Raw genomic sequence first — 60,948 nt, forward strand, 5'->3', positions numbered from 1 at the left:
GAGTTGGCACTAACCTCTCCTTCTGTTCTCTTCCTCTTGTCCTCCTCCCACCTTGCCTCTCATACTCCATTGCCCCTCTCTGTCTCTCTCTCCAGGAGGGAATGGAGGGTCTCCTAGGGACCCTGGTCCAGCTGCTGGGCAGCGATGACATCAATGTAGTGACGTGTGCCGCTGGCATCCTCTCCAACCTCACCTGCAACAACTATAGCAACAAACTCATGGTCTGCCAGGTGCGTACTACACACACAGCTTTAGAGAAAAATATTTTGGTGTCTTGCAGTCTCATGAAGATGGACTTGTTAGGTTTATTTTGAGATTTTAACCAAGTATGTATCCCCAAAATCATGATGTGTGTCATGATTTACCTGATCCCCACCTTTTGAGCATCACTGTGTATCTGTGTGACCAGTACCTTGCATATTTTGACTCATGGTTTCCCAAGGCATATTCTCTGTGACTGTGCTCCTGATTAATTTGATGTAACGAACGATGCCTGTACCCAGAGAATCTGTCTACACCGCAAGTTCTAATTTATCTTGTCATGTGTTAGGTGGGAGGCATCGAGGCTCTGGTGCGTACGGTGCTTCGGGCTGGTGACAGGGAGGACATCACAGAGCCGGCAGTCTGCGCCCTGCGCCACCTGACCTCCCGCCACCAGGACGCTGAGATGGCCCAGAATGCTGTGCGCCTGCACTACGGCCTGCCTGTGGTGGTCAAGCTACTGCACCCACCCTCCCACTGGCCGCTCATCAAGGTAATTTTCTTTCTCAATCTCTCTATACCCCCTGGCTTATACTGACACCTTCATATATGTTTTTTCCTGGTTAACAACACGATCACTGTTAAGCCTTGCATGTAGCGACATCATTGATGAAACAGATGGAAAGTAATTGCATGCTAGCAATAGCTACTAATTTCTTACGCCTTTATCAGTGGTAATTCTGACTAAAATTTGTGTTTCGTTTTCCCCCTATCCAGGCTACAGTTGGTCTGATTCGCAACCTGGCTCTTTGCCCAGCCAACCACAGTGCTTTGCGGGAGCAGGGAGCCATCCCCCGACTGGTCCAGCTGCTAGTCAGGGCCCACCAGGACACCCAGAGGCGCACCAGCATGGGAGGCAACCAGCAGCAGTTTGTGGTATGAAACCAAGCCAATGAAAACCCAAACTCTTATTTTGAACTTTTTGGAATTTATGTGCATTTGATTTACTGTTTTTTTTTTTTTTTCTGTCCAAACACATATACAGGAGGGTGTGCGTATGGAGGAGATAGTGGAAGGCTGCACAGGAGCTCTGCACATCCTGGCCCGGGACGTCCACAACAGAATTGTCATCAGAGGGCTTAACACCATTCCACTCTTTGTCCAGGTAGAGCAGTTACTACTTAATTATACTACAGTGACTGCCTCCTGCAGTCCCACATCAAACACATGTAAATGTCTTTGCAGTTAGAACTTTTGTTTGTGCAATCAATTAGTTTTTGGATAGTGTCAGAATTATCAAATCTCTCTTTTCTTCCAACTTTGATCCACCTCTCTCCCTCTCCTCCGTTACCACTACCTGCCTGTCACCAACTCCCCTTTTCTTCTGCCTCACACTTCATCCATTTCTCTCTGCTCGTCCTGGTCTCCAGTTGCTGTATTCTCCAGTGGAGAACATCCAGCGTGTGGCAGCAGGTGTGCTGTGTGAGCTGGCTCAGGACAAGGAGGCTGCTGAGGCCATCGAGGCCGAGGGAGCCACCGCACCGCTCACTGAGCTGCTGCACTCCCGTAACGAGGGCGTCGGTGCGTATACGAGTGTACATGCCCAAATACAGATAGTGCACACAAACTCATTATCTGGTTGTACGCATTCACACACACTAGACATAATCAATTAGTCAATGAGGTCAATGTGCACACTTTCCTAATTGGAATTTGGCAACTTGAGTGTACCTTGCTTAATTTTTCTGTGCATTCTCTCCTGTAGCAACCTACGCTGCAGCCGTCCTGTTCCGCATGTCTGAGGACAAGCCCCAGGACTACAAGAAACGTCTGTCAGTGGAGCTGACCAGCTCCTTGTTCAGAACCGAGCCCATGGCCTGGAACGAGGTACACACACACACACACACAAATGGCCAAACATACACTCTTCCACATAGGCTGGTTTCTTACTCATCTGTCTTTGCTTTTTCATAGACTGGAGACCTGGGTCTGGATATGGGAGCTCAGGGAGACCCTCTGGCCTACAGACAGGACGGTGAGTTTCTGGTCTTTCACTGGTCAAATCGCTTTTGGTTTATATAAGTTGATCTCTGTTGGCACTTAATTGTATGGCTTCATGTGATTTTTGATATATGAATGCAGTATGGTTGTATTGAATTCATTTTAAAACTAAACAAACAGCATTACGGCATTGGAGCCTTTTTTTTTTTTTTTTTTTTTTTTTTTTTTTTGTCTTTGAAGATTATGAAGGGGGAAACCCCTGAGTTCATAAACAAACACCTGTCAAATGTCATATGGAACTTTTATTTTCAGTCATCCTTCCTCTCCCCTGCTAGATGACATCATATTGTGGCCTTTAACACTGACAGATGACTATTCTGCCATTGTTTTGGAATAAATTGTAGCCCAGAATGTTTCTTTGTGTGACTGGAATGTTGTGAAATAATTTTGCGAGGTTTTCGCTGTCCCTTGTCAGACGGCGCCTACCGGGCCTACCCAGCAGCCTTTGGCCAGGACCCCCTGTTGGACCCCATGATGGAGGGTGCCGACTACCATACCGACACTCTGCCCGACCTGGGCCACCACACCGACCCGCTGCCCGACCTCGGCCACACCCAGGACCTGATGGACAGCAGCCAGCTGGCCTGGTTTGACACCGACCTGTAGGATAGGTAAGGATGACAGGTTTACTGAATTATAGTAAAGGTAGTGCTGACATAAATGGCAACATATTCATTCAATTCTTTGTCCTGTGCTCTTTTGCAGTTGTATTCTGATAGAACCTGCATTGTGATTGGCCTGTATCGTCTGAAGCAGCATTATGATTGGCCTGTAGAGTTGTTGAAGGTATAGAGAGGAATAAGGGATCTTGGAAAGTGCCTGACACACGAATACAAGGGAGATGGTTACCACGGGAATGTTGGAGCAAGTCGGGGGGGGGGGGGGGGGGGGGGGGGGGGGGTTTAAAGTAAAGCATCAGTGAGAGGCGTGGAAACACACAATGGAGGTCTTGGAGCAGGTTGCCTAAATGGAAGAGTGCACACGAGGTGGATCTTAAAGATGGAAACACATATGTTTTAGCCTTGCCTGTATTCTTATCAGTTTTTGTTCCTATTTTTCTTATTCTGTTTTTTATTTCTTTTTGTATTACTCATTCTCTGTTATGGTACTGACCCAGCTTGCCTTGGCACTAGCCATCTTCATTTTCTCTTCAATTGCCAATCATTTGTAATCTTTTTTTTTTTCTTTTTCTTTTTTTAAACGTATGTTATATGTAGTGTTAAGTTATAGTGGTATTATACAATGTTCCTTTTGGTTTATGGCCGAATGTGTAGAACACTAATAATCAGTTGAATCGTACTCTGACTTAAAGTGTAACATTGTGTAGTTTTTTTATAATCTCAAAAATGGAGAATTATGCATTCTTAATATGTGCTTGTTAAAGCATAATAAAATATGTCAGTGTCACAAATGTTTTAAAGGGGGATATGGGTGAAATTGAGGGTGGGTTGGGGATAAATCTAGAGACAAGTGTTTTATATACAGTATCACTGGTAGGTTAACAACTATTTTGTATGCTATCATTGGATGTCTGATAGAAAAGTCCTTTACGCTATCATTGGTGGTCTAATAAAACCAAGTTTTATGTGCTATCAACGGTAGCTAGGTTGATGAACCAGTTGTAGTCCTGCTGTGCTTATTTTGGAGACGAGGTTATGACACGGTTGAACAATAAAGTGGCATTTTATTTCATCTTGTTTCTGTCTTGTGTTCCTTCCTTGTGATGTAATGACTTTTGTTATTAGTTTGGTCCTCGTGGGGAAAAGTGCCTCAAATGGTGCTTATGAGGTCTAAGTTTTAAGATGGTGTTGCAGTTGGAAGGTAAAAAATTCTGCCTTCTTGGCAAACAATATCCACTGGTTTTCTTAGGATTCCCTTGAGGCTGCCGCATCTTCACTTTAATTCAACTAATCAAGACTGAAGTAGTTTTAACTTAGGTTTGGTATTTTTTGGAGGCAAAAAATGAAAACAAATTAATACTCATGGAAATGGCGACGTCTGTTGGTTAATCAGACAAAATATGTACGTGTCTATAAGGACTGTCTTCATTAATGAGTGCGAGTTTGCAATGAGACTTCATAAGGGTATGGCATTCATAATAACAAAATAGATACACAAAAAGTGGAGAGGATGTAATTGGAATGTTGATGGGACATCCCTAGTTTCCCCATTAAGATTTGTTGGTTATGAAATGAATGATCTGCACTTTTCAATTTGAGTTTCAAGTTTTTTTTTTTTTGCAGTTAGAAAGTCAGGCAGTTTCGATTCTAATTGGAGGTAGCCAGCATATGAACGGGCCAGTTTAGGTGGTAGAGGACGGTGGTAGAGCAAGGTTTTGCCCTGCTGTTAATCAGGGAGATCAGAATGGTACATTCTCCTTCATAAAGTTGTGAATTACACCCAATCATTAGAACCCCTAAACTTCTATCTGTCCTTGAAAATCTTCATGTGTCCTATCTTGCATGAAACCACTTTTTTTTGTTGACTAATGAACAGCTGTTTGAATATATTTTAATTTATTGACTTAAGAGTACAGATCCAAATGCTGACATTCAGATGAAACTACAGTTCTCAATCAGGACGTCTGCATCTCAAGGTGTTCAGGCTCCTTCTCTCAAGGCCTATTAGCAAAACTTCTCCCAAGCATTCTGCCCCTTCACATGAAGCCGAGTCTGAGTCCTTATCATGTTAGTGGGTTTGCTGGCCACCTCTCTCCCCATCATTCAAAACACCTCAGTCCTGGAGGTGATAAACAATGGATGGCAAGAGTCCCAGGCCGCTGTCCAGTTCCTGTCCTGTGTTTGGCTGAGGGATTGACATTGTGGAAAGCCTCACTGAATTAGTATTTGAAAGTTCTTGTGCCCTCTGCATTCGTTCAGTGGTAGGAAAACAACTCTTTCATCCATGACCAAAATTTTCAATAATTCAAAAGGTGAAGTTCTCATTTGGAGGATAGAACCAGAGATTTGTAAGCATAAGACAACCTGGGCTCTGGCCGTTTGGAGAGGCCAAGTAGGGCTGTTGAATTCCTGGATAAGCCCCGTTTTGGCTATGTTCAGCACTATAAATATTAGGCGGTTCAATATCTATGCTCAACACCAGCTTTGGTTGGTTCACAGTGGAAAGGGGACTGGTGCAGCCCTCTTTATCCACAAGCTACATGTAATCAACCAGGCAGCCCTCCTCTGTTTCCTGAAGCTCTCCAGCTCCAACACCATTAGCCCCACTAATGTTCTCTTCCCCATGACAATTTCACAACTGTGCACAATTTTAGGAAGCCGGGGCATATGACAAATACTTACCCACAAGGAAAATTAAATAAATACACCAAAGAGTGTTTCATTCTGCCAGAAGGGCTCCACCGGTTTACATGGAACGGTCTCTTGCTATGTCGGGGTCATCTCTTGCCAGTGGTAGACGTGGAAGGGCAGTTTAACAGCTGAATGAGGGACAAAATATGGTTTGCAGCAAGCATGAAAGAACACAAACTAGCCTTAGTAGTTAACTGATAGTTAACTGAAAAGTGCTATTCTATAAAAGTGTTAATAAGTTTTGGCTTAGTCAGCTAGCTTTGGCCCCTATACCTTAACTTCAGTTTACAGATAATGTTGATAATGTTAATGTTTGTTTCCATGTTTTAAGTCTGTGTTCTGGTAAAAACATTTAAAAGCATTCATTCTAGAAATATTTTATGAAATATTTGCATCTCATCATTTGCATTTCAATTTGACTATATATACACTTTACAAACATCCTTTTTGCTGTGATTTGTTGGAGAGCAATATAGGCCTATGAATCACATAAAATGAAAGGTCTATCCAGTGTACATTTTATGTAGATATATAAATGACTCAATTTACAAAAACAAAAGGTCACTAAAACTGTATTGTGTTCAACTGTAAATTCTGTATGAAATGTGTTGCAGTGGGGCAAGAATGCCCTTCAGCGCACCATGTCGCTCTACCACTCTTTAAATTATCCAGAACTAGATCAACATTAAGTCTGTTTTGAAATCTGAGGCTAATGCATTTCCCTGATCAGCTCCTGTAATACACCATTTTAATGACCAATGTCAAGATGTATACTGTGCATTTCAATGGTTTTCACATCAGCTATCACTCGTCTCAGGTCATGACAAAGTTATCTTACGATTTGCAACAGTAAGACTTGGTATGGCGCATTACCAGCTTACCTATGCTCACTGTTTTCTGCACCATTCAAACAAGCTCAAGTCTTCTATCTGCACCAGATGATGTCACTCATTAGCAACTAATGAGTGAAATCACCTGGTGTAGTTTTGTTGGAAGGAAAAGCTGGACACTACTGATCTAGACCATAGAACTACATTTGATTGAACTAACTTTCTTTGTGTTATGTATACATATTTGTAATATTTAAAAAAAAGAAAAAAGGCCAGGCACAAGTTTCACACTCATGCTTTATACATAAAGCAAATAAAGAAAAACAAACAACACACTCAAAGGTTAAGCAAAACAATTAGTTAAAGGCAAGTACAAAAACAATTCTCACAGTTTTAATGAAAACATCAAAAGAGCTCTCTGTTAAGAAGGCAATAGACTAAACATCTTTACAGATGCCTCATGAGTAAATGTGTGTACAGGATACTTGATGTAGCTGCTCTGTGGGCTGCTGAAGTAAGGAGCAACACTGGGTCTTGTGTAGATCAGGAACGAAGGCTCAGTACACACACGCTTCTTCTGGAGCGGCCTGGCAGCACCAGCAGCAGTGAGTCCACGGTCTGTGTTGCCCCCTGTTGTGCAGATGGGGTAACTTCCACCTGGAGCTTGAAGCAGAGGCTCCGCAGGCGGACAGTCCCAGCTGAAGCTCCTCTTTGCTGCAGCTCCTCTCTCTGTGGAGCGAGGCTGCTGCTCTCTGAGCGGCACACTGGACAGAGGAGAGGCTCTGCAGGCCGCAGCAGAGGGAGCGTCTCTCTTCAGGAGGGATTCGATGGAGAAAGGACCGCTGAACTTCACCTCACATCTCATCTCAACGGCTCCGCAGGCCGCATCTTCAGCTTCAGGGAGAGTGGTGCAGCGCTCTGATGCTCTGCTCATGGTCTCCAGTCCCTCTTTGGACACCAGCTCAGGAAACTGGTCCAGCATTCCCTTGAAGTGGCGACGCACCATCTTCGCTGTGATTTGACTGTGGTCGAGCTTCCAGAAGTTTCTCTTACAAATTGGCTTTTCTGGGCTCACTGGAATCTGAAAAGAGATGAATACATGGATTACATTTACTGGAGCTAACTAATTCAACTACACTGTCAACTTGATCAATGAAATATAATATTTTTGGCATTTATATTTACCTTGACATTACCTTATTGGTTGATAAGCAGCCTCTGATTTTGTTCACAAAGGTTTTTCTGTCTCCAGACACAAATGTTTCCAGCTTGTCCATCAACTGCAAAAAATAAAACTGAAAATTAGCTCTTTCAGAATGTGGGATGTGGGTTTCGTATTTGAAAATTTACAAAGTCTTGCTTCCCTCTGTATACCTGAGAGAAAGTGAGCATGTTGTGTGGAGCGGGTTGGAGGGCAGCAGCGATCAGAGCCAGGTAGGTGGTGCACTTCCTGAGTCTCCCTAAACAAGTGCTGCAGGTGAGCTCCCGACTTCTCAGCCATGTTCTCAAGTCCCACACACAGCAGAGCAGTGCTGTGACAACCTGACTCAGTAGAGATGTGGAGCTGGACTGGTGAACTCCCTGCTGGCACAATAGGACATCAGAAGGTGTGCATTCCAGGTTAATGAGCACCTTTTCATTACTAGATGATTGGTGGGGCGGGGCCAACAGACCACACATCATTACTAATGGTGTTCAACTGGTTGCTCTGTGAATCTCATTATTTGTTCAGTTCAGATGCTTAATTTAACAGTTATTTAGAAATATGAAGAACTGCAAGCATACAAATCTCATCTCCAGCACAGAAACCATAACAATAAAACTAGACATGAGTTCAATTCATTAGACTGAATTAAAATTAATATGATTGATCTCAGTTGAATGAAAATATTATTCTTCCTGGATAACAGTTTGTTTTCTAGAGACAGATACAGATAAATAGGCCTAGAATTATCAGTACAGGTCTACAGTAATCTCTAATGCAGTACTAGTGGTGATAGAAGGTCTTGAGCCTTTTTAACCCAGATTCTGAGAGCCTGCCTCTCCAAGGTCAGAAATCCTGCATCAATTCATTTCAGTTTTGGATGAGTCACACAGTATTGACTCTGTGGAGGAAAACACCATCTCTGTATATAACATATACAGTATATGTATACTATAGTTCCTAGATATCTAGCAGAGGAATTTTTCAAGAGTTGTCATGGTGTCCCTCATGAGAGAATGTGCTGAGATAATAAGGTTAGCCAATTTATACGCTTACTGATGCATTGCACTAGTTTATTTTCAATTAAATTCCATAGACAAAGGGCAACAAATCCAGCCTACTCCTACAATTGTATTTTTGTCTTACAGCAAACCGTTTATCTTTAGCTGTATTTGGACAGCGCAGACACTCGTTAGTAACCATTAGAGGTAAATGCTAATATCCTGTGAAGTTCTAGCAGACACAGGCTCAGTGATGCAAATGACACATCACCTTCCCCATTACCACACTGATTGAGGAGAAAAACATTGCAGGCAAGCCATTATCAGCTAGGCAAATTTGCACTGTGTAAAAATGCCATTAGTAGTCTTATTTAAAAAAAAGAAAGAAAGAAAAAAACCTTAGTTTACCTTAATAATAACATTACTTGTAGAAAAAACTTCAAGTAAAACTTCAAAACTTCTTTATACTGTATATCAGGGGATTATTTATCAGCTAACACACTGGTACTGCATTAAAGGTAACTGTAGACGAATTTGGACTATTCCAGACCTTTATATCTGCTTCTGTCTCTGTTGATGGAAAGCTAACAATTATCCAGAAAGAATAATATTCTCATGAACCTCGAATCAATCACTGGATGGATTTCCCTGTACTTTTCCTACATGGGTAGGTTACTCTGAGAAATCCAAATCCAACTCCCGCACGCTGGATTACAAATGAAACATGGCCAGTGATGTTGGCCAGTGAGGTGGAAAATCACATTTTGATGATCTGTTAGTTTCTGTGAGTTTTTTGGGCCTGTCATAAAAGGTTGTTACACATAATACTGTACAACATTTAAGCTAAAGTTATATGTATGTAAAAGTTGTCAGTGTCATGTACATGTTTCATAGTAAACCTGCAGGTCTAAGTTGAAAAGTCTGCACTTCAGTAGAGCTGCACTTCAGTAGAGCTGCAACGATTAATCGATTAGTTGTCAACTATTAAATTAATCGCCAACTATTTTGATAATCGATTAATCGGTTTGAGTAATTTTTTAAGAAAAATAAGTCAAAATTCTCTGATTCCAGCTTCTTAAATGTGAATATTTTCTGGTTTCTTTACTCCTCTATGAGAGTAAACTGAATATCTTTGGGTTGTGGACAAAACAAGACATTTGAGTACGTCATCTTGAGCTTTGGAAAACACTAATCGACATTTTTCACCATTTTCTGACATTTTATAGACCTACAACTAATCGATTAATCGAGAAAATAATCTACAGATTAATCGACAATGAAAATAATCGTTAGTTGCAGCCCTACTTCACAGCATTCCAATGTTATGGTTTTCAGAATACCTAATGCATATTTAGTAGATGTAAATATCAGGTGGGCCCTTCACAAAGAACCCAATATCTGAGACAGCGGCTGTAATAAATGAGGTGACAAACACTGGAATGTGGGAACCCAGTGGGTGATTGAAACAAAAACAATGCTTTTGATTGGAATGAATTGAAGTTTACAACTAGAAAAGCCTTGGGTCACATTCCAGTGATTTTCACCTCATCTAAGCTTCATTCCCTCAGATACAATGGGCTGAGGAGGCTGTGTAGCATTTCACTGACACACCGTAAACACATTTTCATTTTTCATTACAATATTTGGCCCACAGTGAAGAAAATGCTTAGAGCTATGAACAATATTTTTTATCTCAGTATGTGAATGAAACTTTGATATGTGGTTTTGGACAGAAAATGTCAACCCATGTAAAGGAAATGTCTACCACCTCTTCAGTGTTAAATGAATAAGCTTCCTAAATGTGAAAGAAATAGAATCACCAGTTTGGAAATGATCTGTTTCTCCACCCACCACATTTACAATAGAAAGAAGTATTTCTTCTGCTGTTTCATTTTACTTCAAATGATGCTATATTATTTCTGATGGGATTAGAAATAAACTCTAAGCAATTATTTAGGATTATTATCCCTATGTTTCCTCTGTATAAATACATGCTCCCTAAACATAACTGACACCACTTTCACTATATTGGCTATAGTGCAGTAGAAAACACTAGAAGTAATTACACAGCCATCAGTTTCTATTAGTGTGACTAATATAATAGAGATGTTTCCAGACTACAACATCAACACAATGAGCTGCTGTTTTCATGAGCTGTTTTATTTTGATTGACTAGATATTATGGCACCTGTTTTGACAGGGCAAACTCTTTGCTTCACTGCAATGTGCAAATGGTGTCTTTGACAATCAGGTTGTGCTTATCAACGAGTAACCGCTTTGTCAAGGCATGATGAAATATCAATACCTTGTTCAAAATATCCTTGAAGAAGAGAATCCTACTGCAGGGAATTATTTGTTGTCTTTGGTTCAACATGAATTCTAACTTTATACAGTCACTACAATCAAATTAAGTCCTGTGGCCTAGATAGAAGAACTTAACTAGTTGTTTGGATTGTGCAGAAAACACTGAGCGCAGGTAATATGGTAATGATAATATCCAGTATGCATATGTATCAGGATTAGTCATGCAAATGACCTTTGTGAGTAAAGAGGATGATAGGCAGTAGGATTGAGACAATAGGAGTGATAAATAATGTGAAAACTGCTGGAATGTGTCTGAGTCTTTGAAGTCGGGCATTAAAATGTCAATGTCATGTTGTGTTTAAGGAAACAAAGCATACCATGATTAAGGTATATATTTTGTATTTTGCCCCATATATCAACTTATCAAATATGCTTTAGATACCACACATAAAACATCATATGATGGTCAAAACGCTCTAAATAGTAAATCCCAGAGCCGTACACAACAACACTCATTTAAATGCCACTGGTTATCATGTTGTACCTTTTCAGTGAGAGAATCCACAGTTACAGTACAAAGCTGCCTGCCTGTAACAGTGAAGATCTACCTGTTTGTGTAGAATGAGTCTATGTGAATAACTTATACTTGACCAAAATGTCAGATGGAACCTTAAACATTTTTTTTAAAGTGACAGGGGATCACTGTGGTGGAGTTGATATATACTCCTGGTTGTGTGAAGGAAGCACTGCAGGCAGATTCAAGCTGAACAACACACACCTGCAGCTAGTTGAGAGTCAGCTGAAGCTGCTGCAGTGAGTCCGCTCCTCTGGACAACAACCTCAAGGTGAGTATTAGACTTACTGGCTTAACCCAGGTGCCCAAAGCTTCACTCAGGCATTGAGGCAACATCTCAGAGTTTATTTTGTGTCAAGTTACTGGCCCCTTTTTCACAATGAAGGTCTATGGCTGTTGTCCAGTGGGGAAGGTCTAAAAGAAACTGTTCTAAAACAGAGCGCTCAAAAGGCATATTCCAGTTATAGCAATTCACCCACATTGTAACATCTTTTAGTCCAGTCAGGTCCTCATTTAACAAAGTGTGCATACTTCAGCTAAGTCCTGTTATTCTAACAACGATTATTCTTATATTCGTACTTTTATCGACATTACTAAGTCAGTGAAAATTAGCCCACACCTAAATATTTTGCCTCATCCACGCCAAACTCAACTAAAATCTGGTCTTAAAAATATTCTCGGCAAATACCTATTTAATTCGGTATGAATCCAATGCACCAAGCAGAATTTTATTTTAAATCTCTACCGTAGCAAAATAATGGTTCGCGCTGCTCGCTACCGTCCTCCACTGTGAATTTTGGTTAATAAAGAAGAACGTGGAGGCTGTGTAGACAAAACCCCAAGTAGGACGTATATTTTTGAAATGAGATCACAATTGTGCAGGTTACGAAGAAAATCTAACCATAGATATGGAGAGCTTGCTCTTTTTATGGGCAGATTTATGTCCGTCAACAAAATGTAACTTGTCGAGTTCTGCAAAGTTTATTTAGTGAACACTTCTACATTGAGGGAAATGTAATCTAATACTAAACACTCGGTGAAATCTCTTGAAACAGGTGACGACAGGGAGATGAAAGGGCCTCGGAGCCTCTTCAGATCATTTTACCTGAAAGAATGAAGTGAAGATGAGGTGAAAACTGCTGGAATGTCACCAAGGCTTTAACAACAAAAGTCTGTTTTTGTATTTATAATGAAAAGACCCTCCCCACATTCCAGTGATTATCACCTCGTCCAGCACTGCCATGCTTTCATTCAGATTCATTTCATCTTGACCACCCTGTATCTGTTAAATATATACAGTTAAAGATGCACAAGACCATTCAAAAGAAAACGCCCATACAGAAAAGTGGAAATACACTGAAGCATATATCATGGCTGATTTCATTTTCAAAGGAAAATAATTATTTCTGGATGTTGTTATCCCTCTGCCTATGAAATATGTCTGATTATTTATCATAGCTCTAGAATGGTATACCTCTACACTGTCTCATGTCTTGTGAAAATGATTGAAATGAATCAAAAGGTTGTTTATAATCTATTGGTATATTGGATTCTTCAGTGATCCATTGATAATGTCAGCTTCAAAGAAACCTCTGGAAAGTGTGTGTTTTGTAGGGTGTCCAGGTGTTAGGCTTAATATAGCCTACTGGATTGTGGTTAAGGTGTTTACACATATAACAGACATGTATTAATTTATCTAATTATTTCGTCTGCTCGAGAAGTAACAAGTGAAAAAGTGACCACTAAATTGAACAGAGGTAGGTTAGATTCCCAGAGCATCCAGATGGACTTGCTGATAAACTTTTGGAAATGGTCTGCCATCCTGATCGTTGGCCCCGCCCCGGCAATCATGGCCCATCTAGTTATGAAAAGGTCCTCATTAACCTGGAATGCACACCTTCTGATGTCCTATTGTGCCAGCAGGACTTATATCCAGCGGTGGTCTGGGAGTTCACCAGTCCAGCTCCACATCTCCTCTGAGTCAGCTTGTCATAGCACTGCTCTGCTGTGTGTGTCTGTGCGACTTGACTCTACAACCAACAAGATGCAGAACACGGCTCAGTCCCAGTTTGTCCCGGCCTGGAGCGCTCGGCGAGGGAAGAAGCTGAGGAAGTGCGCCACCTACCTGGCTCTGATCGCTACTGTCCTGCAAGACGCTCCAGACAACATGCTCACTTTCTCTCAGGTAAGAAAGAGCCGGTGGTGGAGAGAGAACTAGAATTTACTACTCAAGTAAAAGTACTGTTATTTTGCTGAGATTTTACTTAGGTAGAAGTAAAAGTACCGGTGTAAAAATCTACGCAAGTAAAAGTATGATGAGGATGAGAGTATATGGGTGAAAACTAGATTCTTTTAACTGGAAAATTTAAAAACAAAGTAAAGCTTACTCTTCTAAAGATTACTCTTATCTTCTCTGCTAACTGACCGTTCACTGTGAATGGCTCCACAATTTGTCAATTACGTTGATCCAGTTTCTGTTGCTTATGGAGAGCCACAAAATGTGTACTCTGTAATGCATGTGATTTAAAATGTAGTGATGTACAATACCTCAGCAAAACCATACTTAGGTAAAAGTAAAATTACTGACTAATACTAATTACAGTAGAGCCTTTTCAAATGATTAACTCTTAGAATATTGTGATATGTCATCAGTATTTCTTATTTCAAAAGACCTAATTTTCAACTTGATTTGTTTTTTTTGCAGTTGATGGACAATCTGGAAGCGTTTGTCTGTGAGGACAGAAAAGCCTTTGAGAACAACATCAGAGTCTGCTTATCAACCAGTAAATGTTTTGTCAAAGTAAGAACTCCAAAAGTAGCTGTTACTTTTTCAATGGTCACATTAAGAACTTTATGTAATAAGTAACAAATTACCTCAGATGGCCAAATTCTAACTCAACTGTGTTCATTTTTCAGATTCCAATGAGCGCAGAAGTGTCAGTCTGCAAGAGAAACTTCTGGAAGCTCGACCACAGTCAAATCACAGCGAAGATGGTGCGTCGCCACTTCAAGGGAATGCTGGACCAGTTTCCTGAGCTGGTGTCCAAAGAGGGACTGGAGACCATGAGCAGAGCATCAGAGCGCTGCACCACTCTCCCTGAAGCTGAAGATGCGGCCTGCGGAGCCGTTGAGATGAGATGTGAGGTGAAGTTCAGCGGTCCTTTCTCCATCGAATCCCTCCTGAAGAGAGACGCTCCCTCTGCTGCGGCCTGCAGAGCCTCTCCTCTGTCCAGTGTGCCGCTCAGAGAGCAGCAGCCTCGCTCCACAGAGAGAGGAGCCGCAGCAAAGAGGAGCTTCAGCTGGGACTGTCCGCCTGCGGAGCCTCTGCTTCAAGCTCCAGGTGGAAGTTACCCCATCTGCACAACAGGGGGCAACACAGACCGTGGACTCACTGCTGCTGGTGCTGCCAGGCCGCTCCAGAAGAAGCGTGTGTGTACTGAGCCTTCGTTCCTGATCTACACAAGACCCAGTGTTGCTCCTTACTTCAGCAGCCCACAGAGCAGCTACATCAAGTATCCTGTACACACATTTACTCATGAGGCTCACCGTTTTCGTTTGTGAAAATGTTTAACCAATTTCCTACTTATGCGTTGCACTTTTTGAGTATATTTTTTTAATGTTTTTATATGAGTGAAAATACAAATATGATTTTTTTTAATCTCCATTCCATTGAGAATGCTTTCAAGTAGAACAAGGGCAGCTGATGGTTCTACAATGTTGTGTCTTACAAATCTTTCATTTATCTTTAGCTTTATTTGGTTGGCAGAGGCAGCTCAGTGGTAACAGAATGAAATGCTAATATCCAGTGAACTTCTACCAGACGCAGGCCCAGTGACGCAAATTACATGTTAACTTCCTCTACCTGCGTCAGTGACTGATTGAGGGGGAAAAACATTACAGGGAAGCCACTACCAGCCAGACAAATCTGCACTGTGTAAAAAATGGCATTAGGAAACTTATTCAACAATTTGGAAAAGAGTTTGGAAAACCAAAAAATTGCAGTATTGTTTGAGATATGATCACTTACCACAAGAGGGCAGCATAGTATTTCAAACTTCATTATATGGTCACACTTTGTTGTATCAAACTCTGCTTGATTAAAGATGTGTCTTTTACATCCTGATACTTTTGTTTGTAGAGATTTTTTTTTTTAAATTGTGTTGCTCCTGATTGTTCCAACACCTGGTGTTGGACTGTGGATCTCTCCAAGTCAAAATTGGAAAGAGAGGGAGAGAGACTTATTGAAACTGGTATCAGGTCTTAGAAAGTTAGAATTGCAAATTACATGGCTATCCAGAAATTCAAATGATGGGGAATAATGAGTTCCCCTCACTCACTCACACACACTTTGAGTCCATTTGGACTCGTTCTATAAACATTACATTGGACTGTGGAACGTGGGGGGAGATTGCTAAAAGAAGGTCTGAACTTTAATCCTATGTACCCCTTTGCTCGTCACCCCATTTAGCTAATGATATAAGTCTGGGTTGACTGACCACTGAGGTGAGCAAATATGTAGTAGTGAAATATGTTTGCTTTTCTATTTGCAGCTTGTCTAAGCCACAAGGTACAGGGTCTGAACCTTCGCCTGCTGAGCCTATCTAAACTCACACTCCTAAGAATCACATTGAACATTGATCACTGGCCTACTAATTATAGGAACTGGGATCATTTAGGAATTCATGACTATTAGCAAAATGTGAGTCTAAAGCTTTGGCCTAGAAAAGTGCACAGTAGATAGTCAATAGCGGCTGGATATGCATCTGACTGAACTTTATGATGTGCAATGCAACACAAAGCACTGTGCAGCTTCAAATGTTCAGGTTGTGGGCCGTGTGGGGCGGAGTTACATTAGTTTCATGCAGAGGATTTAGTCAGGGTACAGGCCAAGAACAAGGGATTATGAACAAACATACATTAATTTCTCCTTGCATAGTACGTTCTCATACAGTCAACTGACACACTTTCACACAGGCTGTGCATACACACGCTCAGGCAGCTCAGAGTTAATGCATACTTGACAAGAAGACAGGTGAGGCCAAGCATAGTTCCCCGCTCTCCATCACCACATCCTGCTGTTGGGTCTAAAGGAAGCTGTACCACTTTATGACTTTTTACCCATGTCAGACGCGTTTGCCAGCATGCTAACGACAACACCCACGCCACCAGGCACATCTGCCACAGGCCTCACATAGAGAACAGGACAGGTGTTAAGCATTTATGACACACTGAGTCAACACAAGACGAGGTTTGGTCAGTGGTTAGAGGAGGAAACACGTGCTGAGCGATATCAATCATGTCTGTTACCCCACACATGACAGTCTTTATCAAGAGCAGATATCTGCGGGGCTAACATCAGAGCATGTGAGACTTGTGAGTCAGTGGCTCAAAGTGTGGGAGGTCGGTCATGAGACAAGAATTTGGCTGGAGACAGGGCGAGGAAGAGGAGTTTGGTGAGCTCAGCATTTGGCATAGTATGCCCACGGCATACTTCCATTCTATGGGATTACTGATGGACGACCTAGATTGCGACACAGCCCTCCCTCCCTCCGCCTCTCCCTCCCTCCCTCCGCCTCTCTCTCCCTCCCTCCACCGACTGCTCAACAGAGATTACACAGAGACAGCGAGCCTGGCAGTCGGTCAGAATAACTGAGCATGTGACTGACTGACTGACACAGAGAGGGAGTGAGACACAAAAAAACACTCTTCTCTCTCCTTTTCTCCACTGCTCCCCAGCTGCTTATTCCTTATACTTTTGTGCAATCCACACATCGCCTTTCGTCTTCCAGAGCAGCTACATTATCTACCAAGGCCTTGCTATGAAGGGGATGACAGTGAACATGTACAGTGTCTGGCAGGCATAGCGCTCCAAGCAAGCTCTTTGTTCTGAATGTTTACCAGCCCCACATTTTATAGTGATTGACAGGCTTCATGATGTGGCGTCAAATGGGGAAAAAGGGAGTGTTGAGAAAATAATATGAAGAGATTGAGCTGCAGAGCTGGTTATTTCCTCTAACTGAACAATAAGAGGAAACCGGAACCAGTCTGCCTGTCCACTGTTAAGGATTAACTTCAGATGCTGGTTTGTATTTACTGTGGTTCAGTAAACTGGTTCAAGTGTTAATCCCCCAGAATGCTACAGTATATCGGCCAGTGGACACTGACTGTAATATTGGCTGTCCAGGGCGGCATTTCTCTGGATGCCATACAATGCATTACATTAGTCTGTCCATGTGTCTGTATGTGTGTGTGTTGTGTTTATATTGCTTTACTTGTAAGAGTCTTATTGCATTCATTCCCTGACCCCAACCTTAACCTAATCCCAACCGCAAATCTAATGTTGAACCTCGCCCCCGAACGTAAACATGCCTCTATTCCTATTTTTAAACAGAATTGACCAAAATCCCCATGTGTGTGTGTGTGTGTGTGTGTGCGCGTGCGCGTGTGCAAGCGTGCGGCATGTTTCAGGCTAATCTGGGGACAGCTGTTCTTCGGCTTGTTTACATGTAGGCCAGGGAACACCATGGGAGCCTGCTGTACTGCTGGCACATACACTACTAATTTTGGCTCTCAATTAAACCGCACTGTCATCTGACGGGGATCTCTACAGTATATTTATGTATGAAGAAATATGTCACACTATTTCAAACAACTTCGTCATAGCCTACTGTAGTGTATAATGGCCTACCTGTGTGAAAAGGAACTATGGTAATGCTATAATAAAACGTACAAATATGACAGCAAAACTATAAGCCTATAGGAATACTGTAGAAGTATTAAAGTGATACCATAGGAAATACAACATACCATAAAGTACAATAAACTCACTATTGAGTACCACAGACACATTATACGTCTCTATAGGGTTATTTATTGTAGTGATTTTTCTTTAGGGCAGGCCTACAGCCGATTATTTGTTAGGCTGTCTGCCTCAAGCTGCAGTATGAAGTAATTTGTTGTTAGATTGACATCGAGCACATCAGCGGCTAAACCTCCCTGTATTTCATCATGGTGAAACCTTCCTCAGTACTACTGGAGGTCTCCTCAAGGAGTGGCACTCACACGTCAGAGGATAAACAACAACCACGTTGACATCCTGCTACTAGAAACAACAATCACGGCAGTCACGTCGCGCTCGTCTTCCTCGTCCAGCCACGCTCTCATCATGCTGCATTCACGGGCTGTTGTTTTATTTTTCAAGCGCAGCGACGCAGAGCTGCTTTGCGCTGCAGTGGCAGAACATAGAGGTGAAAAAAGCGTTCATTAGCCAAAATTTGTTCAAGTTAAACAAAGAGTAAAAATAGAAATACACCATAATGCTAAATATTTACATAGGAATGCCAAGCAAAAGGTCTAACCTATAATAATAAAATACATCTATTTTAAAATCAGCTTCCATGCTTTCTGCCCCTTAAACGTCACATTTCGGCATGTCGGCAAATTCCGACTTTCCCAGTAGCACTTTCCTTGGTTGCCCATGTCTGCTCAAATCGTAGTTGGCATATTTCCAACCAGCCCGTGAAGGCATCGTTAGACACAACAAGTTGTAAAAATCCACTTGCATTACTTTTTACATTATGCAGGGTCAACGCCATAAAATAAGACATCCCTGCTACCTCAGTAAAAAAAAAAAAAACAATAAAAATAATGTAGAGCATTAGTATGTCACTGTCGTTTCTACATTGTGAAAGTGGCATATTAATAGACCTAGCAAACATATGATTTAGATTTTATTTATCAAAACCCTACCAAAATATACTGCCTACCATAGGTGACACTTCATTAGGAATTCATTGATAGCCAGTCAAAACAATTTTACAGCACTTTAGTGACCTTTGGTTTACAACAATATTGTTGGATTGATAGTTGGATTCTATTGCCTTGTTTTGAATGAATGTGAAAGCTGCTCTGTTTGTTTATCCCCACTATAAGGTTAATGAAAAATCATTAACAGCTGGGCTATCAAAGCCAAAAACCATTAATTATTTACAAAAACCGAGTCAGTAGACTAGCCAACAGAATAGCCCAATGCTCCATTTTTGTCTCCAATGTTGTCAAAACAGATCGTCAATTATTGAGCTAGAAAAATGGCACAGTTTTCCTTCCTCTGAGCACTGCAATGTGGTTTTTGGCTGCAGTTTAATATGAGTTAATCAACTGTAGGTTTTCCCTTGGCCATGAATAAATGTATAACTCTGAGGTGACCAAGTCAGTCAAAACATCCTTCAGCGCTCATGAAGGGCTAACATATAAAAGTCTCCTTCCAAATCCCTCTCTGCCCTCTGCATTACCCCTAATGTACCTATGGAGGATAATTACAGCCGCTGTGATGGAACGCTCCGTCCAGAGTTCCCTGTTTACTCGTCCCTGTGGTTTAAAGATGTGATGACTGGTGAGGCGCTCTTACCCCCGTCCCATAATCCCACCGAGTTCCCGCTATGTCTAATTCCAGTGTCCTTCCTCAGCTCTGTGTGCGCACACTCCCTCCTTCCCCATCTCATTTCAACAGCGTCCCACCATCTATTCCCACCCCATGACACACTCCCACCCCTGTCCACTTCCCCAGTGCCCCTTTTGACTTCTGATATTTCATGGGCCGCTGGTGGCAAGCCGGTCAGTGTCCCAAACCCTCGCCCCCTCCCCCTTCCAGCCAGCTGTGTCCACTGTTTATATATAAACCCTGTTGTTCCACAGTACGTCAACTCATCTTCCTGTGTGAAGAACCGGCAAAAACAGAGTCCCACCTGCGACACAGCGGGGTCTGTTATCACAGTCTGCCCTCTGTATGTCACAGGACGCAGACCGGCCCTTTAATAGATGCAGGATGGGGCCCGGTCCCAGGATAAGATTTTCAGTCCGCAGACACACTATACTCTAATAATGTTTATGAGGTGCCAATTTCAATCAAGTTGATGGGAACTTTTAATCTGCCACTGAGCTTACATGCCACTAAGGTCCAATTTTGATAGCATGACTTTTTCTTTCGGTTCAGTTTGAGTTGAGTGAGGCAGTCCCACCCACCAGCCCACGTCTCATTATCCTAACCTTAGATGATTTTACTCTAAAAATGAAAACACAGGCTGGTTAGGTGCAGTTTCCACTTTGGTAATTGGTAGAACATTATCTGCTGGGGCAGTGACCTGCTGCTGGAATGCTCTGTTCCTGCCAGGTCAATGTGATTCCCCCTCCAATTACAGAATAATAACTTCAAATTTCAATTGGATTTTCACATACATCAGCAAGTGGCAAAAATGGAAAGTAGGCCTATTTGACATGTTTGGAATGGAATTAATTTAACAGGCCGCGTGAAATAGCAGCAGATCAATTTGCTGCCAATGTAGTCTGCGTATTAAAAATCAGTTTGCAAAGTTTGTGCATCTAAGGGATCGCTGGTTAGCACCAATGGTCAACCTGTACAAAACTACAGCACTCATTTACACATGGCACAGGGTAAAAATCTACTGAGAATGCTATCTCAGCTTTGCGTAGCTGTGTCATCAATACCATATGTGCCTTGCCATGTTTACCCTGTGGGTCTAAAAATGGTGTTGGTGATAAAGACATTAGGGCTATGATAGTAACAGGGAGAACACTACGAACAGTGACTGTGGCTCTGAGAGGATTAAGTCTGAGGTCCTCTCACTGTTTGTTTATCTGGTTTTCCTCTAGGATGGCTTATGCAATACAGACTGTGCTCACTCTCTGCGCCAATGATGCCCGCTGGTGATTCACACGACCGCCAACCCCTTAATATTTAGTTGTGGAACAGGATGACAACTCTCCCTAATCCATTTACGTTTATCCTAATGACTTAGAAAATTCTAGATCGACATCCAAGGGTAACTATGCATATTAGACAGTCACTCGATCACTCTAGCACAGGCCATCATTGTAAACAGGTTGTTTGAAAAAATGAATGAACACACTTTGATCTGTCACCAGTCTTGTGCCCGTCCTTCTCTTACAATAAACAGCATAATATTCATGCCCTTCAGAGATAGGGTCTTTAATAATTAGACAGACTTGTTAGTCCCACTTCCTTGAGAATGTGTCAGCTGACTGTCAGTGTGGTTATGAGATTCAGTGGTTATGTGATTCTTATAGAAATGGCCTTTCTTTAGAAAAAAAAAAGTCTCATAAACAACTTTACTGAAAATCATACATATGTATATATCTCCAAATATTGTACCATCTGCATTAGACAAGGATAAAATGAATTCAGTCAAGAGAAAAGACTTGAAGAAGAGACTGCACACTTTGGGTGTTATGTTAGTTTGACCTTTGCCCCCAAGTGCTCACAGACCAAACAAATAATGTTGTTAAGACTTTACTGTTTAATGATAGATGTTATAAATGTGTAACAATGACCAGGGCAGTCTGGTCACTCAGTAACAAACTTATCAACATGAAGAGAAAAGAGGGCAATCTTATCATCACAGTTGTTACAGCACCTTGTTGAGGAAATCAATATAGAATACAGGTCAGGCTGGCAGAAACCTCAGATCAGAACCGGGAGTCGAGACCAAACCACTTTACAGCCAAATAAAAAGCAGACTGGTTTGTTTGTCTACTGACCTATAATGAGGTGCAATAATGTTACATAAGATCATATGTCTAAAGGACCTGGGTGCTGGTGCTGGATGCTGAGGGGTAAAAGAACTCCATAAAACCATAAAATACTTGAACATCCAGTGGGGGAAAACACTTGCAGAGACATCAGAGATATTTTCTTCTCAAATTCCCTAAAACTAGTTAAACACAACTGAAATCTGACAAAACAACAACCTGACACATGTTTTGACTCCCATTCTGTGTAGCACTGCATCATTCACCATTAAACTGACCTACATTAACCCAAACTGGCCCGCAAACTGCATCTAATGATTTATCTGGATGCTGCAGGTGGTTGGAGAGTAACTTGTCAAGTTCATTGTTAATTTTACACAAACTCTGTAGAGATTTACTATTGAAGTCAAGAGACACTTTCAGTGCCACAGCTTCGCTGTCATAATCACGTAAAATGAATCAATTTATGCCTGACATATGCACATCTTTTGATAATTATTGAATTGTTTTCAGGATCTCTGACTGAAAATACAGCAGAAAATACCTGTCTAGATTCAATTACATCACTTTACAAGCATTTTACTACGTGACCTACTGAGGCTTTCATGTCATGAGTGTCTGAATCACTCATTGTTGTTACACCCTTGTTGCATCACATTACAACTGAATCTGGCTGGTTGATTCTAGTTAAACATACTAGTCATACACATGCACAAGGTATTTGGGAGGGACGTGCAGTGAAACACATTATCATATCATTGTTACAGTTAATGTAAATACTTAGCGCTGCACAGGGGCTTCCCAGCGTCGGATGCAGTAGTAATCATCTGGATGAGCTTTGTCCTATGTGCTTTCTTCACTAATTTACTATCTGCTCTATTTGCAGTGAGCAGCAGTGCCTCATGGTCATGAACCCAGTGATCAAACACTCTTCAACTGGGTGACCCCTGATTGACAGACAGCAGATAAAACACACAGGGGTTTGGAGACTACTTTAACTAGGGGTACTGCTACTACAACTACTAATATTAGTGGAAGAAGAAGAAGAAGAAGAAGTAGAAGAAGAAGAAGAAGAAGAAATAAAATGACTCTTTGGACAACACAGGACTCAGGATATCATTTGAATAGTCCATTGTTTTTGCTCTTGACCCCTTGAATTCTGATTTTCCACTTAAATTTGGTAAAGTAGCTTCAAAGTTCGAAAAATACATTGTTTCATACTGTACGACAATGTCACATATTATTCTATATCTACTCATTCCAGCGCTTCATTGAAGCTATACCACGCTGATATTGAAATTTTTTTATGGCTACACCGTTACACAAAATGGAAAAAAATCTAGATGTCTTGTGCATCATTTTATTTAAAAAAAAATCCATGTAATTCAGCATAGCATGTTTGGTATCCTTGTAAACTTTGGGATCTTGACTAGAATTTAAAATAAAGTTCTGTGGATTTGAACAAAGCGTGGCCATGCAACATAAATTTGTAATGATGGGTTGAAGAGGTTAAGCTCCTAGGACATCTCAAACAAGAGTGGGATGCTCGTAAGGCCGCACAGCTCTCCTAGCTATCTTCAAAAGATTTATCCCTGCCTCAGTTCAAAACCTTTCTCACTTCAGACCTTTCTATTACAGGCCGTACATGCAATCTCCATGCACCACCTCATCGCGTGGTTTACTTACTCCTTACTAAATTCCAAGCTCCCAGACAGCATGGTAAGTGGGTACTGAGGACAAGCCCACACCTGAAGAACCCTAGCCTTGTTTTCTGAAGTGCCCAGGAGAGGCTGCACCATGGGTTAGGCGTTGCCGCTCCCACAAACACTGTAATCAGCCAGGTGAAAGTCCACCGGCCTTATCACACACTGAGGCGCTCTGTGACCCACATGTGCTGCGCTCAAACTGACAGTCGCGAGGCTCTCTTAGGCTATTGTATACTATCTGTGTCTCACAAGGATGGTTTGTAGAGTCAGACACACGCACACGCACACGCACACACACACACACACACACGCACACACACAGCGATACTATTTAGTAAAACCAAGTTGAAACATCTCAAAGTGAAAGTGTATTTTCCTTGTACTGAACAACTTATTCAGCTTGCAGTGTAGTAAGTGACTGACTTCAAATTAGCATAGTGGTTATATTTTTCCCCTCCAATGCATCTATTGTCCAACGTGTTCCTATTGAGGGGCCTCACATTACAGGCCCACAGTGCAGCCATTGTATCTCGACAAGGACCTTACACACAGTCATTCCCAATAGTTGCGCTTATTGGCAGATTCACAATGTAACCGTCGGCCGTATGACTACTGGAGGTGTGGAAAATTCCACTAAGAGCCCTGTACTCTAGTAGATGTGTAATAAGTGAAAGAAATGTCACAGATCTGGAATGACAGACAACACGCTTAAAAGACATTGAGGCATGTATTCATACACTGTGTTCTCTGTAACTGGCACAAACTTTAGACTAAGTATGCTATGTCCTATAAAAAGGTGACAGGGCAGAAATTGACCATTCAACAAGGCCATTACATCAGATTAGATATCTGTTTAAAGTGTGTCATTGTAGAGGGGATCATTGCCTGATTACACCTCTCCCATGCTTTCCAGGCTCCCAACACACCGGTGACACCTCTCCAGCAGGTCACACAGGGCCAAACTGAGACAGCCTCTGTTGGCCCATTGATTAAAGCCTGTATAGCACAATATAACTTTGATTAGACAATAGAGGAGTGTTATCAAGGAAGGCCAGTATGATACAAAAAGAGGGAAGGGCTTCCCTTTGTACAGACTTATCTCCTCTTGGGACCAAGGTTGCAGGCCTGGCTGCATTCCTAGCCACTCAGCCTCATATATGAGCTACAGCACCAGTTAGCACAAACACATCAAAAATGTTGGCTGTTGGGATTGGGAGAGTGTAAAAATACATCCATTACTCCTATTCCTGAGCTGCAGTGAGATGAATTATAGTTTGGCATGGACTCATGTAAAAAGCGCAGCCTTGCCAAGATTCCAGTGTACACCCTGTCACTGCATGATGGTGAGAGTGAGCTCTATTATATCCCAGTAATTACCACCTCGACATTAAACTATCAACCGTATCACCCCAGCAGGCTAAATAATGCCACAGTGAAAGTACATACCATTGACTGGTGCAAATACACTCTGAATGTAATGAAATTTGATACGTCACGCTTCCAGTAAACTGTTTTGTCAGCACCCTTATGAACAAGAACTAATCCTAAAATACATTTTAGAAGGATACTATATAAATATCACAGCGAAATTATAAATCCCTAAGGTCATAAGGTCCATAAGGTCACTATAAACTCCCTATTACAGGCACACTACATTATGAGAATATTATGGTGATTTGTCGTTGGGTTAAATCTAGGAGTGCGAGATTTGCTTCTCGAGCATTTCAGCCATGAGTCTGTCATCAGCTTCCTCATCATGCAACCGCTGGGAAGAGTCAACAGCATATCCAATCCCACTGCTGTTGCCCAATAGAGGCTGCAGCAGGGAAAGTGGGCTGGGCTGCTCACCCCCAAGGCTTTATAAAATTCCCTCATACATCCGCCTTTCGCAGCACGTAATCAATAAAGCAAGGTTTTTGTCAGTGGACAAGACAACTTTACTTGAGCAATCTAGGCTAACGGAGAAGAAAGTTTTTGGGGACTTTTTGGGGAGTGTTCAACTGAGGACAATCAAAACTTAAAGCTACAGGTAAGTTTCTATTTCAAACAACGAACTTATTTTGATTTCCCATGATTTTATAGGGTTCTTCCCATCTGCGAGCATGTCTGAACACGTTTTTCCTGTTTGGCGGTATTACGCGGCTGACATGTTTTCTGAATAAGAAAAAATTTTTTTTATAGTTCATAATCAAAGAAAGCTCTAGGCTCTGAGAGACATATAGCAACTTTTATCGACCAACAATAGTTGAATAGATCAACCCATAGTGCAAAAAACATATTTCACACACTGTATACTTAGAATATAGAGAGATATGTTTAGAGATATGTTTCAAAATGAAGAAAAAATTGCCAAAAATGTATTTGTACATACAGACGACATTCATTGGAAATATAAATTGAGTGGCCAATATATATATATACATTTTTGTGGCCAATTTTTGCCTATTGTGAAACAAAAAAAAAACAAACATATTTTTAAGTAGCCTATTGTGTATGTGACGTATTTCTTCGTAGTATGGGAAGGCGCTCCTGTGTGCAGCAAGCTGATCAGCATGTAAACAGGTAGAAGCATCTGTAGGCTAGTACACTTGCAGCATGCTGTTCGCACGTGACACTAGCAGCATACACAGAGGCAGGAAGCTTTTATGTCAAATGTTACAATTTTTATGAGATGAATAGTTGCGTAACACATCCTCTTGACTTTTACCCCTAACATTTACAAAGTAAATAAAAACATGTTTAAGCCAATGGGGGGGACACGGCTCGCAGAAGGCTAAACCAAAATATGAAAATGATGTTTATTAACTTAAGGCATTATTGGCGGCCTGCCAGAATACAAAGCATATCCGCAGGGACACTGGATACTAGTCAAATATTACTGCATACTGACCTGTTTTCACACTTAGTTTTATTTTCCAAGCAGACATTCTAGTGTTCAGAGATGTAACTAAATCAATAACAAGACTTCAGTCATGTCTGCAAGATTATGATCTGATGTCAACAGAACATAGAGAGTCCCTTCAGCTGTTGTGATACAGTAGGATGCCTTATGGCCCCGCACAAAATAGCAGTAACTGCTTGCATCAGTGCTGGTGTTATGATGTTTTTGGCATTATGGAACTGCTGAACCGCTGGGTGATCCCCTCACCCCACTCTGATCCCCCCTCCCTCCTCACCCACTTACTGTGTGGGTTGCCTGGTGGAGATGCCCACATTTCTGATATCTTTTACAATCTGAAAATGTAGGTCTGCAGCAGCTTAGTTGAGCAGGCCTGCTGCTACTGCTGATATTTCAGAACCAGGGATTTGACAGATTAAGCGAGTTCCCAAAGATTAGAGAAGCAATCATTGTTTCTGCAGATGGATGCTGTGCGCCTCTGGATTTAAACCTATATGGAGGCAATAGGAAGGATGGCCTGGCCTTAATTCTAGCCCCCTAAAATAGAGCCTCGCCTTCCAAATCTAATAAGTACATATGTTTTTCCCCTCTCAGCAAACAGATAGAGCTTGAGCACAGTGCGGCATGCAGTTTTATAACTTGGATGTTTTGGCTTAGTGCGTGATATCACAGGATTTACTCTGGAGAACATGCACTAATGTGTTAAGTAGTCCTGAATCAGTTTTGTTTTGTTTTACGTTTTTTTCTCTAAAGCCGAACCCACAATATGTCTTGCTGTCGAATGAAAACATTGCAAAAAGTCAGCTTTTCAGGAATCAATAAATACAGCCTTATCATGAGAGTGATGGTCATTGTCAAGGGTTGAAATAGTAATGGATTATCAGTGGGATGATATAAACACAATAATCCTGTCATCTCACATCTATAGTTATATATGTTAGTTATATAGTAGTATATCTTGTAGTCAGATGATGTTTATCTCCAAATCATTTCCCAAAAATAGTGCCTCACAGAGAAAATATATATCAAAGTGTGTATTTTCCTGTGTTTATACTGAGTTATGCGGTTTATTTTGGACATTGTAGTTCCATATCCTCCCAATATTTCCTGTTTCTGATTGCATAACTCACTCTCACTTCTGCCAAAGCTATTTCAGCGAATAGTTTTCTTCCCCCCGTTTGTGACATTTTCTAGAAACTCAGAAGTGCAGATGAAGAATAGGCATGTAGGAACTGGTTTGACTTGGTTACTGCACACACAGACATACAGACATACACACACACACACACACACACACACACACACACAATGCATCACTGTTGCCAATGACACAGCGAGCCAGTTTGGACTGTTGTCAGGTTAAAGAAAGCCGTCTGCTGCAGCACCAAAATAAAATCTATGGGAGGAGAATTAAAAAGATGCACTCTAAAAACAAAGAGTTCAACATGGATTTTGTAATTTCAGGCACTTATTTGGCAGATAACTGAAAACGTCAAGATGGAGGAGCACAAATAAATCCAAAGGATGACAAAAATCTTGTCCTGAACTTTGAGAGATTAAGGGAGTTCATTTTTATAGATTTTTAAAAAAATGTAACCTTATTTTTCCAACTCTGCTTCTATGAAATTAACTTGATTAATCACTGCATAAGCAAGTCAAGGTAGCTGTACATACACATGCCCCTTTGCTTGGAATTAGGGGTTCTTTGGGGTTAAAATAAAACATATGTTGCTGATGTCCTGACAACACCCCCCCCCCCCCCTCACTCTACTTGGCCAGGTAAAAGATTAGCTCAGCCAGGCGATGGTCAGAAGCACAGCGCTGGTGTAAACAGCAGGTGACCTAGTTGTCTCAGCCTGCTGCCCACTCGGCCTCTCCGCTGCCGGCCTGCTAACAGGTGGCTCTGGCCCAGTGAGGAGGAAGTCTGCACACAGTTGTCTGTTAATGAGCTCTCCGGCCTGGTTTACTTGGCTGTGTTTGCAAATAGGCTTACAGCCGTCCCCCGTGGCGATGCGTGATCTGATTTTTCACATTTTGTTATCTGACATGCGTTTTATCTTGCAACATCATCGTCTTGAACTTCTCTCACATGGTCTTGGAATTTCGACGGGGGCTGATCTCCGCTCCTCCTCAACAAAGGCCCTGCAGTGTGAAGGCGGCCATGTTTTTGAGAGCCTCAGCAGAAAAATGAACCTGTTGTTTGATACTCCTCTTCCTCTGTGCTATTGTGAGATCCGGCTGGCTCCGGTCTCTGTTCTCCCAGTGTGTGTGTGTGTGTGTGTGTGTGTGTGTGTGTGTGTGTATGCGCAGGGCGTATGCTGGAAATATCTCTTAGAGCCCTGGCCGGACGCCCGTCATCTCCACATTTGAACTCTTAATGAATCACTTCCTTTTAAAGACCACCTTGCTCTGAACCCTGTAGGTAGATGTGACGTGATGTCGCTGGGTTTCTGCTGTTGCTGTAGAGTTTGAGAGGCAGAAAGAGGGAAACAAAGAGAGACAGAAACACAGGGAGACAAGCACAAACAGATCGAGGGAGCCGGGAAAGAGCAAACATAGTGACAGCAACCGAGCAGCAACCAAGAGAAACACAGAAAAGTGATGGACAGCCAGCGGAGGGGTGAACGGGGCTGGGATGTATTGGTGGAAACTATGGTGTCAGTGGCTTCCTGTGTGTGTGTGTGTGTGTGTGTGTGTGTGTGTCAGCCAAGGCCCCCTTCAGCAGGGGAAGAGGAGGGCAGGCCCCTGGCTCTCAGAAGCCGCCGGGGGCCAGTGGACAAAGAGCTCTCTTAACTGGCTAATTTGATTTGCATGCACAGCCGCAGCCTGCCTGCTCGCCTCCAACACAGCATCATGATCCACAGCACAATCGGACGCCTGGCTTCTTTTTTAGACTCCCTCCTTCCTTTCTTTCTCTTTCTTTCTCTCGATCTCTATCTCTGCCTTTCTCAGCCTCTGACTCTTTTCTCTGTGTCCTCCCCTCCCCTCCCCTCCCCTGCCCTCGCCCGCCCTTCTCCTCTCTCTCTCTTTCTCTTTCTGTTGAAAACCAGTAGCTGAATAGGGCCTTGGTTCAAAATATGTGTGCATGAAATTCTCAGGCCGTTTCTAATTTGGACATGTTTACGGAGAAAGAAAGGGTCCTGTTCTTCTTTGAACCTGTCAGGAAGGGAGGCTGTGGTTTATTGTTGTCTACACTGTTATGTTTCAAAGCACATGTGTCGTACATTTTGGATACAGTACAATGGAGTCTATGAAGACGTGTAGTTGGGCTGAGAATGAAGCATCACTCCATCACTTTTCGTCCATGTGTACTGTCCTCTCCCAGTGAGAGTCTGCCTGTCTGTCTCTCTCTCTGCCCGCTGTCTGTGAGACTTTCTGCCTGTTTGCCTCCTTGTCAGTGAGTCTGTCTCTCTCTCTGTGTGTTGTGGGCGGTTAATGGGTGCGGCCCGTTATGTGGCCAGCATGGCAGAACACAGTGCCAGTCTCCGCATGTCCCTCTGTGCACCTGTGTGTGTGTGTGTGTGTGTGTTTGTGTGAATGTCTGACATAATCCCATTTATCAACCCTGTGTACATAAGGAACAGACCCCTTCCGCAAGTTCAAGTCATCTGTCATTTTATTGTCTTCAAGTCAGGCTTCTATACTCAGTAAACATCTTGTCATTCAGTTATGCCAAGCCTCTCCTGACCTTTTTAAAATGAGGTTTGAGATCCAGAGGGAGGATCATACTCTGAAAATGATCTGATGCATCTGAGTGTGTATGACATGAGCAATTTTTAGCGGCTCCAATTTCTGGAATTTGGAAAACAAAGCAAAACATGGTATCAAAACATTTTTTTCCACACATCAGCGAAACATATCTTCCCTTTTGTGTAACCTGAACCTCCCTCTATGTGGAAGGCTGCAAATCTCTGAGAAACAATGGAGAAACGCTTCTCTACTGGTTGAACCAGTTAGAGAGTCATGCTTTATATTAACAATCGCTCAGTAACATTCCCCCTCTCTGCCCCCCAGGCTCTCCCGCTCATTGAAATGGACGATATCCAGGTTGTTGAGTCCAAGCCCCTGCTGGTGGACAGGGAATTGCCGGTATGTATTCTGAACAGACCTGCGTCAAATAGTATTTGCATGTCTTGAGAGTGTGTTTTGACCTGTCGATCAACAAAAAGTATACTAAATTGATTATAAAATACCTTTCCTAAACTTTCTGGCAATCATTGTATAGTCCTATGTGGCAAACCCCAGCCATCTCACATCTAAGTAGGATAAAACAAATTTTAAAATTTCCTAAATATTCTTATACATCATACTGGACTCAACAAAGCACACTGTTGAATCAATGACGATTTCTCCATAAGTGACTTGTGCAGTTAAACATTATGCCCAACCCACCATGTAACAGCGGCCACATGGATGTGAAAATACATTGTACAACAGGAAGAAATCCTTTGGATATTAGATTACAGCATGTTAAATTGTAATTGCATTAGCTTTACATTTTCATCACTCTGTCTTTTCCTTTCAGGGCTTGAGAGAGGCTGTACAGCAACTTGTGATCAAGGTATGTACGCAAACACAAGAAATTACATCCTACATAGTTCAGTCCCAGCAGTAGTATACTCAGCTTTATTATATAAAGCACGCTTTGACATATGTTACCAATTATTGTTTTGTATATCTTATTATTTTAGCTTGTCTGGTACCATCTAGTGGTTGATATAAAGAAATACTCAGCCACTAACCAACATTGCTGTTGCAGTGCCTAGTTCATCTTCTTGGTGATGACCTTTTGTCCGCTATGATGTTGTTAGGGCAAAAATCGAATTGTGGCTCCACTAATTCAGTCAGCTGCTGAAAGTGATGAAACACGCTTTCGATTGTATTTGTAAGATAACACAGCAACAATCCTTCAACCCATCCGCTCTCCTCTCTAACACACACACACACACCCTCATTGTGCTTATTATGTGTGTGCTGCTGAGCCCCAGGGTCATCTCAGCACCTTGGACAGCGCTCCTGAATCACACCCTCATGTTCGCAACACCCTGTCAAACCTACATCCACTTTGTTTTCCAGCCAGAGAAGCCGGTGATCTTTGAAGTGCAGCATCAGGAAACAGCACATAATGTTTCCACCTCTAAGAACCTATTGAACTTGACCTCAATCAAAGTGTGTTGTGGGCCAGCTGGTCAGGCAGTCAATGGACAGCGCTCTCTCGCCAAAAGTTTTTGTCAATCGCATCAGACAGCCAGCTTGCCTGCCGTCTCCTTCTAACTGACTTTGGTGTCAAGCTGGCAGATTAGTGGGCCTCAGGTATCCAGGGCAAGTGTTTGATATCAGTGAGGCCTGAGCTTAGCGGCGGTTGGTGACGTAGGAGTTCAGCAGCCGTCTGGCCGTCTTGGCTTTGCTCCTGACATTCACACGTGCACGCGCACCGGCACACACACAAATGCATCGTCTTTCGTCTTCATTAACACATATGTTGGCCTCCTTGTTTTGCCTGGCAGGATTATCTTGCCTGTGGAGCCTACGTGCCTCAGTGCATACATGTGTGTGCGTGTTGAGGAAGCAGAGGGTGGGTGGGGAGAGGCATCAGAGTCCTAAGATGTTTACCTGAACATCATGTCCAGTAAATAGGTTACACAGTGCCTTGGCTGTACCTGTACCTGTACCTGTACCTCCAGAACAGATCCCACATAGTCAAAACTGTGAGCTGTACTGTACCCAAGGGTCACCTTAGGGTGCACCCAGCTTTGTACTGTTACTGTGGGTAGTTAGTCCATAATGCATTTCATATTCATGATATCCAATCTTCACATGAACAATTTGTTTCCAAAATGCTATTTTGGGGAAAAAGGTTAGTTGAAATTCATTGCTCCGTATTTCAAAAATGTATAATCTAAGATGTTACTATATATTGACAGCAAAGGTATTAAGACAGCCCATACTGTCGGTTTTAAAAATATTCAATAGTGACTTCTATTTTCATGACAGCAATATTTTTTGCAGAGGCTTCAGAGCTTACAGTCTTCAAATGATGGATATATAATATGATGGATATATAATAATGGATAGTATAATACTTCACATATCGACTTAAATTGGATGAGTAAAACTCCACCTGATGGGTCTGATCTTAGGCAGTTAATCAATATTTGTAAATGTGAACAACTTTCAAAACAAAAACCTGGTGATACACATGGCAACTTTTTCTTTGAGCTTTTATATTCTGTTTTATAATCTGTTTAGCTGCAGGTTATGAACCAGAAAATAGGCCCATTAAATCACACAGATATCAGTTACTCATTGACTGCCAAAATTAACTTTTGTTTTCTTATCTTAAGTCTTATCTTTCACTGCTTGCAGTAAAGCATGTTAATTATTGGCAGATTCTGTATTTGCTGATGATTTTATTTGGGGGCTACACAGGTCAGCCATTGATTTTGGAAATGTTTTCTCTCACGTATTATAATTCACATCAGCGCTGAGTAACATAATTCATATCTTAGTCATACAGGTTCAAATATTGCTGAATAATAGCTGCTGTCATCACCTCACCTACATTTGGCATGTTTTCCCACAGATCACATGACCATACCTACTCCTGCCTCTCCTAAATTGCCAATGCCCCTCTGCCTGACATTGGCTGATCCAATTTAGGGATCTCTTCATCTAGAATTAGCTTGTTTTGACCAGCCTGCAAGGCACCATGGGAGTCCAGGAGCTTAGGCCAAGTGGTAAGCAGCAGGGGTATAAAACGCAGCTCACAGAGCAAACAGGGCTAAGCGACCTCAGAGATTTACTAGCAATTGGATCTATAACTCAGGGAGCCACGACGACTTCCCCACTCAACCACGCACCTGCAAACATGGTTTTGGAGGATTCGGATGTGGAAATGATTGTTGCTGAGATTGAAGTCAGCGTGAGTAGACTAATGGCTCTGCTGTGTTTCTAGTGGGGTTTGATAGAATATTGTGCCTGCTGCACAGTGGCTTCTGAGATATTTGCTGCAAAGGTATCGGTGTTGAATAGAGAATAATTTTATATCTTGTTTGAAGTACCTGTTGTGGTTCTTTGGAAGGAATGTTTCAGATTGTAGTCAAATGTTTCAATGGATGGTGTTTGGAATGGTTTGGGCATTTTCTAGTTTGGCTGGAGAATAGCTTGAAAAATGGGAAAAGGGAGCTGTGATTTTTGGTGGCATGAAGAGATTTTCAACTGCTAGATGGAGCATCTATGGAAAAAAAAACTTTGGTGCAAAGTGAAATGCAAGGGTGTAGATGTTGTGATTAATTTGACTGTTTCATGCAAAGTGTTTTCAACACTTTAAAATATGGCCTTAATGATGCTTCATTCATTCAGATTTGACCTCAATTGTGTTCTAGTGCTCTATTGTTGAACATGTGGCATAAAGTAATGCCAAACTTTTTTTTTTGAACTTAGAATTTAGTTCCTTGATGAGCATGGCGTCTTGTAAATGGCTGATGGGTTTTTATCAACTCATTATTTGACTTAAATGCTCAGTATGGTAATTTATTTTCATCCGTAGGAGCATGATGTGGAGACTCCTCATGGAAGAATCCACTGTACTATGAAGGGGGTGCCCAAGGGGGACAGACCAGTCATCCTCACCTTCCATGACATTGGACTGAACTGTAAGCTGGCATCTCATTCATGTCTGTCTAGGTGCAACATCTGTTGTTGTGCCTAAAGCCCTGGGTGCTTTGAATTATCGTGCCACGTGGGATCAGATTACATTCACTGAGCTAACTTTACATTATTAAGTCCATTGCATTACAGTGTCTAAACTTTACCAAGGTTAATGACAGATCTGTATCAACCTTAATAGTCAGTAGCTTGGAGTGTGAAATTACTGATGACAATGTCAGATCTTCCAAGATCCATGGTGCACAGGTCCATAAATGACGGACTAAATCTGCTGAACGTTATGCAAAAAACAAATCCATGCTAGTGTGTTGAACACTCAGGCTTCATCTTACAAGTCTTACACATATTCTGGGGTTACATGAGGGCATTTCTACTTATCAGCCAAGAATCACTGCTCCACTGACCGCCTCCCGCTTCCTTTAACTGTTTCCAGACAAAACCTGCTGGAACACACTCTTCAACCATGAGGACATGCAGGAGATCATGCAGCACTTTGCCGTGTGCCACGTTGATGCCCCCGGGCAACACGAGGGTGCAAACACCTTCTCCACTGGGTGAGCCAGACACACACACACACACACCGATGGTATATAATCTAGGCCAAGCTGTGATCTTTGACAGGTTGCTCACTGCTGATCTTATAGGTGACCCACTTTGACAAGGTGTTGATAAGTGAATGCACACTGTAGTGCTTTGTAAGGGAAGGTGTTTATCTTATTCAGCCGCATCTCACTTTGATAGTGGGACTTTGCTCCATGTTAACTTTACCTTGACCTGATGTGAAAATAGATAGTGCGAGGCAGATGGCTATTGTAGATTAATATCAACGATGAAGTACAATAAAGACCAATGATTAAGTACAGCGATTAATATTAGAGTGTTGATGAGTATATTGAAGTTCTGTAACACTGATTATATATTTTTGTTCTTCTTTCAGATATGAGTACCCCTCTATGGACCAACTCTCTGAGACTCTCCCACTGGTGTTGAAGCACTTTGGGTAGGTTGAGCTGTAGTTTTCACATTGACTGTAACAGGTCAAACTAAAATCACTGATTGTTCACATTTTGGCCCATTTCATGGCATTCTAACAGTATCCAAATACCTTTTCCTGGTGTACCGCAGGCTGAAGAGCGTTATTGGACTGGGCATTGGAGCCGGAGCCTACATTCTGACCAGATTCGCTGTAAGTTTGCCCCTTGCCCTTTCAATCAAGCTTAATAATTAAAAGTTTTAATCAAACTAGGATTAGCAGAACTGGCTAATGTGCTTCTAGTTTTTTCTGATTTTGGCAATGTAACGCTGCTTATTGCTTGAGCCTGCTGAGCCACAAAAGCCTCTGGAATGTTCTGGATCAGCTCAACACTAACATTGTACTCAGTAGGAAGTCTCACTTTGTTGCTACATGGCTGACAGATACAACTTTTAACCCCTTGATGAAGCCCTCTGTGCCACTAAATCAAATCTTTGTGATTGTACAGCTTAAAAGTGCAAAAGCAACTCAAAACTGACAATACAGAACCTGTGCATCGTTGTACAATGCTTTAAACTGAATTCAATATTGTGTGTTAATAAATCATTAATCAAATGCAATGTGTTGCCTTAGCTGGACTACCCGACCATGGTAGAGGGTCTGGTGCTGATCAACATCAACCCATGTGCTGAGGGCTGGATGGACTGGGCCGCACACAAGGTATACATCAGTGCCACACACACACACACACACACACACACACACACACACACACACACACACATACAACTCACATGCACATACAGTAGGGTTGATAGATTGAATTACTTGATCATCATTGAAAAATATAACTATGCAGCAAGTCTCTTACACACAGAATTTTTGCCATACAAGCAGATGCATGTAAGCAAAGAATATAGATTGGCCTTTTTGGCTTCATTTGTTTCTACATTACACAAAACTGGCATAGCTGACGAAAAGATAAATGTTGCATGAAAGCTAAATTGCGTCTTTGAATCTGATTGCAGATCACCGGCTGGGCCCACGCCTTGCCTGACATGATCATCACCCACCTCTTTGGAAAGGTATGTTCACTAACAGAGAAAGACTCAGAGCTAAGCATACCAGATTCAAATTCTATATGAGTTTCTTGTGGTTTCTACCTAAATCACATGGAGAGCTAAAGTAATCCTGCACACTGGTGGTAATCCAGTCGATCGGAGGCCATGCGCCGGGCAGCACAGTGTTAGCTTGCCCTTCTGGGTCTTTAGGTCACAGTGAGTTGAACAGAGTTTGTGTGTGTTTGTGTCGCTACAGGAGGAGATCCACAACAACCATGACCTGATCGCAACCTACCGTCACCACATCATGAACGACATGAACCAGTTCAACCTGCAACACTTTGTCAGGTCCTACAACAGGTAAAACAAACATGCCCAAGTCGGTCTACACGTAGCTTTCATTTGTCAAATGCTTGAGAGGTACGCGTGACATACCTTACCTGGGGAACAGAACCCGTGTAATAATAATGAATATCCAACCCAGGCAATGCAGCATAAAAAAATGCGCTAAATGAAGCACAACCATGAATCTTAATTGCAATTTTTTTTTTCTTACTTTAAATTAACTATTAAGATTGTTTCTCTCTACAGCCGGAGGGATCTGGAAATCGAGAGGCCGGTCACTGCGGGCACCGTCATTGCCAGAACCCTCAAGTAAGTTTCAACAAGTAACAAACAGATGTCGCTTGCTGCATATTTTATTTAAATGACAAATATAAAACTTCCTAAAGTTCGACCGATGCTTATCTGAAATCTCATCTGCGCCCCTCTTCCAGGTGCCCGTCTCTGCTGGTGGTTGGGGACAGCTCTCCTGCCGTTGAGGCTGTGGTGAGTTAAAGGCCACACAGCCATTAAAAAAATCACTAATGCTAATGATTGCACTTCCCACCATCCTTGCCCCGGCTAACATGTGCTGGACGTGTTTTCCATTCATTTACAGTCACCTAGTTAAGCCCAAGAGATATTCAAGATTAACAACACTTTAACATGACTTAGGCAAGAACAAAGTTGGGAACAAAAATCAAATGCCACAAAACAAGTGAAGCAGAGTGGTTTTAATCCACTAAAGGCAAAAGACTTATGTGACTTATTCCTTTCAGCTCCAACAGCCCCAAATCCAGCAAAGAGCATTAGTAGTTTATTAGCCTTTCTTAGCCAGGGGCAAGCACCTATCACTGTAGCCTAAATGATTTATAAAAACACTCTTTTCAAGCTCAATTTCAAATAAAAATGTATTTAATTTAATTTATTATTTCAGTCTTAGTGATTTATTTATTTAGCATGCAATATCTGAACTCACATCATAAATGATATTGTTCTCTCTGTCCCCACAGGTTGAGTGCAACACCAAGCTGGACCCAACAAAGACCACACTGCTCAAGGTGAGAGGCCTGTTCTCTCCCTCTGTCCTCCCTCCCCCTCTCCACCATCCTCATTCAGATATTAATAGCCCTGATGGCAAGGCGTCGGCTGATAAGATTCCAGTGGCTCAGCATTTACCTGGTGACATATTAACCAATGGTAGGACAGCAGAGACATACGCACGTAGCCTCTGCGGACACAATCTGCTGTTGGCCTATGGCAACCTTTTATGATTCACAACTGAAAGCAAATGGCTGTTAAAGCTAAAATGGGCACGTTTTATCGGGGTTAACTGTCCAGGGGCTAGTGGAACACTGGTTGGAGGGACTTGGTATCAAGCACAGGGTGTTCAGTGTGTTCAAATGGGACTTGTTGCATGTAATGGGGGGTAATGGCGTGTGGCCATTGCTGTGCGAATGGGCAAGCACCAACGTGCTAAATGCTAATGGCCTCTTTTGTGTTTTCCCCCCTTCTGTCCAGATGGCTGATTGCGGAGGCATGCCCCAGGTTGACCAGGTGTGTATCTTTGTGTTTGTGTGTGCGAGAGAGCTCGCAAGATCCATTAATGTTTTAGAGCAGGTCGGGGAAGGGTGGCTAATCGCTAGAGAGGGTCAGGTGGGGGGTTGGGTGCCGTAAGAAGGCCGCACATAAGAGCATTAGGAAGTGGCAGACGTGAGCCACAGTTGGCAGGTTCTAATCCTCCACCCTGCACAGCACCTGCTCATAGCAGCTGTCATATCTCAGGCCCTCTAAGTAAAGCTGGTGAATGGAAGACGGAGCCTGTCAATGATATGTAAACAAGTGTGATAATTAGTGACAGGAGGACTGATTATCTCCCTCCTTGTGCCCCCTCTCTCTCTGCAGCCTGGCAAACTGACAGAAGCTTTCAAGTACTTCATTCAGGGCATGGGATACAGTAAGTATTCAAGACACACGCTCAATCTGTTTGTACGTTTTTACACTTTACAGTTCCCAGGAATGTTGGTCATTACCAGTTGACATAATAATCTTTTTTTAACCAATTGAGCAAAAGCAAGCACTTTAAACTGTTAGTGCCATGGGTGCTTGCTGAATTCACTCTGAAAGGAGGACTTGTCTGCCACCTGGTGGTGAGATCAAGAGCTTTGGCCTTAGATGACACATTTCACCTCTGCTGGTTTCAAGCTCTTTGCCTCTTGGTGTTAGTTAATAAATGACCCACATCCTCAATGGGGTGTATCAACTGAACATAAACTCAGTTCAAGGTCTATGCCAGATAGTTACTGTACAACAGAGTGTGCTTATAATAGCATTTCAATAATGTTCAATCAAAATGATTAAAAAAACAATGCAACACTCTATTTCAGTGATTCCCCACCCAGTCCCAGTCCAAGTTTCCCTTGTCCTGCAAGTTTTTTTTCCAATCTTTACTCTTGCACACTTGATCCAATTAAGGGTGACACACTTTCATGTTAGCCCAGTTCAGGTAGATCAGTCTCTACTGCTCAACCAACCGGCATTAAGCCCTTAATTGGATCAGGTGTGCAAGAGTAGAGCTGGAACAAAAACTTGCAGGACAGAGGACACTTAAGGACTGGGATGAAAAACACTGCTCTATTTCACATTTGAGTTGTCCAACATTCATTAATGCCGGTGTCGCTCCTCCTCCTCCTCCCTCAGTGCCCTCAGCCAGCATGACCCGGCTGGTCCGCTCCCGCACCGCCTCCGGCTCCAGCGTCACCTCCTTCGACGGCAACCGCTCCCGGTCTCACACCAACGAGGGAAACCGCTCCCGCTCACACACCAACGAGGGCAGCCGCAGCCGCAGCCACACGACCGAGAACCAGCGCGGCCGCTCCCACACGGACGCGTCCATGGACGGCACGGCCAACAGCAACGTGGACCAGGGCGTGCTCAAGTCCACCGAAGTGTCCTGTTAGGTGAACCTTCACCCTTCAGACACCTGTGACCCCAAAACCCCTCAAGGTCCCTTCGGGGCGTGCTGCGCTGCCTCTAACTGCAAACTGACACACAGACATACATACATATACACACACACACAGAGGGACACTGAGATATACTCGGACACATATATAAACGCACAATGCACACTCACCTGCACACTTCCTGAACTATTCAATGCAATTGGGACGTCCCAGTTTGATAGCTTGATCTCTTTGCTGTAAGAGGTAATGGGTACAAGCCAGGTTGTGGTAAACTGCATGCCTGCATTGTCATCCCTGAGGGAATTTCCAGAGCAGGGACTCAAACAACAACAAATCCCTGAACAGACCAATCGCTTCCCACCTCCTTGGTCAGGTGAGTGGCTTGTTAGGGGCAACGCAGCATGGGAACACCGAAACGGAGAATGTTGGAGAAAGCTGTGGCTATGAGTACACCAGCTTGTACATTTATCTCTCTTAATCCCTCATATATAAATTGTTTTAATTTCCGTCTCTACATTCCCCCCCCCCCCCCCCCCCATCCTGTTTTGTCCATAGTTTTTTTTTTTTTATCACATTGATACAGCTTTCTCAAATATACCTGTATCTTGACTGTAAATGACTTTTTTTTTTCTTTTTGTTCTTACTGTAATTGTTTGATCATTAACTCTTTATTTTCCATGTCTGAAGTATTGTCGTGTGTACGTAGGAGCAGAGTTGTAGATGTGGAGAGGGGATAGGGAGGCACTTGGATAAACAAAAATGGCAGTTTTCTTCACAACTTGCTATTTATCTTTGAAATTAAGGGACAGACTTCAAGTATATCATGTATGTACAGCAAATAATATTGCTCCATCCTGTTTCAGGATCTTGCCAATGTCCATTATCCTTGAGTTTTCTTGAACATTTATCTGTTCATTTTAACAATGTTCTAGAAGTTATACATCTGTAACTGGCAGAATACAACTTACAAATCTTTTCAGGAATCAAATGATTGTAGACATTTCATTTTTAGAACATTCCAATGAGACATTATGCTTTATATCATTAATCGAAACAAGCTAATAAGAAACATGAATTGAAATAGCTTTTGCATTGTATGCTTTATTAACTGATCATGGCTTCAGACAAAAAGTTATTATTATTTTTTTTTTCTCGTTTTTTTTATGATGATGATTTCTATGCAATCAAGCACAATGGAACAAAGATGTGCCATGGAATTGTTCACTTTTTAGATGTGATGCTCCTATGTGGTTATGGGCTTTGGGCGAGTAAAGTGGTAGGTCCACATGTAACATGAGGGTAGCCGTAGAACTTACCTGACACCCTCTACTCCCCTATTTTACTTGCACTACAGCAACATTTGCTTTGTAGAACACATACATAGCTTTGTAAAGATGCGATGCACAACCGCCTAATGCTGTAGAAAAGCATAAAAAAATGGCATAACAGTTTGTATTTATTAAAAAAATGACAATAAAAAAAACTTGTAACTGACCTTCCCTGATTGTGTTTTCATTTCATTGTCATGAAAAATGGGTTTCACAAATAAGGCATGCACTGTCTTTGGCATCTCAATCCATCTCTTGCTTTTCAGGCTATTAACATTCATCACTGTTCAAAAGTTGCATCATAAGCAAGGAGAAGATTTCATGAGACTTGTTGATGTGAAAATATCTACAGTAAAGCCTTATTATCTCAGTTAACTGGCCAGACAAACAAGGTTTTACTGTTCCCGTAAGTCTACTTATTTTCTTTTTTTTTTGTTATTTCATATGCAACATCTACATAAATAAATTAAGCCTTTAATATTTCACACACTTGCTAGCTGGCTATTTTCATTTTCAATGCAATTCTTCAAATATTCCTCAAAACACATCATGCTTTATAAATCCATTCTGGAAACACATGTATATATTTCATATTTACACATTTTTCCAATAGGAAAAAAAATCGTAGGAAAATCCCTTGTACAAAAACATATATATTACATATAGAAAACATTGCATAAAAATGGATCTCTAACAAAAAAAACAAAGAGAAGCCAGAAAACAAATACACTCCAGCAGGTAGAGAGCATGATTGACAGCTCTTAGTTCATGACCTCTGGGTAACCATAGTAACTCTCCAGCTCGGCGAAGATGTCGTTGGGGTTTTTGCAGCTGAGGTTGCAGAAGCAGGCTTGGACCCACATCACCTGCCAGGTGAAGCCCGTCCCGCTGGGACACTCAAACTCCACGTCGATGGTCTTGGACTTGTAGGGAATGCAGCAGCGCTCGTCTGTGCACATGCCGCAGTACTTGGGCCGGTACTGCTTCTTGCTGGTGCAGCCAGAGATGGTGAAGTTGAAGGGCTGCTCTTCTCTGTAGATGTTCAGACATTTCTTCCCTGGCTGAGGAATGGAGGGAAAAGAAGGATGATAAGTCTAGTTCAGGTTTTATGATGTTGTTTGCCTGCTTAAGACATTAGACTGTGAACTTTTCTGAGGCTCAGAACCCTGCAACAGGCTGAAGGAACTACAGCCAAGCACTAGTGGACCTTAGTAGAGTGAACATTGTCCTGAAGAGGTTATACTCCTCCACCTCCAAATCCACATGTACCTTGATGTGCTTGGTGATGTCGACCTCACAGGGCCGCAGGTTGCAGAGGCGGGACTCCTTGACCAGCTCACACTGCTCGTTGGCGTTGGAGATCCTCAGGGACAGGCCGCGGCCGCAGGTCTTAGAGCAGGGGCTCCAGGAGGTAGTCTGGCTAATGCAGTTCTTATGCCAACTCCTGGTCTCAGCTGGGTAAGCTAGTCGGCATAGAGAGAGGAGCGGGGTAAATAGATTGGTCACATCTGCAAACTGTTACAAATGTCACAATGTTTTGTTCTGTATATACTGATACATCTTGTTACTATTTAAAGTTTTCAGCCCTGCCAAGCCGTGAGTCAAAAAGGTTCAGTTCTGTTGCTACTATCTGAGCTCCGTTGGGTAAGCAAATCTGAGCAAAATTAATGAACCAACGCATTAAATGATTGAAAAGAAAGTAAGTGGATAACATATCAGCATGATGCTTTTAACCAATGACAAAGAGAGACCCAAAGCACTTCAAAAACAGTTAAAAAGCTCTTATTCTATTGGCTGACTAGAACAGGTTTGCTGATTAGAACAGGTTTGCTGATCAAAACGCTGACCGACGCATTCATTGTTATTGAACACCATCGATTCCAAAGAGCATCCAACATTTTAAACTTTTTCCAACATGAGAAGCAAAGTAACACTGCATCTTCTTGCACTGTCTCTGCTTTTAATTAATCTTTAAATAGCGTTTGCCTATGAGCCTGGTTCCTATTAGTATCCTTAAGCGAAACAAAGAGATCTTCGTTCACATTCTTTCTTCCTTGGCTTTAACCACTACTGGCCTAAATGACTGGAAACTGGACATGACCCAAAAAACAGTGTGAGGGCTTCCACAGGAAAGGATTGGTCTGTCCCCACACACACACACACACACACACACACGCACACACACACACACACACACACACACACACACACACACACACACACACACACACCCTAACCTCATGATCCTCCTGGACTAAAAACTATACTCACATGACAAGGGGGTGTGTGACTGCCAATTTTAAACACAGCTGCTGCTCTTCTACTTCTTAAATCACTCTAAATCAAATCAACTGGTGAAAGACAACTTGCAAATCCTTTCCCCTATAAAATATGTACTTGGTAATAAGCACTTCTTTACTTAAAAAGCTTATCACAAAAGTCCTCCTGTACATTAGTGAGCTGGCTTGATGTGGACCAGGAAATTGTCTGAGAGATCTCCTTCATCTCCATGTCAATCAAAAACAATATCTAACCCTATAGCCAGGAGTTGAGGAAACCAGGAATTAAATGCTCCATCATAAAACTTGAGGCAACTCAAGCTACTGGCAATATTGAAATAGTTAGATCTCTGGGCATAAGTCTGGGACTCTCTGATCTAGGTTACCAGACATAAACCTTACAAAGCAGTTAAGGGATACAGTCTTTGTCTAGACTTCATCTAAGTGTGGAAGCCCCACAGTGAGTATCGCAGGTGTCCTACCCTCCACTGCATGTCGCGGGGCCGTCTTGCGCCCTCTTTTGGGCTGATCACAGATCCATTGCTCACAGCATTGTCCGGGGATCTTGACCCGGCGCGGGGTCTGGCACCACACCCGGGGCGGCTGGGACTCTGTGCACAGCGCCACGCAGCCGATAGCACCGTTCACACACACACACTGGTATTTACAGCTGGGCTTGAAGCTCTGCCCGTTACGGTAGATCACACCGTCATGCTCACAGCCGGTGCCCACCATATCTGGCAGAGAGGAAGGGCAAGCAGTCACATATCATAGACAAATACAGGGCAAACAGCAAACACTTGGAAATCTACCTATAATCTAAATATAAATGAATGATAATATTCTTAAATGAATTTCATCCATGACATTTTCATATAAATAAATGGCTGTTTTGCTACTCTCTATCGCTGACACAATAGTAACACAATAATTCTAGGAAAAAAGATGACAAAGATGTCGCCAAAATAAAAATAAAAATCACAAATCCTGTGTATTACCACTTTAAATACATTTTATCATGGTCACATTACAGGTTGAGCAATAACCATGGTCACACTTTATTTGAGTCCAATGCTATCAAGTGACTATAATGTACAGTATCACCAAAATCCTGCTGAGTTTCAGGTGATTGTGATACCTACAATAGCGCAAAAAGTAGCCTAGATTTTCAATGCCTGGGTCAGAGTTAATCTGGTCTTAATCTTAAAAATGGGTCAGTGCTAGGGTTAAAAACGGAGTCAGAGTTAAGGGTAAGAATGGGGTCAGTTAAGGTTAAGAATTGGGTCAGTGCTAGGGTTAAAAACGGGGTCAGAGTTAAGTTTAAAATGGGGTCAGAGTTACGTTACATAGTCTACACAGATGAATCAAAGTGCAAGTGACATTTTGTTAAACATCTAATCACAATAATAATCTGTCACCTAATAGTTCAGTATCAACATATCCAAATAAAGTGTTACCATAACTATTTCCTTACATTTTCTATTTGACATGAATCAAAATACATGTTCAGTTACATTACAGAATATGAATAGTGTGCTAATTGTTCTTTGTTCCCTGCTTCTCATCAAGTGAACAGGTTAAGGTGCATTTGTTTTGTCAGTTTTGGTGAGTGACACTTACATGCACACACTCCTTTTTCGTACCTAGGCTTGTCCGAGCTGTAGTCACAGTACAGTCCCTTGTGGTAGTCGCAGGTGTCCGCCTCGTTGCACACCTCGCCCACCTGCCTGGCGCAGGCCTTGCAGCAGTCACAGCCGTCCATGAGGAGGCTCACACCCGGGGGACAGGTGGGCGTGGCCTTGGGACACTCGCACGGCCACTTGCAGTACTGTGTCCGGTTGTACAGCTCCGGGACTGTGGGTCCGACGGAGACGGTGGGCGGCATGGCAGTGGAATTCTGGGAGTAGGCCTACGGGAGAGGAGGGTGGACAGAGTGTGAGTATAGGGAGTCTTCGATTAAAATACATACAGTTCAGGCTATCAGGAGATTCAGAGTGAATATGATGTGCAATTTGCATTCAAAGCGATTTCATTACAAAATAATATCATGTCTTCACAGTGTGACCGATTGACTTTTCTCAGTGAATATGCAACGAGTTTAATCTGTATTTGCCAGTGATATTATGAATGAACCTACATTACATTGTTGTATGCTTAAGTAGCCACTGTTTCTCTATGTGCGAACATAATCAAAATGCCATCATCTATTGCAGGAGAGGCATTTGACCCCCTGTGGCGAGGCAATATTCTTAATGTCCTTAATCCTAAATCCTTTCATATCCAGCCTCCATGGTAACCCTGACTCAGTTAGTCAGTGACCCAAAAGACCCAAATCCCCTATTTAGACACCTCTGCTTTACAGTAACTCAATGGGTGAAATGCATGGCAGGCCAGCTGACTTCTTTGGAAAGATGTCTGCTTGTGCTGTGTAATAAATTGAGTAAGAGTGTAAAACAGAGAATTTAGTCTAAACAGCCCATGGAGATAATCCAATTACATCAACGGGATGTCTAGTCTTGTATCTACATAACATTTTGGCAGTTTTCCATTGATCATAATGTGCAACCTGGACTTTATCCATGTTTAACAGCTACAGGATCCTGCCAATAAAACTTACCCAACGTTTCTCCCCCCATTGTATTCCCTCTTACAAGCTGCTGTGTGTCCAAGCCAAGATCACAGAGTGAACAGTTTAGCAGCACTTCAGAGCAGATGTGCTCGCTGAACGGGCCACAAGGGGGACGTTAACGGTCCCGTACTTGGAGGTTAGTTTTGGACAGTGGCTGCACGAGTCCCAGTAGAGGAAACTGGCCCGTCTTTTGTTTCAGAATGTGTATTTATGACAACAAACATCACTCTTCTGAATCCAAATTAAATTAGTTTGAGGACACAGAGTGCTTGAGAAAAATGTCAGAAGAGGGTCCTGGATTGAATGCAGCTTGTTCAGCTTGTGAGATTTGCTTCTCAAGGCAAGAACGCTCAATGATCGGCTGTCTGCTGATTTGAGGTTGTGTCTGAGTCTATGACAAAGCCTGTAGGTAAACTAAATGGAAATGAGTAAAGATGAAGTAAATCTAGCTTCTTCAGAAAAGGGTTAAATGTTATTTTAAGGCAAGTAAAGTAATACACAACACAGAACCTGGTAATTAAGACACACTGAAGCTGTAGGCAGCCACCATGTCCATCATAATTACCATGCTATCGCCTGGTCTAGTCATGGAGTCAGACATTTTACTGGATATCTAATATTCTCCATTCACTCATAAATCATGCCTTGACCAGAATGCTTCACTTTACATCAGCAAGGAGCTTTTGATCCATGAAGGTCTCACACACACACACACACACACACACACACCCACACACACACACACACACACACACACAACACACACACACACCCTTAATCCATAATTAATTGAGAGAAAACATGCTTAATCATCTTATTCGTGGTGTACCCTATGTCATTTCCCTGAGCTTGTTCTTGGCAGCTCACTGGAATTATGGTCATATTAATAACTGCTGTGTATGGCGTAGAAAGCTAATGCAGATAAATGAGTTTTAATCACGGCCATGCCACTAAGCCATTCCTCAGTAGTGTTGATTTAGCCCGCAGCTATTAAACATTTGGCTAATTGTGCAAAAACAAAAACAGCACACAACCTGTCTGTCACTCTGACTGAGAAAGCAGTGCAGAGAGAGGAGGGTGTTTCATAAGTTAATTATGTAAACATGGGTAAAGCCTAATGCAATCATCACCCTTGAAATCATTCATCTTTGCTAACTAAATTCAGCTTGATTTGATTAGGAAAGCATTTTATCATTGTCATGAAAGGGCAGTGCAATGGAACATCCTAATCAATTTGAGCAACAGAAAATGCAAGAAACCTTAAGATCATACATGTACATGACCATAAGCAGACAAAGCCGCTGAAATCATTCAGTGGCCTCAAAATATCCAAATATGATAAATTCAGGTTGTGAAACAAGCTCACAATCTCATCATTTCACTGACTGGTTTCCAATGTGACCTCAAATAGCAGTCATATTTTAGTGATGGCCAGTTAATGAACTTGTTGTTGACTCTGCTGTGAGAGGAGACCAGGACTGATGACCTTCAGTCCTTGGCTGGTTTGATCTTTTCACCCTGTCAGTCTCTGGTCAGATCAGATGACCTGTGGGGCCATGTGGCTTTTCCTCAAGTCAGTCTGCACCAACACAGACAGACTCCCATAGGGGAAAAAGAGCATTTTCCCCAATAATACTTTTAAACAATGACTTTAAAATAGCTTCAGGACTCTTTCCAAAATGTCAACAATCAACAAAAGTCTTGACCTGCCACAGAAAACCACATCATGGGATTGGAGATACTTCTTCAGTCTCAGATTGGTAGACTGAGCTCTTGATCTATCTATCTATAATATTTCTTTCTTTCTTTCTTTCTTTCTTTCTTTCTTTCTTTCTTTCTTTCTTTCTTTTCACATAAAGGGACAGCCTGCCTACAGTAGCAGCCTTTTGCTTTGTTTGAAGAGGGTGATTTTAATTTAGATAATTTAGTTCACTTGAAAATATCCCAGGCAGTCTAATCCTTCTCGTGCGCGGTCCCTGGAACAAAGTCTTCTCAAATGAGGGCCCGCGGGCTAATGCGCTTGAGAAGCCCTGATACAAGTCATTCACTAAACAGCCGCACGGTGGCAGTAAAACATCATGAACGACGGAAAGTGAAGCAGCAGGGTGGCGACTGCCAGCATCACACAGAAAGTTTCACCACAGGATGAGTCACGACAATAATGCCTTCTCTTCTGAAATATTAATAAAAGATCAAGAAGCATGATGAACTTGCAGTCAGTCAAACATTATACTGCTCTTGCCAAGTAGTCTAGTCAACTTGTTGCTACAAGTCAACAAAAGTTGTCATAATATATTATATTCTGGGTCTTGTATTTTGTGTCACAGCTAAAGATACACTCAGGAAAAATAACTAGTAATCATATAATACATTTTAAAAGGATATTATAGCCTACAAATATCACAGCACAACTTTAAAAATCATGCAACCAAACTATAAAAACACACCACAGAAAATCCTATAGGAATACCATAGGAGAGAGAGAGAAAAAAGAAAAGAAAAGTATGATAAGGTCACTGTAAATTCACTATTGAATACCACAGACAGCCTTTTATGAGGAATATTATAAGAATATTATTGTGATACTATAGGGGATAAAAAAAAATACCACAAAGAGCGACACGGTCACTATAAACTCATATTGAGTGCCACAAACACACTTTAAACCCCCATAGAAAAATTACAGGAATATTATAGTGATGCCATAGGAGTTGAAAAAACACCATGAAGTTCGATAAAGTCACTATAAACTCACTACTGAGTAGCCTACGACACACACACTATAGGTTCCTGTAGGAATATTTTATGTTTTATTTCATTAGCTTATTGAGACTATTAGATGAGCAACAGAGCTGTGCCTCTTCGGGATAATATTGCTTTAGACTTCGCCACTTCTCCTGCAGCCTAAAAGTGAGTTGGATATGCAGCCTGCACATATAGAAGGATTAGAGAAAGCCACCCTCCATCTCACCTGTTGAATCCCGGCTGCTATTAGAATCCACAACAGGAGCCAACTCATCACTGGTTAGGAATTGCAAATTCATTGAATCCAGAATTAGTCCCGCTTTAAACGCCAAACACGTCGCTCTCCGCAGGTCTGCAACATCCTCGTCCCGTTCCTGTCATCTCCACGCACCGCTGTCTCCGTCCGGGCCGGGCCGGGGTGATATTAAAGAGTCCAGGCTGACGTCAGGGCTGAAAGGACGAGCCCCGCATATTTCTGACAGGGGATGGTTTCTTCTCTCCCTCCGCTCCGCTTTCACCCGATGCTCCTCCTGAAAGCACTGGCAGCCACGGTGCTTTAGGCGTGTCTGAAACCCAAGACATTCAAGGCCAGGCAGCGGCCCGCGCACACTTCTGTTACTCTGCACAGACACCTTTGTGTACATTTGATGCACATCTGCACAGTTTGCCCTGCTTGCACAAGTTCCTTTATGGTCACATCCTGTTCATATGTTAGGTCCATAGATGAGTCTGAAAGAGACAGGTAGGGATGCACACTTCAGCTCAGGACTGTTTACCTGTGTGAACTGGATAACAGCAAACGCCATTATGTCTGTAAAATTCTTGGTAGTGAGCTGAAGATGCTGCTTAGTCTATTTAACTATATTACATTTATAGTGCCTTGTTGCTATCTAGTACATCCAGCTTTCTGCTTGTTGCTCTCCCTACATACAGTATCTAGTCTTGTTGAGTTTTGACTTTTATTCTGGCGCTGCAATGATGCAATCAAACCAAACGAAATCATTGAATCACCTCACCTCATCTCACGTTATCTCACCTCTCATCTCATGTCATCTCATCTCCCCTCATGTCAGTTAATCTCAATTCATCTCCGATCATCTCATCTCATCTCACTTTATACCTCATCTCACCTTACCTCATCTCATGTCATCTCATCTCAGGTTATCTCACCTCACCTCTCATCTCATCTCATCTCATGTCATCTCACCTCACCTCTCATCTCAAGTCACCTCATCTCACCATCTCATCTTGACAGACTCCATGGCAATGATGCATAGGCTTGTACCTTGGCTGAACTAACCTGTCACTGTACCTGTTCCAGGAAAAAGAAAACCAATTAGGTGAATTGACCAGTAATTTACACTCCTGTGAAACAATGCCTGAAAAGGTCAGTCCCTCTGGATGTAAACAAATATACTGTTTGGTTTACCTACTTCTCTATTTTTAGGGCTGGAACTCTGTTGGTCTGTTCCACAGATGTTCAGTTTAAATCACAATGATGTCATCTATGTCAAAGTCTGTTACTTTGCTTTCCTTTCAATTTCCTGGAAATGTAAATGTGTTTCTGCTTAGATGACATAGACAAGGTCCAAAAGAATTCCATTCTACTCTACATTGCCATTCAGCCATATGGAAAATGGCTTGGGGAAGCAAAAATTTCTGTAAGAATTGGAAAAGTGGTTGTTGGTTATTTCAGACACCCAAAACCACGCTTCAACTGTCGGACCTCCGCACCCTGACACGTGTCATCGGTCTGCTGGTCAACATATTAACAAAAAACATCTAAAACTCTGTGAGCATAAATCTGATATGCATCTTAGGAAGCAAAAATATGTTCCCACAGAGAGAGAGAGAGATGAGAAATGAGCACATTGTCAGGGAGCGAGGTGCCCCAGGTCTGAACCCCTATTATTTACAGGCAGTCCTCTAATCCCTTCAGACTGTCAGGGAGCTGTCAGCCTCTGAGGATCTGAGCAGCGCTTCTGTCTCCGCACTGACCGGGACGACCTGACCCCTCTGCTGCACAATGTGTCCTCTCTCTCTCTCTCTCTCTCTCTCTCTCTCTCTCACACACACACACACACACATACAAACACACACTCTCTCTCTCTCTCTCTGTCACTATCCTTACCTTTCCATCTCTCTCTCTCTCGCTTTCTCTCCTTCTCAATTCAATTCAATTCAATTTAATTCAATCCAGTCCAATATGCTAACAACTTTGCCAAAGCTTCAATTACAATACAGTATAATAAAGTAAAATCCCTGCTCTTCTCTTTGTATCAGTGTGTGTGTGTGTGTGTGTGTGTGTGTGTGTGTATGTCAGTATCTCTTTAGCAGTGGATCTGGGTTACTATGTCCTCAGCTCTCCACTGCAGTGAGGATCAATAGATCTAAAGCAGATGCAACTTTGTTTGTGTATATGAAAAAATCAAAAGGACATGGGTTGATTCATTTATAAGCAATTAAAAATGAAAGAAAAGAAAGTAAAAACAAGCAGATGAATGAGTCAGATGAAGAGTCAGAAGTCAGTATACAGGATACTCAGATGTAGTCAGTGTCTCCTCTCAGTTTGTGTTAGTCAGAGATTTATCTGCCTGCATGAGGGGCTGTTTCTCCTTCACTCATAAAGACTGATTTTATCTTCATCATTACAGTAAAGTGAGCATTCATTTCACAAGTTTAGCATGGAAAGATTTAGAGTATTTTTCACATTTGAGGAGGAAGTGCATATCTCGCTCTCTCTTTCTCCTTATCTTACTGTAACTCTCTCTCTCTCTATCTTTCCATCACTCTCTCTCTCTCTCTCTCCCTCTGTTGCTCTATACTTATCTTTCTCTCTCTCTCTCTCTCGCACCCCTTATCCTTCCATCTCTCTCTCACCCTCTTTCTCTCCTTGCCTATCACAAACTTGCAGGCACACACACCTAGACACACACACACACACACACACACACACACACACACACACACACACACACTCACCAAAAGCGCTGTTATCCTCCATTAAAACAATGAGACAGGGAAAACACATTTCAAACCACAGATGGTATCATTCATTCCCACATCTGCATCTGCCATTCATTTTCAGGTCTGATACAATAGCAGTGGTTAGTGTTAACTGCGGGGCTTTGCATGGACCTATGCATCATTAGGTGACGCTGCGTGCCAAGCTGTCTGTGTTGTTCGCGTGTTTGTTGCGGCGCTGTCGGTGTACACGTGTTGAAAAGGCCTCATAATGAAAAGCAGGTCTGAGGCGACTACTGCTTAGCTCTCACATGAGGTGCTGGCAGGGCTCAGTTTGTCAGCTGACTTGAGGTCAGGGTGTTTAATGATGCAGGCAGTGGTTAAAGTTGTAAGTTGTTTCAGGGAAAAGGCTTAACTGACCTTAAGATCGGTTGTGGGAATATATGTATTCATAAAAGATTAGTTTAGTTATTAGTTTTTTCTATGGAATTCCTGCTTTATTAGCTAGTGTAGAGTAGAAAGTGGCAGACAGAGAGAGAGAGAGAGAGAGAGAGAGAGAGAGAGGAAGACATACAACAAAGGTCATGAGAACTAGTGTCATGTCCATTTAAATTGATGGGATACATGTCTGCTAAGATATTTTATACCTAACACCTCTGATATTAAATAAACAGTGATTGTTCATTTCCATTGTAGACCTCTTTGTGTGAATTGGTTCATTCACTTATCCTCTTCAGGGCTGGAGCCTATCCCAGCATGCACTGGGCAGAAGGCAGGAAACGCCCTGGACAGGTCGAAAGTCCCTCACAGGGTTAATGCAGATTGACAGACCATCACTCACATTCACACCTATGGGCAATTGAGAGTCTCCAATCCACTTGACTTGCATGTCCTTAAAAGAACAAGTAGTCTCTACACAGGCAGGGTGGGGTCCTTCTTGCTGTGAGGCGACAGTTCCAGCCACTGACCCTCTGTGTCACCTTGTGTAAATTTGTGCACCCTCAAAATGTTTGGGTGCACCACGCCCCTGGCTGGAGGCAGAGTCAGACCCAGTACGTCATGAGTAAGTGGTATGAGTGAATCAGCCAGTAAAGCACCCCAGGTACAGAAGTATGATAGATGGCCTGATTATGGGAGCTGACCGTCCATGACTGGAGTCTTGCATAGTTGGTCAAACTGAAAATCCCCTCATTAAAATCCCCTCCGCTCACAGAGAAGCCTTGAAGTCAAACCATGTTTTGGAAATCTTCATGCTTCAAAGTCAAGTGGAGTCGCTAATCCTCCTTAGAATGGGAGAATGAGTTTACAACACCTAGAGGCGACCAAAAACTGCTGAGGTGATACAAAAAAAATGTTCCTTACCAGCACACCACTATTGTGGGAAAGTTTTCTGAATATCACATCATTACTTTGCAGCTGGATTCTTGATAAGAATCATTTGCTGTTTGCGAAAGACCAGGAGATATGAATTGAATCAATTCCAGATGTCAGAATATATAGCCTCATAGTAGATCGTAAACTGCCTAAAAGTAGTGCGATGTTATGTGACTACAACCAATTTTCAACTGGAACAAAAATAACAGTAAAATGTACTGTGATTGCAAGTTGGACAATAGAATGTGCTTAGCTGTGTCACCGTTTTATACTTGACTGAACTTTGTGGACCTCACGTGAGCCTTTGTGCTTGAATTATATATATCAGTGGCTTGTTGTTCGGGAGTGTGTGTGTGTGTGTGAGAGAGAGAGAGTGAGAGAGAGAGAGAGAGAGAGAGAGAGAGAGAGAGAGGGAGAGAGAGAGAGAGGGCATGGCGAGTTGTACTCAGACCAGTCCAGTAATTAACTAGCTTTATATAGCTGTGGTCTGGGACTCATGGACTAAGGAAAACATCTGCTGGGCTCCATAGTTATAGGAATCCTACAGCTACATTTGAACCCACAGGACCGATCACAGAGCACAGTTAACTGTGAACATTTCCTCATGTATATTCCTCACTATCCCTTGCTGTGTTGCAGGGACCTATTAACACTGTTAACCTGTAATACTTTATTAATGACAGCTGTTAACCTGTGACACCGCAGGTCACACAGGCACAATTCAAACAAAGTTAAGCTGAAAATAAATGGCATTCAGAGAGATGTCAAGTGATTCATTTGATGAAATGAGTTCTGAATTCTTTCAGTACATTTTATGAGTGAGGTGGGGTTTACAATTGAAACCAAATGGAAACATTTGTTAATAAATGACGCATTAATCCTGTGTTATTATGTGTTTACAGATTGCACAACGTTGTAAATGATCCTCCACCTTTAGTACAGGCAAGCCTCTCAAAGAGGGATATTTATATAAAAATCTATTTTCCATTCATGCCTGTGTTTGTTGATAAGTGGAAAGTCCTAACACATTGTGCAAACATTTAGTAAGTCACAGCCCTGCCAAACACAACTGTTGTTTTCTTGAGGTCCACTGCTGCGGGCTCAGAGCGCTGCAGCCGGCCCAACAACACCAACCACCTTGGATCGCTGCTCTGAACATGTGGCGGCTCGCACAATAGGCTTTGTATGAAAGGTGCTGTGTTATACACGTACACACACAAGTTAATGCACACACGCAGAACTCACACTCATGTGCATTCACATGTACACACACATGCACACATATGCACTCAGACACACACATACACACACCAGGGGTAAAAGCAGTAAATGATTAAAATGCTTTATTCCAAAGACTTTTAATGCCTATCATCATTTTCTCCAAGCAGCTTATTTCCATTCCCTAACTCAACTAGGCAAGATTTATTACTTTGGTGAAATATTTTTGGTCAGACATTCCCTCTTCCCATCAAAGACATTTTATAATACCTCCACTTTGACTGTCTGTGGCTACCCACCTTGACAACGTTAACATAGATAAATCACAACTGCATCAGTCAAGCTAAATCAGTATCAGGAGTCTAAGGGTGCGATCACGCCTGCAGTTAATTTTCTTTGGTCCCAACCATAGTTGAAAAGCTCATTTTGTTGCCTTTTTGTGCCATTACTGTTTTCCTCTTCAAGTTACATTTGCCCAGATGTTCTTGGCTATGAAATCAAAAACTGTTAACTTTGTTTGCTCTATTTCGATAGTTGACAGTAAAGACAGAAAGAAACAATGGGAGAGACAACATGCAGCAAAAGTCTGAGACCAGATTCCAACCCAGAAAGAGGCAGATACATGGTATAATGCCGAATTTGAAGTCATCAAAAACACAGTGGACCATCTGTGTGAAAAAAAATGTGGTTTGCAGTTGAAATTCCTCACTTCATGTGAGCCTTGTCCTGTATCTATAGACAATTCCATGCTCAGGCATGTAGAGTGAGAATATACAGTATTGCAGATGCTGGTCCTGTGCCAACTTATATGCAGTGTATTACAGTAGTGCTGCCTGCCTTTTGAGCCTGTGAGCATGGATGAAGTGTGTGTGTGTGTGTGAATGAGAGAAAGAGAGCAGAGATAGGTGTGCATGTATGTACTCGTGTGTTTGTGTGTGTGTGTGTGTGTGGGGGGGGGGGGCTGTCAGTGAGTAGGTGAGTGAGCACAGGTATGTGTATGTACATGTGTGCTTGTGCGTGCACATGTGCAAGCAAATGCATACACACACACACACACACACACACACACTTTGCCACAGGTTGAGGTTCACATCTCCCCCTCTCATCCAGGAGTTAAAGGGCAACTGTAATGGAGCGTCTTGTCAACCCCGGACACAGCGTGCCTCTATCAAGCCTTTGCGCTGCTTTGTTCATTTGTTGGGCTTTTGGCAGGCGAGAGGTGACACGTAGACAAAGAGAGGGATTTAGGATGCTGCTAGAGCCCAGCTCCTACAGAGCCATCTCAACATCCCTACTTTTAACAAAAGCTGTCTTTTAGAGCATCTGCCATCTGTGTGTGGGTCAACAATAAGTAGCCCAGTGAGGCGTATATATTTCACCTCAGTGCAGCCGCGGCTGTGTAATACAAACCAAACATTGGCTTGATTTCATTTCAACTATGAGACTATAGAAGCATTCCTGTGCACATGGACTTGTAAGTTTCAAACAAAAAAAAACAACACACTGTTGTTGAGAATGTCCTGGCTATGAATGGCTGATTTGTCCTGGCATTTCTCGTGTGCATCAGCCCAGCCCTTTGTTGGAATGCCTTGTCTTAGAGTATTTACTCTGGCTGACCTGCTATCTCTAAAGACCTAGCCTCAGGATATGTGATTTTGAAGAGTTTCCATTTGGAGCCAATGATTGGCGCTAGGCACTATGTGACTTACAGGTGGGTACATATAGAGATCAAGTCTCTGCCGGTGCTTTTCAGCAGCTGTTTATCACAATCCCTCTGGATCCTGCAGGTATTCAAATGACTGGCAGGGGTAAATGACTCCGAGGCATTCTCAGCCTTAAATGCCAAATCTCTAACATCGGTGCCTAATCCCCTTTGCACTCATGGAACCAGTCACTGACATTTTTGCAGGCTTTTACCCTTTACTCCGATGCTATCACGTTAAGGCCTGGAAATGACTTATTTCCAAAATTCCACAAGTTTGGATGGCTTTAGATATAAAGATTATTACTAGTTATATTTCAGAAGTCAATCGATAGATTGTGTGAGAGTGGAAGGATCAGCAGACGTGCCATCAGCAGCACAAAGAGCTGAAGAGGAGATTTCAGCCTGTGTGAGGGTCCAAGCTGCCTTATCTGCTCCATCTGTTGAGACATTCAAAAGGTTAGGGAGGAACTTGGAGCCATCACGGCTGAATGAGATTTTCTCAAAGTGAACTCGTAAAACGGGATTTAGAGCTGAGCTCATCCCTGGAGAACCTGCCACAGCTAAAACCACACTTCAAACTTCTGGCTGGTTTACAGTCACAACCCCGAGCCTGCAGGGGCAAATTGCAAGCGAGAGGGTATGACAGTGTTTCTTTTCTTCCATACTCCCATCACCATACACTTGTAGATGAAGGAAGACTGGAAAGCTGTAAACAATAGCTCCAGATAGCTCAGGTCTTTTTCCTTTGACCTCTCCTGCTCTGTAAAGCTGGTAATGGAAGTGAATGAGGGCCAAGGGCAGGCAATTACACTCCGGGATGAAACACAACCCGCACACAGTGGATGTCTCTCCTGCAGCATCTGAGTCATGAAATATGTTCCAACGTGGCGGTTAATAGCGAGACACTAAGTCAAAATAATGTTGTGACCCTGGGTCAGATTCTCCTCAGTGCATGTGGCTGCTGACAGGTGAAATATAGTCTCAAGTGTTTTCTGTTTTATGAGTACAAATTGTTCCAGTCATGGCCAAAAGTCTACCTCATGGCTGTTATCAGTTCTTTCTTATTATAAAAGTCCAGTTCTAAAAAATATAAAATAGAATAAAATAAAAAGATCCAAGTAGTTTTTGATGTATCATCTTAGTCATTAAATACACCACGTTGCGTTTAAGAAAACCATATTGAATAAGTAAAATATAGTGACTTTGATAACAGCACTGTAAACATGTTAGCCTGGAGTCTGATGAAGAGAAGTGAGTGCAGAGGGCCGGTCAGTTGTGGCTCGGTACCTTGAACACAGATGACAAGGTGAATTCCAAAGTTGAGAACAGCCAGGAATGTGAGGAATGAGGGAAACGACAGGAAAATCACATTCCACGTATTCAGTGATGGCTGCATTAGTGGGGTGAATACCAAGAAGCATTTCCTCCCTCACAGAAATGGAATAGTCTACCGTTTTATTATCACTAACTTTGTGACTGAAAAGGTCATGTTTTCAAAGGTGTCAGCGTCAGCACAGAAAGTCAAAGGTCGTCCAGAGGATAACATCAGTGCACCTCTCAGAGGAAAGGCAACTCCTGGCTTGAACTTCCCTGAATGCCTGCTTCTTCCTGCCTGCTGTACAAACCTCCAGCCAAGTGAACTCACCTCTTAAACACCTATTGAGAGGAGCCGAAGAACCATCTGCAGATCACATAAAAAAACAAGTACATTTTCCATTAAAAGGATGGGTAGGTGTAATCCTTTGGTTCAACTGCCAGGAAACCAGGAAATATGCTTGACTGTTAAGTTATGCCTGCTTTAAGGCCTGTGAAGGTTTATGTGAAAAGACATTTAGTTCACACATATAGGCTTGTTCAGCCTTGCCAGCTGTATGCCCAAGAACACAGTCTGCATTTCAATTTGTTCGCTCCCACTTGAAGCAAACCAGAGTGTGATATCTGAGCTCCTCTCTCCAGACGGCCTGAGTAAAATTCACGTCAGGATCCATATATTCTGGTAAACTGGCAAGCTTAGACAACCATGGTTGCAGAGTAAATGGACTGTAAATTTTAGAATGGTTGGCAATTAAATGTCACCGTCCTGTTATGGATCATTTCTCAGAAACGTAATAAAGAAAACGATCTGCCTGGAATGCCAACAGGAGCTGAATGATTTCTAGAAACTAGCCAGTGGAAAACTAAGTTGGAGGCTTTCTTTTATTATGTAACAGTTGTACTGGCTGTACCTCCATAAAAAGGTAAATAACTAAGCTCATCAGCTAGCTGCAGCTCACCTAACATCAATGAAATGTTTCAGTGTGATTGTTCCATTCACTTCTTTAACTTCGAGCATTCATTTGCAACATTTTAATGAACGTTTTAACTAAATTGAATGTGTAAAATATAACCTAATAATAACCTTTGTCTAGATTAAGTCATATGACATGACATCCACATAAATTGTAAATTATTACATTCCAAACGGTTATATATCATTCAATACATGCACTCCACTGAGCAAACACATGCTTACACCAAAGTGACTACAGCATTACAGTCTTTATCAGATTTGGCTCTGGGGCTGTTGGCTTCGCATGTCTTAAACACAGGAGGGGGGATGTACTTTCACAGGTGCACAGTGAAAACAAGCATCATGAAAATAGCTCGGCGTTGCCGGCCTGTAATGACAAGGTAATAGATGATGACGCAGTGATAAACGGCAGACTCCCATCTGGATCGTTGGGGGGAGCGACTGGGTCGGCTGACGCAGACGTTCATTATGGGCTGGGCCAGGCTGGCTGGCATGGTAACCGATAGTTACCCTGCCCATGGATGTGAAGGCTGGCATTATCCTTGATGTGTGTATGTTCGTGTAAGTGTGCATGCAGAGGTGGAGGTGGAGGGCGGGGCTGCCAGAATACACAGGTGGCCCTATAGAGCCGCACTCTAATCACTGCTTACAGAGCTTGAATCACGCCCTGACATTAGGAACACTTTCCCTCTTTGCAGAGCACACCTTTGGGGATTACACTGTAGTGTGACCTGTTAGTTTAATGGCACAATTAGTGCAAGATTGCATCTCACCCACTAATGGTTATGTGATGTAAACTCTGTCCTAGAATAACCTTAAGCGCCACTGAAATGTTGAAATTGAAAATGAAGCGCTCTTTTAGAGAATACACATTGTTTACAAATTTTTTTCTACCATTTATGCCCAATGCTGTCTTGCAGGCTGTTCTTAAATTGAACAAATATATGAATGAGATGGGAAAGTGGCTTCACACGACCTGCTCTGTGTTGTTTATCACTGCACTCTTTCTTCATTTGAGTTATTATGCAAGGAGAGTCCTGCCACAGTATTCTTGAGTGCCTCCATTTAAGTAAGTGCCATCACATCACATGGCCCGGTGCTGGCTTGTTTTGTGGTTGTCACGGTTCAGAGTAATGTCAGTGATGTAACTGCTATGAGTAATACTTTCCTATACAGGACTAAACAAACTAGTATTAAGTCGGGTCTCATTTATTGTAGCAGACTGGAATGTTTCAGGTCTGGAATGGGACAAAACAAACATGAATCTTGGGATCAGATGAAACATTTCAGTGTGAGAACAAATTAAGCTCAAAATGGTAGAACCTGAAAATAACAGACCCACGTGTGAACCAGAGTCATGATCAAAGGATCAGAGCCATGCAGCGGCTTACAGAGAAAACATCAGACTTGGAATCATGGGAATCACAGACCTAACGCCATCAGAGCCACCATACTCTTCTGGACCCTAAACACCAAGCATATAGTTAAATGATGGATTACATGCAAAACACTGGACAAAAATAATCCAAGGCTCGGCTATTCTAGATGCTGGTATTGTGTTTGGTTCCTTGAATGACTTTGTCCCTCCCTACCAGAGAGGACAACCTTACAGTCCCGTACCGGACCGCTCATTCTGTGCCATAATCCAATGATTTAGTGGTCTGCGAAAACAGGCTCGGGTTTCTCAATGCAATTTCATCCAATTATGTTACTATTAAAGTGACTGGCTCCCTCGCCACAATGACTCTGCTGAAGTGTGCTCAAAGATAAAATACTCTGTTATTACAATTACTTGAAATCACTAAATAAGCAAACAGAAATAACACCGCTGCCAAAATTCATTACCAGAGGATTATCCAGAAGAATATTTTTTGAGAACTTGGAGGAATGCATTAATGGATGATGGAGATGCAGGGAGGGCTGATTACTTGTGCAGATGTGGGGAGTTCAGCAGAAGCTTTGGTGGATAATATGCATCCAGATGCCTGAATGACCTAGATACAGCCACCACATATATTATATTAAAGATTATAGACTGAGTGGTGGAGGATTTGGACCTCTATATAGGTATTTTTGGCTCTGAGCATTCCAACCTACAAGCTCTGTGGATAAAAACACACACACACACACACACACACACACACACACACACACACACACCCTGTTTGTGTTGATCTGGTGGTTTCCAGAACCAGTTGGGTCAGCCTTGGTTCTGTATTTAGATACCGCTCATTACAGTGAGAGAACACAACAGCCACAGCAAGACTAATGACCGGTGTCAGAGTGTGTGTGGAATGTGTATTGTTTTTAGGAAAAGAGGAACTGTGGAAAGACTCATTATAACAACGTCCACCTCCTCCCCCTATACTCGCTGCCAGAGAGCCTCGAGCCATACGAACACATCTTGATATAGACTTTGAAAAAAAAAAAAAAAAAGGATGAAGGGAAGTCAGTCATTTTGCGATTTTAGACAGAGGGCGTGGAACTCATCTATCCTTGAAATGTTCAAACACATCCAGAGTCCGACACGGCAGCAGGGCCTGAGCCCACTGCCAACAGTGGCCAACGTCAGCCACAGACAGAAACCATCTGTCTCTATGGGAGGGAGGGAGGGGAGAGAGAGAGAGATAGAAAAAATTGTTGGCCATCTTCAAAGTTGGTGCTGACAACTTCCCAAAGCGTCTTATAAATAGGCACTGAGACATCAATCATGCAGACCTCTTAAACAATTATTCATGCTATAGGAAAGCCCCTGACAGACGAATATCAC

At 42.3% G+C, this 60,948-nt stretch overlaps 3 protein-coding genes across 4 annotated transcripts in view; 2 read left to right on the top strand and 1 right to left on the bottom strand.

Annotated features, from left to right (window-relative positions):
- The window catches only part of LOC139927898 (catenin beta-1-like), a 9,789-nt gene extending 5,835 nt beyond the window's left edge, over positions 1 to 3,954 (top strand). The window contains exons 9-17 of the mRNA XM_071920200.2: positions 96 to 230; positions 551 to 754; positions 979 to 1,137; positions 1,247 to 1,366; positions 1,632 to 1,782; positions 1,967 to 2,088; positions 2,176 to 2,236; positions 2,678 to 2,873; positions 2,968 to 3,954. Of these exons, the coding sequence (XP_071776301.1) occupies positions 96 to 230; positions 551 to 754; positions 979 to 1,137; positions 1,247 to 1,366; positions 1,632 to 1,782; positions 1,967 to 2,088; positions 2,176 to 2,236; positions 2,678 to 2,868 (1,143 nt within the window). The 3' untranslated portion in view covers positions 2,869 to 2,873; positions 2,968 to 3,954. The remainder of the gene's footprint in view (positions 1 to 95; positions 231 to 550; positions 755 to 978; positions 1,138 to 1,246; positions 1,367 to 1,631; positions 1,783 to 1,966; positions 2,089 to 2,175; positions 2,237 to 2,677; positions 2,874 to 2,967) is intronic.
- Positions 3,955 to 25,654: 21,700 nt separating this feature from the next.
- On the top strand, positions 25,655 to 41,140 carry ndrg1a (N-myc downstream regulated 1a). 2 transcript variants are annotated; one of them, XM_071920126.2, is made up of 16 exons: positions 25,655 to 25,787; positions 30,672 to 30,746; positions 31,183 to 31,218; positions 34,207 to 34,312; positions 34,759 to 34,879; positions 35,263 to 35,325; positions 35,451 to 35,511; positions 35,932 to 36,018; positions 36,327 to 36,383; positions 36,616 to 36,719; positions 36,951 to 37,013; positions 37,136 to 37,187; positions 37,694 to 37,741; positions 38,202 to 38,237; positions 38,586 to 38,637; positions 39,381 to 41,140. In XM_071920126.2, exons 2-16 carry the CDS (start codon positions 30,690 to 30,692, stop codon positions 39,638 to 39,640), a joined length of 1,203 nt encoding a protein of 400 aa, XP_071776227.1. In that variant the 5' UTR covers positions 25,655 to 25,787; positions 30,672 to 30,689; the 3' UTR covers positions 39,641 to 41,140. The 2 variants fall into 2 exon arrangements, with proteins under 2 accessions (XP_071776227.1, XP_071776225.1); XM_071920124.2 differs by lacking the exons at positions 25,655 to 25,787; positions 30,672 to 30,746; positions 31,183 to 31,218 and adding an exon at positions 33,369 to 33,579.
- On the bottom strand, positions 41,085 to 49,035 carry ccn4a (cellular communication network factor 4a). Its single transcript, XM_071920128.2, has 5 exons — positions 48,854 to 49,035; positions 44,874 to 45,162; positions 43,736 to 43,990; positions 42,244 to 42,437; positions 41,085 to 42,035 (listed from the first exon to the last, which is right to left on the bottom strand). The coding sequence occupies exons 1-5, from the start codon at positions 48,899 to 48,901 to the stop codon at positions 41,736 to 41,738; spliced, it is 1,086 nt and encodes a 361-aa protein (XP_071776229.1). The 5' UTR covers positions 48,902 to 49,035; the 3' UTR covers positions 41,085 to 41,735.
- Between the last annotated feature and the right edge of the window lie 11,913 nt (positions 49,036 to 60,948).

Source organism: Centroberyx gerrardi, chromosome 19, assembly GCF_048128805.1.
Source record: "Centroberyx gerrardi isolate f3 chromosome 19, fCenGer3.hap1.cur.20231027, whole genome shotgun sequence".
NCBI lineage: Eukaryota > Metazoa > Chordata > Actinopteri > Beryciformes > Berycidae > Centroberyx > Centroberyx gerrardi.

Bases quoted from the DNA above. Each gene is read 5' to 3' on its own strand.
- ndrg1a (XM_071920126.2), top strand. From the start codon at position 30,690: ATGGACGATATCCAGGTTGTTGAGTCCAAGCCCCTGCTGGTGGACAGG. The intron at 35,512-35,931 runs GTAAGTTTGCCC...GTGTTGCCTTAG, and splicing joins ACATTCTGACCAGATTCGCT to CTGGACTACCCGACCATGGT. The intron at 38,238-38,585 runs GTGTGTATCTTT...CTCTCTCTGCAG, and splicing joins GCATGCCCCAGGTTGACCAG to CCTGGCAAACTGACAGAAGC.
- ccn4a (XM_071920128.2), bottom strand. From the start codon at position 48,901: ATGAGTTGGCTCCTGTTGTGGATTCTAATAGCAGCCGGGATTCAACAG. The intron at 43,991-44,873 runs GTAAGTGTCACT...CCTCTCTGCCAG, and splicing joins CGAAAAAGGAGTGTGTGCAT to ATATGGTGGGCACCGGCTGT. The intron at 42,438-43,735 runs GTAGGACACCTG...TATGCCGACTAG, and splicing joins CCCGCGACATGCAGTGGAGG to CTTACCCAGCTGAGACCAGG.